This window comes from Buteo buteo, chromosome 4 (assembly GCF_964188355.1).
Source record: "Buteo buteo chromosome 4, bButBut1.hap1.1, whole genome shotgun sequence".
In the NCBI taxonomy this organism is placed as follows: Eukaryota; Metazoa; Chordata; class Aves; order Accipitriformes; family Accipitridae; genus Buteo; species Buteo buteo.
The window spans coordinates 58069356-58135654 of NC_134174.1; the positions used below are offsets into that span (position 1 = coordinate 58069356).

The 66299-nt window shown below is 46.3% G+C and overlaps 1 protein-coding gene across 1 annotated transcript; it reads right to left on the reverse strand.

Moving 5' to 3' along the window:
* Positions 1 to 27947: 27947 nt before the first annotated feature.
* Positions 27948 to 60473, reverse strand: XPNPEP1 (X-prolyl aminopeptidase 1). The gene is made up of 21 exons (XM_075026341.1): positions 60340 to 60473; positions 59061 to 59156; positions 56210 to 56340; positions 50459 to 50522; positions 48573 to 48677; positions 48164 to 48256; positions 47071 to 47214; positions 46591 to 46686; positions 44294 to 44375; positions 43123 to 43333; positions 39447 to 39536; positions 38059 to 38109; positions 36843 to 36901; positions 36073 to 36150; positions 35469 to 35540; positions 33599 to 33659; positions 32716 to 32785; positions 31325 to 31498; positions 30365 to 30441; positions 29537 to 29635; positions 27948 to 28506 (listed from the first exon to the last, which is right to left on the reverse strand). Exons 3-21 carry the CDS (start codon positions 56324 to 56326, stop codon positions 28378 to 28380), a joined length of 1872 nt encoding a protein of 623 aa, XP_074882442.1. The 5' UTR covers positions 56327 to 56340; positions 59061 to 59156; positions 60340 to 60473; the 3' UTR covers positions 27948 to 28377.
* Positions 60474 to 66299: the final 5826 nt, after the last annotated feature.

A 66299-nucleotide genomic window follows, 5' to 3' on the forward strand; every position in this document is an offset into this window, starting at 1 on the left:
GCTCTATCCATAAGGTTTTGTGGACATATTCCTGCTGTGTTATATTACTATCCAAACAATTCAAATGCACCTTCTACCTTCTTTTGTGCCATAAGTTTTTATTTTCTCCTTCAGTGCTATCATATTTTAGTTAGAAGTGATCACTCTACATTATCGCACTGTTCTGACCCCTCAGGTGCCTCAGTTATTAGATTATACTGCCCCATCCGTGAAGACAAGGGTATAGATATTATCTATACATCCATCCTGATGAACCACTAACCACTACAAGATCACCTTGAGGGAGGAGGCATTTAAAAAGCCCAAGAAATTAAATTTAGAAGGGAAAAAAGACAAAGAAAAAAAAATAAAAATGAGGTGTTTGCCTGCATGGGGTACAAGTCCAAGGAATAACAGCCTTCAGCAAAGATTACCTCCTTCCAACAAGGAGAAGTCGCTGCTGCTGTTGTTTTTATAGAAGTGAGTATGAACGAAGGACTGAGCTGTTCAGGTAGGAGAAATAATTGAGCCTGTAATCAGTTATATGTCTCCAGATGGAGGCTCATTAGCTTTTCAGGCAACATACATTAAAATTCTGACAAGTTCATACCAAAGTCCAAACAACTCAAACACCTCCCCAGCATGTCTGTGGCCTATAAGGATCTCTTTTAACCCTCGCTGCTGCAGTGTTTTAGTTAGAGGCATGAGGAAAATGCTCCAGCTCTGAACCCTATCCATACACAGCAGTGATGCAAAAGCATCAGGATGTAAACAGGCTGACATTTGGTATATTTAGGGTTTAATCTATATGTAAATTTCCTGAACATACTTCAATAAAAAAATAATTCACAAAAATTTATGTTTACAACATTGGGCGTGATTCTTTATGTCTTTAACTAATGGTCTCAGATCTGTACTGTTGTGTTTTATAACACCGAGCTGATAGATTGTTTGAACAGGAGCAGAACTGAACATTTCCTTTTGTAAAAACAAAAGACACCTGAGAGATTTTGTTAGATGAGTAGCAAGCAGTGGTAAGGTACATAAGACCTCTAGTGAGTTTAAGTCTCTTGTAAGCTAGGCGTCTGTGAACTGATGCAGGAAAAATGTAAGAATAGCATGGACATCCAGCTTAGCTTTTAAATCATGTGGCCTGCTGAACCCTTCCAGTTTGCCTGCTTCATCTCCAGCCATTTATTAATATTCCAGTGGGCAATCCGCTGCTTGACATATGTTACATGTGAAGGGTGGGTCATTATTCCAAGTGCTGGGACTGACTCCCAAGAAGCTGTTGAGCTATAAATTCAAACCACTGGACATTTCCCACCTGCTGCTAAACATCATTTGGACTTTACGTATTAGAGTTGGAATTTTAATATCACATGACATAGGTGAAATGAGTCATTACCTGTAGAAACCTTCAATCTTTGTCCATGCAAGCAGTGGTAAAATGTGAACAGTCAAAAACAACTCCCAGTATGGATGTAAAAAGCACCACCATTACAGTTCAGACCACAGTCTGATCTCCCTCAGTTTCTGGCCTCTACCAGTGGCCAGCAGCAGATGCTTGTGGAAAGAGTAAGAATCAGAGTAAGATCAGCGATCATTCCCAAGACTGGACTCTCACTCCCTGTAAGCAGTGGCTGAGTAAATCCTCTCTCAGTGGGCACAAAATTGCTTGGGTTTTGCCTTTAGCCTTACTCAAAGTGCAGGTGCTTTGTTTAAAAAAGGTTGAGGTGGGTGTCCGTCTGAGGCCATCCCAGCACACGAGATGTTTCAGCCTAGTTGACGCACACTTTTGCAGATGGTAGAGGGACCAGCTGACTGTGCAGTAAACACTCACCAACCTCCAAGAGTTCCTCCAGCACCCAGCTAACTGCCTAGGGTTTCCACCCTACCCCAGTGGAAGGCTGTGGGTGGAAGATCCTATCTCCCCTACACCTCTGAGTAAGCTTCCCCATCCACGAGTGGTAAGAGCTTCCCCAAGGACTGCGTTGCTTCCACATTCAGGTGCTCCCGTATGTGGGGAAGGGACGTACCTGTGTAGCATGTGCCATCTGCGGCATCCCAGTCCTGGGACCCACTCCACACACACAATCAGCTGCACCCATCACCCTGACTCCCATGGAGAAGAGGTGCCACCACTGCCTGGAGAAGATGGTGCCAGTGTATTTAAGTCATGATTGTGACTAACCTGGGGTACTCAGGAGACCTTCCCAGCCCATGCCCCAACTCAATGTCAGCACACATCACCTGCCTCTCCCTGTCCCCCAGCCCAGTTGTCTTTGAACAGGCACACAGACCAGCAGGGATGTCCCAGTTGGATCCCCAGTTTGGAGAATCAGACGAGGATTTTGGAGACCTCTGTGTAGGTCACCTGCCCCACAGTCCAAACACAGACTTCAGTTACTTGAAGATTTGTAGAAAGTGAGAAACCAAAATATCACGGAGCTCCATAGCATTGCCCCGAGTGAACTCTAACCAAACCAGCGTCAGGTCAAGAGCATTCCCAAAGACACATTCAGCACCGTCAGCAGGAGCTGAGACCTCCAGAAGATCTGGCTAGACTGAGTATAAAAAAAGCAATTTGCATCAGAGACATCATATTAAGGGTCTTAAAAAAGACATAGGTCACCACCTCCTCTAGTTCCTCCTACAATGAGAACAATAACTCTCCAAGACAGCCAGCCTTGATTGAAAGTCTTCAAGCAATGGAGATTCATCATTCCATTAACTCTCACAATTTCTCATTTCTATGGCAGCGAAACAGTAGTTTTCATCCAAGCTGAGAAGCAGGCATGTTGAAAGGAAATGCTCATACATATAGAAGGAATGAATCACGAATGCTCATACTTAATATCTGTTTAAATCTCTCACACTAACATGCAGGTTATAAACAAGAGACCTAACAATTTTCAGATCTTTATCTAGATGCAAAAATATTCTTTTTAACCTTAAATCCTGTATAATGTATGAAATGCTAAAACATATACTTATGCATATAACCAAGCCATTCATATTCAGATGGTTTAATTGCCTAGTTCAGTAGGAGCTGCATTATTTAGCTGCATGTAATTTTCAGACTATTTTATTCATATCATGTTTGTAGAAAGACTGAAGAAAATTTATTATATGCACTTTGATGGCTTTGTCTTAAAAAGTAGGAATATTTACATGCCATATCTGATTAAAAACTTACCAGTTACTAATACTGAATTAGGAAAACTTAAACATAATTTCAAGGCAAAATACATGAAGAGCACATGGAGGTAAGTTAAGAGCAAACCTGTTGCAAGCAAAATCAATAAAAATATTCATTAAAAACCTTGGCTGTTCAGAGTTAATGGTTCTCTTAGAAGGCTCTCAAACACCTTAAGGGGAAGACAATGCACAATGAAGACATTTAATTAACCTTAACTCTGACCCCCATAGCAATAGCATTCACATATCTTGCAATCATTATTTCTTTCCTACCTGCTATGTACCTCTGAGAGCACACTTTCTCATCACCTTCTCATCACACAGATCTTTCTGTGCTTTTCTAAATTTCTCCAAGATAAGCATAAGGGACACTTAATGAAATCACATAAGGAAGCATAGGCAATGGAATGAGATTAAAGATAAACATAGATGGAGATCATCTCTTCTGCTGGGATGGGAAAATCTTCAAGATATGAGGAGATGATCTGTAGGAATGCAAATGTAGCTGTGCCTCTCCCCCGGCTGTACCGCAACAGGAGATCAATGAACAGTGGGGAAGAGTTATAGGGAGAGACAATCTTTTCTTTTACACACAAGAGAAATTACATGATTCTGGGAATGAGGAATGCTGCCAGACCACTCTCTTGCCTTGAGTCCCTCGTTGTAAGAAATAATAACGAGGGCTTTCCCATGGACACCAAAGTAGCAAGCCTTATGGAGCTAAGATGAAAGATGGGAGGAAGACACTGGTTCAGGCTCCTTCTCAGAAAACTTCCCAGGTTTCTACTAACACTCTTTGTAATCTTCCCTCCACCGACACTGTAACCGTGATGAGAACCTCAGGCTGGGAGTTGTTAGAGATTTAGTCACTAAAAGCTTTTCAACTCACCTTCCAAATGCACAGCAAATTCACACGTGAGTGTCAAGAACTTCTGAAAAAATACCATTTGGAAAAAGAAAAAGACTGAGGATTTTTAAAATGTGAATGAGAAATGCCTGATTTACACACAGAATTTCTCAGTGTTCACAGGGGTCTATGAGGACACACAGGTTTAATGGAAAGGGAAGGGAACCCCACACTTCAAAGAAATTCCTGCTATGGGACGTAATGTAAGAAAAGTGTCATTTCCTTGCCCTGAAAAGAATACTCACAAAGGCAGCCAGACTGGTCTTAAAAAGGCAGATCTGCTAAAGGCTGACAAGCATTAAGCCTTCAGCTGCACTGAAGGAAGAGCAAAAAACACAATTGAAAGGTGTATTTGGAACTTATTTGGAGAATACAACTATCTCTTCTGCACCATAACAAAATAGACTTCCTAAGACAGCATAGTTATGGGAAAATGTGCCATAAAAGGAATGCAGACCTTTTAGGAGAGTAAAGTTTTACATAACGTGGATTATTTTTCCTTGACTTGCAAAGGCAGTATACCTTCACTGTACCAGGTGGTAACTGAGAAACTAACCCAAGAAATCCTCTTAAGTCAATGAGGGGGCTGCCATTGACTTTATCAGACTATAAATCCAGTCCCAAAGAAGGTAAATGCAATGTATGTACTTCCTGTCATTGATAAATGATGGAACTGAGGAGAGCTATTTTCCAGCCATAACCAGTTTCTTTGAATCCAGTCAAGGGCAACTCACAGGTGAAAGCAACATCCTCTGAAACACAGCCTCTGCTAGGGCAGCACATGCATCTTTTGAACAGCATGGTACAGCAGCATAACCTGCTTTAGAGGTGAGAGCAGCTCAGGCACTCTCACATTGGCAGAGATCATGTACCATGCTCTAGAGGATCTGGTTGATTCCCTAGCCCATGATTGCCCAAAGATCTATGGATATGTTTTGCCATCCAGAAATCTCAGAGCAAATGTAAGTGTTTGCATAGCCTCTCTCAGTCTGCCCAGGACCTGGAATTGAGGCTCAGCAGAGATTATACGGTTCCTTCAACAACCAGACCCACTCCCTTGGAAGGTGCTGAGATGAAGTCAGCTCAATCCTGTTTCATTTATAAGATTTGATGTGATGATAGGCCAAGGCCTTACAACCTGAGAGCAATGGCCTTCTGCATCCACGTACAATGCAAAATATCATTACTTGCTGGAGCAAACAGCATCTGTTATATCACGTCATCATGCAGACTGTCAAAATAAATTACTTGGAAAGATCAATACTGGTAAAAGATACCAGAGCAGAGGCAGACAGATGGCTTAGATGGGAGAAGCCAAACTCTTCATCAAGGCTCTGATTTGTGTTCATAGTGTCTTGGTTGTTTCCTTAGACCTGACTTTTCAAAGACTCGCAGATCTGCCTGCATAGACAGACCTGCCTGCAGGTGAGCTTAGAAAGCACGGAGAGGTAGTCCAGACCCCGCCTGTGAGAGCTGTAATATCACTGCTGTTGTTTCACTGGTAGAAACCAGGCCCTATATCTAGCTCCAACACCCAGGCTTTGACTGTGCTTGCTAAGAGTGAGACTAGTAGCACATCACAGCAGTAAGTCTGGTCCCTTTCTATGAACCAGACATAAAAAGGGCCAGGAAACACCCCTGGCCTGAATTACCCGCTCTTGAACACCCATCCATGTATCCTGGGTGTTAGACCAAGACCCAGTGACTCCAAGGACTTTTTGGTCCAACTGCAGAAGAATCTATCTGGCAACAGATATGAATGACTTTCGGATAAATACTACTCCCTCCCTGCCCTTTCAAATCCATATGCTGCTGATAGCCCAGCTATTGAGTCGTAAAGGAAAAGAGTGGACACTTTTTGCTCTGCCAGCTCTTGCTTTGAGCCTAACTGCTAGTTCAATGCTGCCATGAACTTTTGCCTTCTTGCATGCAATATTTTGCTATCCAAAGCAGGAAAAGCATAAGAAAAAAAACCCCTCATCCTAGAAGGAAATTAGCATCCGGCAGCCTAATAACCCATTCTCTGCATCACATGCAGGGTGGTGTAATTAAAGCCATAAAATATTCAGAATTGATTTCTGCATTTGGAAGATACACTCGCAACATAACTAATGACGGCTGCTGCTGTGTGCCTGGGAGAGGAATTCTCCCCCACAAGGCTGTTCTCCCTAGGAAGTCTGTTGGTCCCATCCTGCCTTTCCCAGGGAAGATGAAGGTCAGAGAACCCAGGCAGCAAATAATTTCAGTTCCTGCCCAGCCCCAGCTCAAGCAGTCACAGCTCAATGCTTCAAAATTTGAGCTGTGCTGTTCTGCAAAAACTTCCTCGAGCACGTTTACGCTATCACCCAAACGCAAACCCCAGCCTAGCAGCATGTCCTGCAGCCGTACTGTGCTGACGCACAGCAGTAACCAGCCCCGGCTCACCCACTCGGCGGTGACTGTACTCATCAGCAAAGCAAGGAGTACCCAGACATCAGCAAATTAATGACGTATGTCCACAAATTCACAGCGCTTGTGGAATTGGTCCCAGTTCCCAAGAGGCTGATGATTTACCAATGCACCTCGTGGCACAGTGAGGTTTGCAAGTCTCCTCCCGCCCTGCCAATATGAGCACGGCTTTAAACTTCCCATCCACAATTTCCCATAGATAAAAAGACTGCCCCGACCGAGGATTTTGTTTTGATTGTCTTGGTTCTGTTCAATAAGTGTGAAAGCCTCTCTGAGTCTGTCATATTCCGTTTAAAAGCAGAACAGATTCCCTGATTTAGAAAGTTTTAAAGGAAGCATGAGAAGTCAAGATGAAAGACCTTTTAAACAGAGTGAATTGACAATAGTGGTTTAAGCTGTACACGGAATGGAAAGTATCTGATCTGCTTTAAGAAGAGATCTTTAAACTCTGTATTACATTTTTTGCTTCTCTGGTTTCTACCCGTATTCCAGCCACTGCAGTGACAGCTTTGCCAGGTCTCACTCCTCATGCTGCAGGGCACGGTTATGAAACCAGTGTTCTCCTTGCCCAGCCAAAGCAGGTACTTTCTTACGTGTACTGCCTTGCTTAAGAGGGGAGGGGAGGTAGCTGCTGCAGCCAGCAATGCTACAGTCACAAAGGAAATAGGATCTCTCTTGAAACACTTTGGTAGGAGATCTCCAGGCTGATGCCTCCTGCCAAGTCTCCATCCACCTCAATGCAAGAAAGAAGACGAGGAGCCCTATAAACAGGAGCATCTCTGCTGCACTAGACCTGCTGCAGAGCAGCAGTTATCCCAGCCTATTACATGGAACAAAACCCATTACCAAAACTTTGGTCATCAAAGCTAGCAACTGCAAGAGTTTTCTTTAAAACGCAGAAGTTTCTCCCACTATATTTCATTATGAGAACGATAAATTGTTCTGCCATGTGTAGCTAAGAGAGCAAATGCAGTCTGAGGTCCACGCTGCAGCCAGCTCTGAGCTAGAACAAAACTATTCCCACAATTCAGCTAAAATTTGCTTCTTGTCCTTTCAAATAAAAAAAAAAAAGCTGTCTTGTAGAGAACATTGGATGACTTCCTTTGATTTACAGCTACAGTCTTTAGGAGATGTAAGAAATAATAATGACCTGCTTCTGAAATGTCTTGCTTCGGAAAGCCAAAAACAATCTGAATAAAAAATTCATTGATCAATATTCTCCCACCATTTTTTGCCAATTAAGCCTGTAAGTTAGCGTACCTTAAAAATTACGCCAGAGCAAAGACTTCAGGGGCTCGGCCTTGGCTGTTCACCTATGAAACATAAAATCTGCTTAATTTTTATGTGATAATAATTATGTAACTTATTTTTGGAAGTAAATAATTCAGCAAGGATGAGATGCACAACACAGAAGAATGGGCTGTGCCCGTGTTTTGCCTATCGATAAGGGACAATTTTGCTGTCCCTTTGAATGCCTGCAGCACCAGCATTAACCTCCGCAACCGTCTTGAGAGAGAAATATAAAAGAGCCCTCCCAGCAAAGCTAAATTCCACTGCCAGCTGACATTTGTTTCTTTTTATCTATACATTTGTCTAATTAAGAAGATATAGTGCCATTTTAATTTTCATATAAACTCTTACCTTCAATGGGGATGCATTCTGCAAACCAAACAAGGATTTATTAAGATAATAAAGCAAGCACTTCATAAAAATTTAAATGCCTGCTACAAGCATCTTTTTTGTGGAACTAAGAGGCCAAGAGTATCTCTTAAACTGGGGGAGGGATCTGCAGTAAGAAACGGCTTCAGGAAGCCCATGCCCAACCACATGTGGGAAGTCCGTGTGTGCAGGGGTGCCTTCCCGTACCTGAGGCCACTCACCCCCCACGACACTGAGACTTCAGCAGGATTTCAGCTGTGTGCCACCTTTGCACCTTTTCAAGCACAGGGCTGCGCTGGTTCAAATTAATTGATTAATTTACAAGGATCTCAGCTGGGGGGAAAGCATATTGGTTTCCCCCACTTGTGCTGCATCATCTGTTTATAACAACATAGTTAATCAAAGGAAGGGGAGATGAAGATCTTTTTTGCCAGTATGGCAGGAAAGACCGTGAAGCTTTAAGTGACGCCCCCCTGAGACACAAAGTGAAAAGCTTGTGGAATGAGTTGAATTTTTAATACAATGGCACATTTTCCTTTCAGTTCTGCTCTGGAGACTAAAAGAAAGGGTCGCACTCCCGGCTCCTGGCCATCCTGGGTGCAGCTGCTGTACCACCTCCTTACCTGAACCATTTCAGAAGCAATGCAGATCTTAATACCTCAGGGAAATGACTCACAATAATCCCTTAAACCCCATAATTGAAAAAAATGGCCACTACTGACTAATGACTTTGGAGGTTGGGCATAATGAATTGAGTTCTGTTTAAGATGCCTGAGGATTTTAAAGTGATTGGTAGCTCTACCTCACTTGTCTGGGCTGTGCAAGGTGTTCCCAAAGGCAACATGTCCTGGGTCAGCCAAGCAAAACGGTATCCAGGTCCTCTGAGACCAGGACTGTGAGGGACCAAGGATGCCATCCCATGTGCCACATCCTCCATTCCCTCCCAATACATGGAGACACCAAGGTGGATTTAGCAGTCACAGCACTGTGGCAGGCTCCCAGCAGACTGGGCAAGGAGGGACAATGGCCCTTGGGACTGAAGGAAAATTTTGCAAAACAGAAGAGGTTGAGAGAAGGGACAATATCGCACACCTTATTTTTTTTTTTTGGGGGGGGGGGGCTAAAAGTTCCAAACTCAGCATTTAGAAAGGTGTGGGAGCAGGAAAGGATTCTCAGAAATACTCAAAATGTGATGAGAAGTTCCTGCAAAGAACTGGTGAAGTGCTTCTGCTCCCTCTTAGATCCCATAAGCTTTTACCTGACAAACTGATCCTGTTAGCTCTATCAAATCAGATTTTCCACCCTCCCCTTTAGTTCTGGGGGAGAAAGAGACCAAGAGGCTAAAAATATATATTACAGCACAGGCCAGAAATGGACAAGCTTCCTACTCACTCCTACTCCCCTGGCCGTGACCTACAGCAAGATTGCACAAAACTGAGGACAGGCAGAGATTAGCTGGCTGGCCAGATAAGGAAGAGTGGGCTCAGGTTTGTGATAGCAAGATTTGGTAATGCTTACCTTACGCGAAGTGTGCTGTCACATCTGGAAAGATGAACAGCAGGTTCCAGTGGCAAAGTTTGCTGAGGATCGCTACGGTTTGTTGCCAGTGCTGCATGTGAGCTCTGCATCCCCTTCTTTCCTCTCTCCTGATAAAGCTGAAGCACAGAGGCAGCATTTTCCTTAGTGGACCTGGTAGTCAATAGGTTGCCACAAGTCCCAGCCAATAATCGATGGTTTAACACGTGGCATTTCCTGGAGGAGATAAGCCTATGGCTTGCAAACACTACAGTGAACAATTCCTCTAGCCAAAAAAAGCAGTTGATCTGCTTGGAACTTGCACGATCACTCCCCAGATGTGGACACCTAGGTGGTTTTTTAGATAGTGGCAATAGCTTTTGTTACAACTACAAGCTATTACTTGTCCTTACAAAAATCATTTTGCCGTTCTCCTTATACCACTGCAGCTCCAACAATGCTATCATACATAATGAACATACTCAACGGTGTGGCAAGAAAACATAAACAACACCGTAGCTGCTACTCACTTAAAATATTCTAGTCGGAGTTACTCTCTGCTGTAACAAACATTATGTTTTCCCTCTTCTTCTCGAACAACTGTGACACTCGTGACCACATTGCAAGAAAGTTCCCTGCAAGCCCCCAGCGTTATGCAGCCTCATTAGTAGCTTTGATTATTTATTCGGCACATCTCCAGCTTGCCTGAGTGGCCGTAAGACTGTTAGTCCTGTGCACTGATTCATATTGCTAGTGGTTAATACAGTTCAAGTGCCAAAGGCAAGCCAAAGGGCAAAGCCAAATATAGGTAGTAGCATCAGCTGGGAAAAGTAACCAATTCACATCATGTCAGCCACCCCATGACAACCCTGTTGAGCTGGTGTTTAATAGAAGGCACTGAAAATGAAGACTTCATGCCTAAGGACATATTGATAACTTCACAGAAATGACCATAACCAGCACTGTTCTTCTGTGAGTTGTCTTTTTAATGATTGCTAATCTTGTTTAAGACAAGAAAAACTGCAGTTTACTTGAATGTTCTGGGTCTACAGGGAGGTTTCATTTCATTCTTCATTTCTTTTCTCTGAAGCACCAGATGCTAGACAGGATTAGACAGCAGTTTGAACTAAAATGCAAAAAAAATAGCCTTAAGAAACATTTGCATTGCCTTAAAAATGCTCCTGTAACCAGACATCCAGATCCTGGTCCTCATTTGAACCAGCTTTCTTTTCCTTCACTGCAGCAGTGTTAAGGAGGTTGACTGAAAGTTAGCAAAGTGGTCTCATGTATAATGCCCCTGCGGTGACTGACCAATGGCCCATTGACCACCTCCAGTTTTTAGCGAGCGGGGCAGGAACATACCTTCAGCCTTGTCTGGAAACGCCGTTTTGACCTCTTTGTCTTATACTGGAGGGGAAAGTCAGCCCACTCTTCTCTTCATTTTGTGGGAATCAGTTTGTTTAGAAGCGTTTGCTCTGACTTTCCAAATCAAATTGTCACCTAGAAATTCTTCATTGCTATACCAAAAAGCAAGTGATTAGTATTATTGCCAAAGGAAGCAACAAATGAATAAAATATAGCTTTATTTTTAACTTATCCCTTAAAAAGCATAATGACCCCAGGGCTGTCCCACAGGAGTTATCCTTTATCACCACTGGATGAATAGAGATTTTTCTGGTTCGCAAAGCCCAAATCATCCATATTCATGCCAAACACATAGAGTTCCTGTCAAAAAGGCTTTAATCAGACACAAGGCAAAATGTAAGTTACTCTTGCACCAATAGCTCCCGATATGGTGAGCTACAAAGTGTCATAGCAACCAGTCCTGCAATGGGCTGAATTTTCCCTGACTTATGCCAACAACTCAAACCACGTCGTGGGATGCAGGCCAGAGCGAGTAACCAGCCCCAGGGACTGACTCCACCCTTCTCTTCAAGCTGCCAAGTTCCTGGGTTGACTTACATGAGGGAAAAAAAGACATGAAGTGAAAAAACAGGAGGAATTTGGACTGAAATTGTTCTTTCCACTGGAGTTAAGCAGTACACGAAAGTTGAAGTGTTCTGTTCAAGAGCCGACCATTGAGCAGGCAGGTTCTCCACTCCATGGGGGTTGCTGGGATGGGATCTGGCTCCAGACATGACATTCTTCATAGCTGTCAGTCTTGCCAGCATCCTTAAATAATAGCTGGCTGTGCTGTGACCTTCACAACATACCAGCCTGTAACAGGAGAGACACGTCTAGCCTCACCTACACTCCTCCAGCCCACCAAAGTTTATGAGGGATCAGCACTAGAGAACTCTGCACCCTGGAGAATCATGACCTGGACATTTCAGGAGTACTACAAATGCTTCTGCTGCTTGTAACTCACAGAGCACAGTGTGGCCATGATGTGGCCTCAGACATGGAAGCCCAGGTGTTCTCCAGCCACAAAGCATCCCACCACAAAGCACAGTGTTACGGCTCCTACCACGTCTTCAAAGAGCGCTCAGGGACTCCACTGCCCTACAGCAGGCAGCTCCAACAGCCAGGCAAAGCAGGTTTTCCCACACTGTTTTACCCTGCATTCCCTCCCAAGTCTACCCTTCACAGTGCAATCAGCCTTCTGACACCCTTCATCTCCTTGAGACTCACATTCTGATCTCTTCACATGCACACCGTGTGCTTCTTGTACTCTGCCGGGGACGAGGAGAGAAGGGGAAGGGGTCATATCCCCCTTCAGGAAATGCTGATTGGATTATTTCAACCTTCTCCCTTCAAAATGTACCGTTATGGACCAACAAATAGCACACCCAGAGGTGACATTCCCCAAATAAACGATTACTTAAGGATTAGTCACGCAGCTGTACTGAAGGCATATGGCTGGCTTTGCAGGAAGGATTATTGTAGCAAAGATGAATACAGATGACTGAAGCAGCCAGGGCAGGGACCCGTCCTTCCACTTCAGCTGAGTATAAAGATTCTGGCTCGAGGTCTGTCTACCTGTATTTGGCATCTCCTAGATGTTCTCACAGCATTGCATTTGGTAATTATGAAAGGGAGGAAATCCTTTGCAAAAAGAAAGGAGTGATGAACACAAAAAAGTGTTTGATTTCCCAAAAAAATCTTGATCAATGCACTAAAATGTCTACCCCCTCGAGCTGGCAGTTTCCAAAGGACAGCAGAAAGACAAAAACTTTCTGAAGCATTTTCAGTTGCAGAATTCATAGGGGTACCCAGGGAGCTCTTGGCACAGCCTGAGCACGCAGCCATCGCGCCGCACTGCAAGCGCAGACGCTCAGCAAATTCCCCTCCAAAGGGCCGTTCCCTTTGAGCGAGCTGAGGCCAGGGGGTTCATGTTCTCCTTCAAATCCAGGAGCTGTACTTGCTTTGAGGAAAACTGCTCTCTGCAAGGCCCTAATCCAAATTTTAGCCCTGATAAGGGTGAAAAAAAATGCTACAGCTGACTTGACTAAGCTTTCAAATCAACCCCGCTGCCTGTTGCATTAATAATTGCAGCTTTTAGCATACTGGAGCCCAGCAGTTTCTTAGGATGTAGCAGATGCCCTTTGGTTGCTCTACTTTTTTCCTATTGCTTATTTATTACCCTCAGGACTCTGTCAAGAAAAATTCATGGGGCATTTCTTTCTTTTTGGAGGGAAGGATGGGGAGTGTGTGTGTGACACTCCCCTTCTAATGTTGAGCCACCAGCAGATGCAGAGATATATGAGGTCCATCAAGAAAAGAGACCAAACTCCTGCTCTCACCTAAAACCACACATAAGCATCCCCTATTTGTGTCTTAGTGTCCACAAAATCATGAACAAGACTATTACAGAACGAGTTTGGTAGCAACGGCCCTTAATTTTATCAAGGCTCCTCTACCTTCCTAATTTCAAATACCCGTCAGCAGCAAAAAAGTATCAAGCAAACTGCAAAGACTTAATTCTCTTCCCTTTTCCTGCATTTTTTTTTTTCCTTTAGCTATAGCTCTTTTCCACGCTGACTCGCCAGGGTAGAGAGCAGGTGGTTTACGCTGGGTCCCTGCAAATCTCTGGGGCACATGCCATAACTACCAGCAGATTTTCCCCACGGACACGCACCCGCGCAGGGCCAGAGGAGCGCAGGTGAATCCAGCTTGCCCGACTTCTGCGTGCCAAGCCTGCTGTTTTCCACTTGCTCGTGTCATCCTCTTTTATTATTATTATTATTATTATTAAGCCCGAGCGTAGAGGGGGTTCTGGGCAGCCCGGACAAGCCCGGCTGGGGGCTGCCAGCCCCGGCGCCGGCGCAGGGCTCTCTCCCAATCGTTCCCAGTTTCCCCAGCCGAGCCGTGCTGGGGGAACCCATGGCCGGTCCGAGGGGTCCCTCTGGTGATGGGAAGCGGCGGCGGCCGGCAGCCGAGCGGGGGCTGCTCCTGCTCTGCCCGTCCGGAGGGTCCGGGCGGGTTTGTCCCCCCGCAGAGCCGGCCCTGCCCGGCTCCCAGCGCCCTCCCTGCCCGGGGGCGCTCCCCGGCAAGACGGGCTTGAGGCCGGTGTCCTGGTTTCAGCTGGGAAAGAGTCCACCGTCTTCCTAGCAGCTGGTACGGTGCTGTGGTTTGAGTGCAGTATGCGAAGAATCCTGGTAACACTGATGTTTTCGGTTGTTGCTCAGTAGTGTTTAGTCTAAACTCAAGGATTTTTCAGCTTCTCATCCCCAGCCAGCGAGAAAGCTGGAGGGGCACAAGAAGTTGGCACAGGACGCAGCCAGGGCACCTGACCCAAACTGGCCAACGGGGTATTCCATACCATGGGACGTCACATCTAGTTTAGGAACTGGGGGGACTGGGGGCGGAGGGATCGCCGCTCGGGGACTAACTGGGTGTTGGTCAGCGGGTGGTGAGCAATTGCCCTGCGCATCATTCCAATCCTTTTATTACTACTGCTGTCATTTTATTAGTGTTATCATTATCATTATTAGTTTCTTCTCTTCTGTTCTATTAAACCGTTCTTATCTCAACCCACGAGTTTTACTTCTTTTTCTCGATTTTCTCCCCCATCCCACTGGGTTGGGGGGGAGTGAGTGAGCGGCTGCGTGGTGCTTAGCTGCTGGCTGGGGTTAAACCACGACAGCCGGCAGCCGTGTGGGATCTGAGAGCCCACGGTGGTGCACGGCCCGTGGGGTCTGGCAGCATCGCCCCAGGCCCGATGGTAATAAATCCCATGGCAGGGGATGGGGGATTACTGTGCCCATAGCTGTGTGGGATGCGGGGCAGCCCCCCAGCATCCTTCCCTCTCCTCCACCTCAGAGCGGGGTCAGCAAGTCCCATCCCAAAGGCAGAACGAGGCACTGCCTGCACTCAGGGTTTTTCAGGCTGACAGATAATCTGCCTCTTAACAGAGTCAGAACTTTCATGAACAAGAAGTACAATTCCTCCCTGGGCTTAAGGGAATGAATCAACAGTCCTTCCCCTCCACGCGGGAAGCAGGGACACAGTCACTGAGCCCAAACGCCCACGCATGCAGCATTTGGGGGAGAAAAGGTAGAACGAGGAAAGGATGGATGATCTTAGTGCATTGGGCAGAGGATGGACCAAAAGTGATTTTCTGATCACTGCAGTTCAGCAGCTCGTACCCAACAAATTGGCTTCAAATGCATTTCTCACAAATCACCTACAGCACATTCCCAGTGATGTAGTCCAAAATAATGAAATCTTCTTTAGAAATTGAAATCCAGCCAGCATTTACATTCCAAGTGCCCCAAATCACTAGATTGAAGATATGGCTGATTCACCATCTCTAATGATCTGTCAAACCTGGGTGAAGGAGGTCAGATCCAAGGAGGTTTTTCTAGGCCCCCCAGGCTCAGGGGAGACCACAGGGGCTCTGCTAAGTGGAAAATAATGTGATGCTGGTCCCAGGCCTCCTTTCACGCTCATTTAGCCAGGTGTGATGCTGTCAATAGCGGTGGCAATGCATTACTTTAACACAGGTATAATTTAGCAGAGGGTCGTGTCTGCTTTTTTCCCTAAAGAGCCTTTAAAAAAAGCAATCGGTCAGACCTTCCTATTCAGGTCATTCCCAAGCCATGTTCTGCAATACAGTCATAGAGAAAAATGTAGAGTGTTTTCACTTTAAAGTGTGATGATAAAAGAATACCTGGTAGCCAGTGGGAAATTTCAAGGGGTGAGAGCAGTCCTTCCAACTCCTCTGGGGGTCTGACATTACATACTCCTCAGGCAAGTAAGTTATTAACTTGCTTCCTTCATGCCCTTTAGCAGGAAGCAGAACTAAGTGCAAATCCAGGTCCTAACTATTGCAGATTTCACGCCTAGTTTGGCATCTTAGTTTTTTCCAGCTTTCATAAGTAGGTGTTTATCATCCGAGAAGCTCAACTTTAATGGAAGAAGAAAAGTCTGCCTCTTAGTCCTCCTGTTTGCAGAATACAGATGTTTGCAGTTGCACCCTTTCAAAGAGCAGCGCGCTAGCTTTCTGCCAGTGCCTCGATCCAGCAGCAAGGTGTTTTATAAACCAGTGAGGATGGTGGCTCAGCAAACTGTTGAAGTATCTCTTACGCAGACCACACAAATGGAGCTGCTTGTGTTTCAGCACTGACACGCTCTAGAAAGGTCCTGTCTGAATATCCCAAGTGGTGGCAATGCTCCCTCTTTCTCACTGACACCTGGACTGTCTAAAAGCTCAGTCTTGTCACCTCGTGTGGGACTGGATACTTTTGCTCAACGATAACTATTTTCAGTATGTTCACAGCTAATGGGCAGAGCTGGCCTCGCGACCAAGTGTCTCAGTCTGCTGCAGAACACAGACATCTCTGCACACAGGCAGTTTTCTTTGCAAAGGCACTCATACACTCCATATGCCATTTTTAGCCTAACAGCAAGGAGTCACAGGTGCCATCCAGCGAAAGCTTTGCTCTTCTTATTATTTACCAGCAGAAGGTATTACTGCAGTCTCAGAGCTCTGTTGCCCATTCAGTGCACTCGTGCTTACTGCTTCCTCTGCCTGGAAGAAGAGCGCTAAGAAGAAACTTTGTGCTGCAGTTTATTGCTATTTTACTTTCTTCACATTAAAACTGCGTCCAGTCCTGCTTAAAATGACAGTCTTATTCCCCAGCAAGGCAATCCTCATACCCTCAGAGATGCACTTTCCTCCACAATTCTCACAGTTAGTAATGAAACTCTCCACTTTCTTGGCACCATTAACCACCAAGCACTTTGGAGCAGAGAGCTGGTGCCCCACTGAAGCAAACAGACAGACAGACAGACTGCCTTTGATTCTGATTAATCAAATTCTGATTAGCTCAAATTAGGCTACAGGTTCAGCCCCAAACTGTGTAGCTCCATCTGTGATGGACCCAGGCTCCTTGCCTGATTTGCAGAGGGCAAAAGCATTCAAACAGCTTCTTGCAAGATCTGAAGCTCTAAGTGTGACATCCATATTATGGACTGATACCAGTTTTTACCCAACAATGTTTCAATTGCCTGTTCTCCATTTTCCCAACCCAAGCTGGGAAAGAAGAACTGAAGTTTGTTTCACAGGCACTGCCGTGCCGAAGATGAAGTAGCGAGGACCTAGCATTTCAGAAGCTGTCTGGCAGCTTTGCGGCTACCAAGAAACTTTGAGGGACTTCAACATGTTCTCCAAGTTCTGCACATCACAACGTGTTGCACAAAGAAACCATAAGCTCTTTTCTGCATCTGACTCTGGGGCAGGCAAAACATTTGATCCACATCCCTTTGAGATCCACCAAAACTCTCCCATTAACTTGACTGAGGTTTGACTTGGGCCAAGACACAATTTCCTAAAGAGTCATCTAGCTTTTGCCAAGGTCCAGCACATAAGGAGGTGAGGTATTTGTTTCTGCTTTGAGGATTTGAGATGTTCCTGTTGTAAAAATAACAGGGATGTCCACCCCTGTCATTTCTAACTGCTGGGAGTGGGAGGACATGGCTGGAAGGGAGGGGAGGGGTGGCTGGATGCATCTCTCCACCCAAACAGCACAGAGATCTCACCATCCCCTGGCCCTGCCAGCCAGCTAGTGAAGCTCCTTTGTGGCACCCACGTAAACGTCAAGCTTTTCAAAATCACGCCCTACTACAGCTCTTGGAGGATGATTTTCCCACACACATGAAGGAAGAGAATACGCCCAAAACAAAATTAGGATATAAACATATGAAGTGTGAAGCTGAAGGCTTATGGTACCTTCATGATGCCTCAAACTCCATTAACAAGTTGGTTTGCTTTCCAGAAGAGTTCAATCCTGTTTCATACTTAGGGAAAGGGTGGGGGGCTGTTGACAGCACTTAACTTCAGGCTTCCTTGAGAAACCTCTCTCTTTCTCCCCTCATGGGAAGCAAAGGCAGGCAAGGACTTCCACCTCTCTAGCACAGATGGATAAATTGGTGCCCAAAGATGGCATTTACATACAGTTTGCCAGCTTTGGGACTGAAAAGCGTAAAATTTGATCCTGCCTAATTTTGGTAGAGTGGTGGGGGGATAGTCATCCTGTCCAGAAAAACAAATAGAGCCATGAGCACATCAGGACGTCCCAGACGAAGCACACCCACAGCAGGCAAAATTAGTGGGTGGTGCACAACATTAATTCAGCTCCTTACCCTTACCAGGATGTTGCCTTTAATTAAATTAGCATAAGCTATCTCTTTGACATTCTGATTTAATATTATAGACTCAAGGTTTTATCCCAGTAAATGCATAAAATGAGAACGCATCTCAGAGTCATTTTTTTATGTTTCTCTGTACACTCACTGTTTCTATTGTCTTAATGATCTAGTTTGTCTTTGCCAGCTGGGTTGTGTGTGTTACAGACCAAGCCAATGTTTAGTTCTCAAAAGGGGACAGCAAATCACTACAGTGGCTGCTTTATTGCAGCATCTGCGGGGGCTCCCCAGTGACACGGAGGAGCCTTATGGCTGTCATCTTCCCAAAAGTCATCCTGAGCCTGGGGGACAGGTGCTAACTGAGACCAATTTGTGCGCGGCTTGAATCTGCTTCTGGACCATTCTCCAGCAAACAAGGAGGGCTGTGGAAAGGCTCTTCTCCCTGGGCTGTTTCCTCTCTTTTAAAAGCATTTTCACACTCTCAAGTGCTGTGAAAAATGTCATGGATAGCTGAGAGTCTTATTCAATATGCACTGTACAGAGCAAGGATAGGTCACGCTGCCTTCTTCATACAAGGAGCTCCCCTGCACTCTCTTTGGGTAGGATTTGTTTCAGGCTTCTTGCACATGAAGCCTCCAGACAACTCTGACCCACCTGGCCAGGATCTCATTTCCAACCCACTGCCCACCACCAACTGTAGGTGTTCCTCCTTGCTGGGTTTCTGCCACCCAGGTAGCTGAGTGCCAATCCAAAACCCAGCCTGGATCCTTCATTGGTACCAGCACTTTTGCTTCAGCCTGTGTTCTCTCTCCCTGTGCACAGAAGGCTCGCTGTGAGGTGGTGAACCCAGGGGAACCAAACTCCGGTTCTGCAACACGTGGTTTATGTGCTTCCATACAGCCTTCTCATTTGCATGTTCCTGAATTAATCACTTTAAATTAATGCTTGTTGGTTTTCTCATGTCAATATGCACTGAATGCAAAACAGTATCATCCGTACAAGTGACTATTTCTAGCTCTACAGCAGATTAAAACTAAATTTGCTGATGTTTCAAAACTGGCAAAAATCATGCATCCGCAGTACAATTTTTAATACTAGGCAGGCTGTTATTAATGGTGGGATGGCCTGTATTAAAAATTCTATGTTTATGAAATGCACGTTCAAATGCTTGACCGTAGCAGCATAAAGCTCACTTGCTTAGTTCTTTAAAGGTAATGGGAACCTGCTCTACGGCAGGGTCGTTACCACGTTAGTTCGGATTGCTGCTTTTCTCTTGATTCAGCAGCTGGATCTTTCCTGGATTTTTACAATTCTTCCACCCTACATTGGGAACTCACCCTCTTCTCCTGCTGTTGGTCTATGTCCCAGGTATTTCAACCTACAAAGACTATCTGACCTGTGTTCAAATGAGCAATGACCCTCTGTACACAGAGAACTGAATAAATAGAGCCAGAATGCCTTGCTCTAGAGAGCCTCCCCCGTACTGTTGTTAGTACTTTTCTGCTTTTGCAGAAAAGCCTCCCACTTTTTCAGGATCTTCACCATTCACCCAGAACATGCACAACAGCCTGTGGTCACACATATTGCGATATAACTTCATATCTGCAGGCTCAGGAAAAGACGGGTGTCCCGGCTCTTCTTGAGACGGCTCACGCTCCTCAGGAGGAAGACTACAGGTGGGTGAGCCCTGCCCTGGAGCCCGTCTTCCACGCCAGGACAAGAGTAGTGGTAGGACCGCATTGATACGAGTGGGGTTGCTCCTGGACAAGGCTGTTCCCTGGGGACTGCCCACACTTTGACAGCGCCAGCACCCCTTACTAGAGTGTTGGATTCACACAATCTCCATCTTTCAGCCCACATCACGTTTAATGAGCCGGACAGGCATTACGCCCTCCTTTTCAAGAGAGACAGAAGCTGAGTGTGCAGTATGCTCAGGCAATGATTAAAGCAAGATCTGTCTGATTCCACAGCTAGGCTTGGTGGGATTCAAGGTTTATTTTTACTGAGAATTGACAATTAAAAGCAACATTAATTTCTGGTTATCAGCTTTTACTGCCAGTTACCATTCCTGCCCTCCAGCCCTGCTTCAGGGCCCGCAGTGCCCCCTCTTTAATGCCGGCACCTCCCTGGTGCTCAGCTGGGGTCACCTGCAGAATCCAGCGTTGATAAATTATAACCAGTGCTGCAGGAGCAAGAGGCAAAAAAGCAGTCTCTGTTGATATTTCACAATTAAAAATTGAGTCCTGCTAAGCCTCCTTGTAGCTATGCTGAGCCTTTAATGTAAAATGGGTTTGCAGCTTTTGGTGGAAAGACCTTGTGAAGAAGGGTGAGGGAGCTGGTTATCTCTCCATCAGGCTGCTCACACTATTACGACTAACGATGCTTTCAGGTGAGCTTTTTGCAGGAGTGGTTACATTTAAGCCTGACTTCGTAAGGAGCTGGTTATCCCAAAGTAGAGGCAGTCTCACCTATTGCTTGCTGCCCAGGAAGGAGCTTGTGTTGCTGACTCACTGGTTGCTGTGGGGCAAACACACGATGTTTGCATTACGGTGTTATGGAAGCAGCCAACTTTGCTCCAGTGGTTATACTAAAAAGCATCTTTAAACAGTGCTTTTGTGGAGACGCACTATTTTTTAAGCAACAGCCCAGGCACCTGCCTCCTGTCGCCTCTGCTCTGCAGCAGAAGCAGGGCAATGCCATCTGACTAGCAAGCAGCAGTTAACTCCATGAGGCATCTCTACCACATCCCCTGCGCTGCAAGGCGTGCAGGTACCGTTACCCACGGCCTTCAGCAAAGGAAATGCAAAGGCATCAATGCCCAGGGTTATTTGCTTTGCCAAGTGGAAACCCTTGTCCTCATTCCCCTGTGGGAAACCCAAAGACGGTAACTGCACCTGACATCTCTGCCCCGGGTGGCAAGCCCTTTTAAATTGCCTTGCCATAATCTAGAGAAGAGGTTAGAAGAAACGCGTGTTATCATAGCTTGGCTGTGGGTAGCAGAGGTGGGATGACAGTTTGCTCGCTACTCTGTACTGGCTTACGGTGCTGCCTGCTCACAGATGCCACGGCAAGTCTCGGCATCAGTGAGGATGACCACATGGCCACTGGCCAGGAGTGTGGTCCACCAAGCTGCTCACCTGGCTCAGCACACACTTACCGTGGCATTTCTCATCCAGCTGTATTCAAAATCTGATGGATTCAGAGCTGCCCATTGGTCTGGATTTGAAACATTTTTAAAACCTGAACAGTTGAGAGCTTTGTAAATGATGCAAGCACTTCAGAACTGACCACGTAACATTGCTCCCAGAGGGGGGTCGGTGAAGGTCCCAAGTGGGAAGCATTGCCCAAAGTGAAGGAGAGGTTTGCACGCCAGTCCTGAGTCTTGTCACTTGAACACAAGTTTATTTATTCCACCTAGCCATAACCATGTGCCTGACACGTCTGAGAGAGCAGCTTTGTCTGCTTGTCAAGTCAATGGAGAAGGTGTCGCAGATGGAGTCATGCACTTGACTGTAAGAGAGAAGCAGCAATATACTTTATTGATATAAAACAGTGAGTTAACAAAGTTCAATGGTAAATGCAAAAGTGGTTTAACAAGATTCGATGGCAAGGTACACTTGATTATTTACTGCATGACCCATACAGTCAGGGTCAGACAAAACTGTCAGGGAGACCCTCCCACTGAGTCCTGAGGTTCAGAAGGGACCCCCTTGCTTTCTAAACTCCTCAGAGAGGAGTCCAGGTGTGGCTAGATCCACTCCTAGTCCCAGACTTGGTCAACGGTTTATGTCTGAAGGATTATATAGGCACAATCAATCACTTAAATCACGTAGCTAAGATTTCAAAGTTTAGCATGCTATTCATCACCAAGAATCTGTTGCGGCAAGGAATCTCTCAACCTCGAGGAGTAACCTTGAGAAGCAGCCCTACTCAGGGGGAGATCCTGGCATGCAGCCCACTGCTGTGCGGGAGAGCTCAACAAGGCGCTGGCTGTCCACTATTTATAGAGTAAGATCATTGACTTACAGTCATAGCTGCAGACCACCAAGACGTCTGGGTCACGGTTCCAGACAGCCCTTGGCTACCATGTTGCCATCCATCCCCCAAAGTCCAGAGTAAGCTGGATGGGGATGCAGCCATCACGACTCCCACTGGTGGTTATGGCTTAAGCAGGGACGGGGGGACACCACCGCAGAAGGCAATAACCGCAAAAGGATGCTTCAACTCACAAGTATGCTACATCATTTCTGAGGTTACCTATCTCTCTCCACTGACTATGGAAAGCAAACACAAGGTATTAGCTCTGTTTGATAGGATGAACACAGCTCGCTGCCTCTTAGCTGCTACTCCTGTTTCTCAGGAGTAGTGTAATCACTGCAGCAGGAATTTTTCAGCAAAATGTTTGACTTTGGGGTTTTTTTATGGTTTTGTGTTTCTTATCTGAAAAATTCAAGGTCTTCAAAATTCAATCTGCACAGGGGATTAGGGCCAGGTTTCATCAGGTTTATGTCAAAAAATATTTTAATACAGTTTCAAAAATTGTCAGACAGCCTTGTTCCAACAAGTTCTAAATGGAAAACTCCCAACCTCTAGTTAATTTTTTTTTTTTTTCCCCCCTTTAAAAATGACATACCAACCCCGGGGTTAAAATTCTTCCTCTTATTCCAAAAAAACAGCTCTCAAGGAATGTGATGGTTAAAGCCCTTAAAGCCCTTATGATTTTGCTAGTAAGTCCTCTCATGAGTTCCTCCTGGAGCAAGAAGGATGAGTGGGGGCTTGGGCGCAGCGATGGCACCAGGTCAGCTTGCTCGGGCTGGTCAGAGGCAGGAGGTACAACTGCTCCTCAGCAGCGCGTTCGGGAGGGTGAGCAACCGGGGAGAAAGAGCAATTTGAGCAAATGGCACTAAAATGGCCTTAAGTACCTTCTGGCTGTATATCAGAAGGTTCCTAGCCATCAGAGCAGCCGTGCTCTCTGAGCACATCACACAAGGCGCATTTGGAGGGGGACCTTCCCATCCTCGCAGCTTACGATGGAGCCGGACAAGCTCCCGAAGGGTGGTGCGACGCGGTGATGGGACAGCCAGCAAACAGGCAGGGGAACTCGGCACAGCCCTTCCAAACGAGTCGGCTGTCCAGGCTGTATGTGCCAAACCAATTCACCCCGCTGTCAGCGTGGAGCCACCCTCCTCCTTGTGCAGCAACACACAGAAACCACAAGAAACAGGAGGGGCTTTATAGGGTCAGACAGCATTACGGTCCCGTTTCTTTCCCATGCTAATCTTCATCAGACAGATATCACTCCACCGCCTTGCGGAAGGAAACACATCCGTGGGCATCCGCCACATCCCAAATTTAGAATGATTTTTAACAAGCTGGAAGGAGAAAAATAAACAGCACTTGATCTGCAAGCTCCCCATTCTTGACAGTGTCCCCAGAGGTGGTGGAAAGCTGCAGAGATAGCTTCTTGCTTTAATTGGTACATTAAAATTCTTCCAGGCCACTACACAACTGTTAATAGGCAACTTAATTAAGCACTAACCCAGTTCATATTTCTACCCTCCAGAGGCTCTTGTTTCATTTTTTTTTTCTTATTACATTCAAAGCCATGGCGAGTTTTGTCCTAATCATGTAAAACAAGCTGAGGGCAGTGACACCAGGCAACTTACTTAACTCCTGATCTCCAGACACCTCTGCCAGATGCCCAGGCCTGCAGTTTCTTCCCCAAAAAGAAGACAGAGGACTCTGAGAATGACTTGTGAACTGCCACATGTCAGCAAAAATAAATGGCAATAATCCTTAGCACCTGCAGCCAAGTCACCCCCACTGAGTGTAAAAAGGAGACGGTGTTGGGCAAAGACAGGTCCTCTCCCGGCATCAGGTGCCAACACACAGGCGTGTTTTAGGTGGTCTCTTGAATGACTGAGGATCCTCATTCAGCCTTTCATGAGCATCTTCCAAAATGCGGGTGTCTTCCATGCTGTCCGCAGACCCCTCAGAGCACCACGTGACAGAGAAGTAGCAAAGGAAAGAAGATGTCACCTCCTGATCCCCAGGAGAGCTTTAATACTTGGCTGCTCCAACCCGCCGGCTCTCACTGTCGCTGTCTGCTGAAGGAACCACAGGCATAAGCATCCGTGCCCCACAACACACCCCAGCCCCTCATCATTACTGGGCAACTAATTCACTGTGTGTAGCCTGAACGTCAGGCTGGTTTGATGGGTTTGCTGAGGAGGTCCTCAGCAGCGATCTTCTCAGAAGTTTTCTTTTTCTTGCTAAGGCTGGCCTGGGGTAAATCAAAACTTGCTCCAGTAGCTGTCGCGGAAAGCGATGGGTTTAATAGTCATGCCAACAACAGTGGGGTTTTCATTACAGATGAGTTATGAGCCATTTAAGTTAAAAAACAACTGGATTTTACTGCTGTCAGGCACACTTAAGGTAGTACCCTCAGATTGAGGAAGGAGGGGTGACTGTGCAGAAGCCAAGCAGTCACCAGGCTTATGGAGGGAAGGAGCATTTGTTGCTGGTGATGAATGAATACGAATCCTTCTGCTCAAGGAGAAATGGTCTATTTGCCTCAAAAGCCTTGTACACCAACGGGCACATTGCCAATGCACACGTCATGATTCGTGATTGAACAGTAAAGCCGATGTGGATATTCCTCACTGAAAAATAGGGTCTGTCTCCTGCTGTAACATTTTTATTCCAAGGGAAACAAAGAATTTCAGAGCCCCCAAACACAGTAATAGCATAGCTGGAGATTTCTAGCACAACCGTTGACAGCTGGGCAGGGGACAGTGAGGGAAGTGCTCTGGTGACATAAATCAGGGTGGCCACATGGACCTTGAGTATGGTTTGCATTTGCTGAAGTTCTGTCCCATGGGTAGAAACGGGATCAGGTGGTGGTGGTGGTGAGGTACAACTACCCGCTGAGTTCCTGGGTTGATGAAGTGATAGGACCGGACAGGCTTACCCCAGCAAGCACCCCTGTAAGACAGGCTGTATAAGAGGCAGAAATGTGCTTTGCAGCATGATCTAAAACCACGAGACACCCACTGCCTTAAAAACACTGCAAAACTGAATGGCTTGAAAATAGACCATTAAGCATGTCGTTATGGAAAATGTCCCTTCCTTCCCACAACAACAAAAAAAACCTCTATGGAAATTATTTTTTTCAAATCAAATAAAATTACGCTTTTCACTTGAAAAGCGTAATTTTCTGGTTATTTCTGTGAATGGCACTCATGCAAAAATAAAACCCAAACCTGATAGGAACTTGGTTTCCATTCATTCTTTTCCTTGCTTTTCTCTTCCTTAACTTTTTCCTTCCACCAGGGGAGGGGAAGGGAGAGACCACCCAGGCAAAGCAGACACTGATGGAATAAATCAAAACCTGGAAGAAGAAGAAGAAAAAAAGAAGCCAAGATTAATTTCCATTGGAAACCTGAAGCTCAGACAGGAAAGGATATAAAACACAGTTGCGTTTTCAAGGAGTGAATAGGGAGGGAGACAAACGCCTTCGTGTTAGGAATGCGTGTCAGCCAGCCCTGCCCTGAGAAACACCCCGTCTCCCTCTGCTCGGGTGCCAAATCCAAGAAAGGGGTAAAGATCTCCAAGCTGTGACCAAGACGCAGCGGCAGACTCCCTGCAACAAAAGCCCACAAGGTCGAGGTGGCATGGAGGGAAGAGCTTGGGAGCGATGGGCAGGAGGTACCTGCTGAGGGTCCCTGAGCTGGTGCCTAGAGGAGAAGACAAGTCTCTGGATTGCCCCACCTCTGGCCCTGTGCACTGGAGGGGACTTTGGGATGGGAGCGAGCCATGAATTTCTGGGATCTGGGTGGGAATGGCCCCAGGTTGGCATCTGACTGTAAAGAGGGAATCAAGGTGGGGAAAATGTCTAATAAGGCCATTCAAACCTAGCAAATTGCTTTCGGTGTCATGTCCCCCCTCCTCCCCACTGAGCTGCCTGAGCCAACCACGGTAGCTTTGGGTCAAGAGGACAAAAGCTTCCCTGGCTGTTGTGTTTCACCGCTCGGTAGAAATCCTCCTCTTCTGCCTTCCTGTGGGAAACACTTGCCCTCAAGTTTGAGGAGAGACCTACCCAGGCTGGGTCTTTGCCAGGACATCCAGGACACCATTCCTGGGAACATCTGCAGTCAGCAGTTCAGCCCTGCGCGGGTCTACACCGACCAGCAGTCGTCTGCTGGAACTTCCACCATCACCCCGGAGAGGAGCTGCCTTCCAGGCTCCGAGGTCTCCCAGCCGGCCGGGGGAGGCTGCGCCGTTCGGCTGACAACTCCCTGACCGTTCAGCCTCACTGCGCGCACATCGGTTTTGCTGGGAAAGTCCCAATTTGTCGCAGCACAACCTGTTCGGAGATCCCCCGCTTGTCCTTTGATCCTGTGGCACAGTCAGTACCTAGAGGCAACTGGCACCTTTGGAAGAAATGTTTTCCCTGATCTGTTTTAGTTGATAGCACGTACTCATCAAACACTGTGGACTGGTTGGTATGTGAGCCAGGTTTCCCATAGACACAGCTGAGATGAAAGCTAATACTTCCAGGTGGTGGTGGGAAACCACTTGGGTATTTAAATACATACACCTATCTGCAGAGGCTGGGGTGTGAAAATGACCTTTTAAAGCACTTACAGCACTTTGGTTTTATCACCTCCCTCGATAACATAGCTAGGAGGGCAGGCAACTTTGTTGTCCTTCCCAGTCCTTTTCTGTTTGGCTACACCATACTGCTTCCAATTTCCAGAACTCTTGAGGGAAATACTAATTTCAAGCACTTAACAGAGATTAATATTTCCTTCTCAGAATTTCCTGGGGGGGAGAGGGGAAGAAAATTATGTATACAAACACTTCCATTTGCACAGAACATTTCTTTAAAATATCAGGAATGTGAGTTGGTGTTACCCAATTGCTCTTTTTAGATCTAATATTGAACTCGAGTTTGATCAGAACACTTTCAGTGTAAATGTTAAGAATGACTGCTTCTTTAGTAAACATATTCTCACCGCATCACGTAACATTACAGACAATGCTTTGATGCACCCGCACGCAGTGATTTTCAGAGCACTCCCCCTCCGGCGTGACAAGCTCTCCTACCTGTGTTTAACTTGTAGTAGCTCGCTTAACCACTAGATGTCTTTGTGCACTGCCTGGCAGTCCAGAGCACGGTTCCTGGTGAGCAAGGCCAGGCTGATTTTGAACCAAAGTTGCAGAGACCTTCTTTTGTCCATTGTATGCATTTTTATTTTTTTTTAAAACTTAATAATTGCTTTGTGTCCAGGAAGAGCTGTAATTCCATGATACTGCCCAAGCATCCTGTGCTGCCAAGGGTTATACAAGTACTCAGTACATCATAACAATAGAAGTACTGGCCTGGGTGCACTGCACACATAAACCTCTGCTGAGTGTCACCACATCCCTTCCACGATCTGTCACAAAGCACAGACAGAACTGACTGCTCCTGTCAGGCCTCTCCTCAACATCTGCCCAGCGCCTAGCACAGGGCAGCGCTATACATATTTCTTCACTGTCTGAGCTGGATGCACACATAAAGGTGGAATTATCTGGTTCTTGCCCTTCTTCAGTCTGTCAAACCCAACACATCACTGACTGCAAGAGAAGGCAGACGGAGCAAACAGCGGGTTGGAATCTTTTATTCAGTAATCAGTCCTGCTGTGTGGGTAGCATTTTAGCAACTGGAACCCAAGTATGCAAAAATACTGAGTTTTCACAGTGAAAAATCAGAGAGTATAAAATATTCCAGTATTGCCTCTTAGAATGATTATTTCAATAAGACCCCTGTTTCAAAGGCAACATGCTTATTTATTTTGTTTGCTTTCTATTGTCAACCCCTCCCCCACAAAAAAAAATTGTTCAGACAGTAACCCTGCTTACCCCCCCCATTACCCACACGTGTTGTGGGGAGAGAAACACTACATGAAATTCCCTCCTGATTTCCAAAGGTTTATTGAAGAACGTTCTCCCAGCGGTGTCAAGGGCCATGAAGACACAGATTATTGTGACACCGAGTGGTCCTGATGTTCTATACATCACAGACAGCTGTGGTGCTACTGAACTCTGATGAGAGGTTCTGTCTCCTGGATGAGCCACCGAAGAGCTTCATGCCGGCCTTGCCTCTCCAGTTCTGCTCCAATTACTTCCCTGCACTTCTGATGGTAGTCGTTCACCCAGTTACACTAGAGAAAGGGAGGGGGTATGACATTCAGTATAAACGCTGAAGGGTTATGTACAGCCAAAGACATTTGTAGGCCCTTGTGCTCCTTGGGATTGAGCTGTTAGGCTGGGATGGGATCCCATCCCAAAGAGACAGACCTCTAATAGGTGGAAGTAACTTGTAAATTTAATGAGGGCAGGAACTGAAGCAATTTGTCCTGGGTTTTCAGAGGAGCCAAGGTTCAGTTCAGCTGACAAGCATTTAAAGTCTCTGCAAACCACTGCCTCCAGCAAGTCAGAATAGCTACCTTGGCACAGTCTAGTAAATAGCTTTGCAAATTTGTAACCGAACAACGCAGTCCTGAGACACATGTTGCCCTATTGATCTGAGTTACAGCGGATCTTGGTACTCTTCACAGTCCTCTTCAGAAAAAGGAAATGCAAATAGGACTACCATTCAGAAAAGGACGATGGGTTGAGGCAAAATAAAGAATATGCTAGAAAAACAGGATGAAACATGTCACATTGAAGGTAGTGGGAGACCTAAACAGAAAGTTTAGAGTACAAAGCTATTCAGGAAACAACTGCTGCTGAGCAGGTATCACTGATGTCTGCTCAGAGTCCGTATGTACTGCAGAATGTGGTGTGGCTGAATGGGCTTGGTCACAAGCGGATCCAGACAACAACATAGGACAGTCATTAGTATAAGTCTCTGGGGAGACAGCATGATAGTCGGACAGAAGCAAATTAAGGCAGGAGTAGGAAAAGAGGTGATAGCAGCAAATACCATACCAAAGGAACTACCAAAATAACGTCATCGGAAGGGTGCTCGCTGCCTTCAGTACAGAATAATTTAGGTTGGAAGGACCTCTGGAGAGCTCGTCTAGTCCACCCTCGCACTCAAAGCTGAATCAAGTTTAAAATTAAGTCAGATTGCTCAGGACTGGTCTCTGGATCTATGAAACAGAATAGAGGCCAGTGGTTCCTGTAAACAGAACAGAACAAGCTCGTTCTAGTGCAAAGAATGCAATACAAACCTACTGTTTCACTTACCTCTTTTTGTGTCAGCAAATTAACATCAATCATTTTCGTCTGGATTGGAACCAGGGTTAAGGGTTCAAAAGTCAGGCTCCCCCTGTTTTTGAAATTGTACTGCAGCAGAAAAACAAACGGGGTTGTAAATTTTTAGAAACAGCTCTAGCCAGATCACACTTACTTCTCGGTTCATGTCATCACTACAGAACAACCCATGTAACATTCAGATGAGAGGGTAGCAATTTACAATAACATTTTTCTTATAGCTCAATCAAGGAATCTCAATATAAACCTTAGCTATTTCTTTCAATGGTCACTTTTTAAAGGCCATGTCCCAGGTCACAGTACAGGACTCAGCTTCATGACTATATATGGCCATTTTCAGTTTGCATTTCTAAAAGCATAAGGCAGCCAGACCGGCAAATATAATGTCAAAATCTGTCTGCAGTTTTGTTTCTATGGCCACTGAGGACTCTCTATCAGAGAAAAAGATCCCGCCTTGAAAAGATCAACCAACTCTACAGCTGAATAAAGGGTTGATAAAAGATGAATAAAGGGGCTGAATAAATTTGCTTCTGGTCTTTGACATCCAGACAGAAAACATTTTAAAACAACTCTCACATACACATTTCAACCTATGGAAACCCTGCAGAAGCAGAACTGTCTTCTGTGCCCCCCTTAGTAAGGCAGACTTAGAATCAGTCTTCACCAAAGCAGGGTTTTGGAGACCGGGAGTCTTGAGTAGGATTCAGCTGTCTGTAGCATGGTCCCACCCCGAGTTCCAGTACTTTAAGTTTTAAAACAAGTGAGTCATGGAGAAAAGCGCATCTTGAGCAGGTCATTCACCTTGGTTTCGGCAGGGATCACGAGGACAACATTTTCTATTCGGATCCCAAAGGACCCATCTTCATAATACCCAGGCTCTGCAGAAACAGACAGTAATTAACTAAGCCACATAGCTGCACTGTGCAAGTACTTACTCCCTATGGCCAAACTTCCCTTCCATGGCTTTAGTCCACTGAAGTCACTAAGCAATCTTGACATCAGGCATCCACAGAGGCAAACAAATTGCTGACTCTACTTAATCTGCACAGAAGCTCCGAGCAAGGTGACAGCAAAAGTTCTCAAAAAGAGGAGAAACAAGACAGACAGCCCTCAAGCTCAGAGAGTCTCCTTGCAAGTCAAGAGAGAGCACAGACTACATGTGTTCCAAATACCAGAAACTCTGACGATATTAACGTCTTTATGGAAGGCAGGTGGTTAACACCTTCCCCAAAACACTTACTTATTTTAGAGTGCTCTCCTGACTCCCTGAGAGGAGTTTGCAGCCCTGAAGGAATCTAAGTCTCTCAGCAAACCCCAGCAGGCTATTAATTTACTACTGGAAGAGTAAGGCATGTAAAGATTTAACAGCTGCCTCAAATAGCCGATAGCAAAGACAGGATTAGCTCCTGAAAGCTTGGTGTCCACCTTGTACTGTAGCCAGCTCTTCCACTGCAGAAGGGGAGGCAGCATGCCAGAGCTGGGCTGGTCAGCAGCACAGCTCTGCTGAGGTTTGAACTGTAGACAGCAGGAAGCAGACCTGCAGCACCCGACTGAAAAGATGCTTTATGGAAGGTGAAAGAGCTAGAATGAGGGTCTTTACCCAGAGAGCTTAAATGACAATTAAAATAACAAACTGAGGAGGCAGGACCAGAGCTTATAATCCTACCTTTCCTTTACACCGTTGTCAGATTTATTCCCTCTGCATCTTAAAGTGCTTGGTCCCTCCCCCAGTAATCAGAGAGAATAACCAATGCTAAATACCATCAGAGACAATCATGCCAGCCTCCAGAGGCTCATCTGCAAAGGTTTTGTAGCTAATGCCGCAAGGACCCTCATGTACATTTAGGAAAGAGCCAACTCCATGTCCTGTCCCGTGCAGGTAATCCAAACCACAGTCCCACAAGGCAGAGCGGGCAAAGGAATCTAGAAGATGACCTGCAGGCCAAGGGGAAGAGACAGACATGGAGAGACAATTTGATCAAGTCAGGTTCCCTCGGAGATGCTGATAATCACACTGAAGCCTCAAACCTGGAAAACATGCAAAAAAACCCCAACCAACCAAACCAAAGAAAACCACCACCACCACCCGCTCAAAAAAACCCCACCACCAACCAAAGAAAGCAAGTCATTGGATTGTTAGAAGTTACAGGGCAGATTTGGCAAGTCTGACATTCAAGCTCTTTCTCAACTAAAGAGCCCCTCTCTCTCTTTCCTGTTACACAGCTCTTCAGAAGACAGTCTGTAACAGAAACATTGCACTGCTGCTTGCTCCACTAGGACTTTCAGAAAAGAATCTAGTGGTCAAATGTCCCAGAGAATTCAGTACTTTTCTTAAAGTTAGCTGCACTAAGTGAATTCAAAGTAGAAGACCTGCCAATTGTATTCGGTGAACTAATCAGCCAGACTTCTTGCCTGGATGTCCAGTCATTTCAGATCATTTCAACCAGAATGCAGAGAATTTCTGTTGCCTGCATGTGAACACCAAGCCCCTATGTCCAAGTTCAGACACCCTCCAATTTCAGTTGGCGTTTCTTGTACCCCAATACAGCTGCATTTTCCTCACCTACCCAAGAACACAAACTGGAGAAAACTCTGAAAAGAGGCATCTTTGTGTAAGGTGTCTGATGAGGGAGAAAATAGCTCTGCAACAAATTCACCAGGGGTGAATGTATGTCAGCTTCTCCTGCATAAAATCAAAAGAGCTCCTTTGTGTGTCATTTTCCCATGCTGCTCACTGATAAAAGAGATTTCACATTAACTGGAAGAGAATTAGCCAGTCCTTTTGAAGCTGGAAAGTGACCTCTCACTTTGACAGGGCCATGAGTAAAGCATAAAGACAACTTCCAAGCACAGAAAGGCCACAGATGTGTAAGAGTGCCATTGATTGATGAAAGCCACTATCACCCTAGAACCAGAGCACTTTGAACACCCTTCAGACTCCCCCCCTCAGAATTTTCAGCACTGGTTGATGCTGAGAGAGAAGGCATCAGGAATCCAGAATCCAAAATGTTGTGATGGAAACAGACACAGACAGTTACATCAACATCTGCCTAACACATCTGGACCTGTCAACCATAACGTTGCGCTCAGACCACTCAATGGTTCTTCAGAGGTCATTGCTGTGGTCAAAACACTCCAACTCACCAACATACCTTTGGTTCCATTTGGGAAGATGGCTGCACTCACAGCTATATGTCCCTTCAGGACATAGGTGAAGCATTCCTGTCAAAGAAATGTGTGCCATAAGTAAACAGGGAGAGGCAAAACTTTGTCTTCCCCAGGAATGGAAAGAAAGACTGCATCTTGTAGCAAATTGCAGAGAATCTGGGAAGACTTGCTCATGCTCTCCTATGGCTGGCAATGCCAAAGCAAACCATGAGTAGAAAGAGTTTAAATTACTCTGAAGATCTTTCTCCACTAATTATGGAGAATGTGTCACAGACTGCAGGTTTAGCAGCAGAATTCACCTGACCTACATGACTGATACGCTTTGTGGCTGTAGTTTTACTTCCTGAGCATACCCTACAGCATATTTTCATCACTGAGTGAACTATAATGATGAAATTATTTTTAATTAAAGACGCAATTTAAAATAAACAAAAATACGTTGCTGAATTTCCAACATGGACCTTCTCAGATAAGTCTGAGACTGGGTTTTGATACAGTACACTAGACACAAACCACTACTGCAGCCTTGCATTAGACACTGAGCTTTGCACTAAATTAACCCCCTCTAACTCCCATGTTGGACAAGCCAGTAATGTTTATTCTCAGCCTGCTGATTTTATTATTTCTTAGAAGAGAGATGTCGCTTTGCAGATGAGAGGTGTGCATTTTAAGATAGAAAGGTGTCATTCTCTAAATCACTTGGTTTATATTTTGGAAGTCTGACAGCCTCCTTTTCAGTCTTTATCAAAATGCTGTCACATATTGTTAAATAAGTAACCATAGCAATAGGGCACATCATTACTAATTTGTTTAAGTATCTCTAATAATAAGGGTCAGATCGCAAACCACACTGAGGTGCCAACTCACCTTTTCATAGGCTGATGGTGTGCCAAAATGCATTGTCCTGGTCACATCTGTTGTACCATCTCTTCAGAAGCAAACAAAGATGCAGTAAGCGAAGGGATGAGGGAAAAACAAAGGTCAAAGTTAAGAATGCACAGAAAACCCAGTCACACTGCAGCAAACCAACCAAACTCATAACTGGGTAAAGTCATCTACTCTGTGCTACGCAAGACATGACGTAACAGTTCCTAATCTCAAAAATTCCTGAACACACGTCCCACATGTAGCAATAATGATTTACAATTCAAAATGTTATCTTTCACCCATAAGCATCCCAAAGCTCTTCTCAAATTAGAATCTAAACTGCTCATTAAAATGATGCTAATTTGAGGCTTAGCAACTGGTACCTGCCCACTGAGACCAGAACAGAGAAGACCAAATTTAGTCTTATTTGTATGGAAGATGATTCATTAGCAGCTTAAAAATATATACTTATGCACAAATGACAGATACCAGCTCAGGGAAGGGAAGTGTAAGGGAGTATAGTGTCCCCTTCATCCTCAGGATGTCTTGTGCTAAGATTTCTAGAAGTTATCCAGCATTTGGATAGGGGTTAATCTGAGACATCAGAAACTGGCTCCAAGTTCCTTCCGCAAATATAATTTTGAGCCTGCTGTCAAAAACACAGAAGCTCTTGAAATAATGAGTTCCCTTTGAAACACTCACTCCTGCGCCTACACTTCTCCCCAGCACACACAGGCCATGGTCATAAAGAACTCACGGTTTAACTTCTCAGCAGGGACAAGCGGAGTATCCCTGTCACAATGCTGTGGTAAGTGCCATTGATGTCCAGCTTATATTGTATTCAAAGGGCTGCTTTTCACAGTGGCACGAAGGAAATCATTAATTAGGCCATAAGAGGGGAGGAAAAAAAGATCTCCTTGTGAAAACCTTATCAAAGGATGTCTGTATGGTTCTTTTTCAAAGCTCTTCCTGACTGACATAACAAAAAGGCATAGCTCTAAAGACAAAGCTCATCTCAAAGGAGCAGCCAGGCCTGTCCTACATCTTTCTGAACAAGCCACTTCTCATCTATTTACACTGGTTAAAAACATCATTTCTTTCATTTTCCATGGAGTAAGAGTCCCACAGTAAACAGCTGCAGAGACTGAGGCCACTGAATGGCACTGTCAAAACAGCACTGAGTGAGTCAACAGACATGACGCCTTCCCAAAAACACACCTGAGACCCAAGTGGCCACTGGGATGAGAAACCCTGCCTCTGAGTCTCTCTGGAAAGGCAGAGAACACCACAGGGCAGTGCTGTCCTGCTCCTTTGCCCCACCTTGTTCTGACCTCAACATCAGTCAAATCTGCCCATAGGGCAGATCCTGGCAGGGTAGGTGCCTCACTCAGCTGTGCAGGCTGCTGTATAGGCAGCCCCAGGCTAAACCAGGGCAGTCAGGCCTGCCCCTTGTTCCCTGCAGCTCTAACACCAATGTGCCAGCGGAGCAGAGCTGCAACAGAAACATGCACCACCAGCTACAGCACAGCTACCATTACGCTGGTAATGGGACTCAGACAGGAACTGTACTTTTAGATCTCATCCCCTACCCCAGACAAGGCTTGTCAGCAGCCCTAGTCTGCTGTCCTGAGCCTAGCTCAGGGCCTCCTGTCATGGATCAGTCACCCACTGACTGATGCACTTGGCTATATTCTATATTCATAATCCCACAAACTCCCTCCTGAATGATACAATGAGCAAGCTCTCTGTGAAGTAGCACTGCACTCAAAACTACACGTTGCCATGCTTGCCACAGCAACTGTGAGCTGACCCTGCAGGTGGTCACTGGGAGCAGAAAACATCGCAGTTCAGCACCATTCATCCCACTCACTTGTACTGTGCTCCTGAGTCCAGGAGGTAGATCTCGTTCACAGACAGCGTTCTGTTGGTCTCAGGAACCGGCCTGTTCAGTTAAACACAAAGTTTTTTGTTCCATAGTTTTAAGGTCTCCAGCCCACGTCTACAGTCCAGAAACCATATTAAGCGCAAGCTTGGACGCGTCGGCTCTGATTTCTTGTGGCAGTGATGGAAATCCCACACAGGCTGAGCCAGGGATCATACCGAGAAGTGTATTTGTCTAAATAGCACTACAGTACAGTGAATACCTTTGTTGCTTCCAGCAAACCCCTCAACATCTGTTCCTGGACATATTTCAGAATAGTCTGCACTTCATACTCATCCTTCCCAGACTTCTATCCCCAAAATAGCCCTTATCTATGGCCCCTGAGCAGATCAGCATCATAATACATGCATGCTACCATCAGGGAGAGATCTTTATTTAGTAAGTGTGGAAGCTCTGGTGGAATAAAGCAAAATGGCAATCAACAGTGACTACATCTCCTTGGAGTACTCTGTTGTGACTCCACAAAGAAGCTAGACAGCTCATTCCAACTATGTTTGCTGAAGGATGAAAGGAGAAGCTGTGTTTCTCTTACTTGTAGTGAATGATGGCTCCATTTGGACCTGTGCTTGATATGGTAGCAAAACTCAGTTCAACAAAGTCATTCTGTTGGCTGAAAGAAAAGATTGTGATCACTACGGCACAAGCAAGAGGAGCACACCAGGCACCTTGGGCACCTGGAGTGCCCCATCCTCAATTTCACATCACCTCAGCCTTCCCCTTAGCCTTGAAAGCTATCAGGGCAAGCATAATTGGGTAAGAGAATTGTACAGATCGAAGCCCTATCCTCCCAACCATGTGGAAACCTGCTTTCCATCTCCACTCTTTCCTTACATGCAGAAAATTTACCGCTCAGACCACCCAGGGAAGAGATGTCCTGAACAATTTACTCTTTGTTACTTATTTCCTCAAAGGTATTTTTAGAGGTCCTGTCAATGTACATATGGGAGTATCTCTCAATACAGATGGTGCTCATTCTCCATCAGAAGAGGAGGAAATCTAACTCTTACATCAACTTCTCTGTGGTAAGAAAGTAACTGTCTCATATTTCAGTGTCCTAACCTGCAGCACTCCTCATTGCTATCTCAAAAGGAAAAGGGACAGGATCCAGTGGGCTGGGACTTGTATCTCCCAAGAGACCCAATTCTTCCCCAACTCTTTCAAGTGTTCAAAGAAATCCTGCAGTAATGGTTTGTGCTCAGGTAAAATATATCTGTGAGTGAGCTGGATTTCTAAAGAGTAACAGAAAAACAAAGGATAAAAAAGCCACCCAGAAAACATCCTCACAAGGGATTTACTTTTTACCTGCGAAACTCCTCTGCTTTGTCTGCAGCAATTATTTCTGTTACTGTTCCCTTTGGAACCTAGTGGACAGAGACGTAGGTTGAACTAGTACACCAACAAGCAAAGAAAATGCTATATGTTTAAGCACCAGGCCTTGCCTGTGCATTATGAAACCCAATCTTGAAGTGGCCTCTTTCCAGGTTTTCTGCCCTCATTCCTCAGTAATGACAAACACAAACCTAGCAATATTGCGCAGGGCATGTGAGAAGCAGGAAGCAGAGACAGTCACAGCAGGATTGCTGAACCCTGCCTAGGGAGCAGTTAGTGCGGTATTACCTTCACTGAGATAACGTACAGATGTAACATCTCACAAGGCAACATCTCTTCACAGACAGGCTACACTAAGCTTAAACAGTTGTCTCCAACAGCCCATGGTGTTAGCAGAATTTTTATGCTTTTAAATCAGAAATGGAAGCAGTTGCAGGAAAAACAAAGGACATTAAATTTTAATTTGTGCATTTGATTAATTAACCTGTGACACAACTTCCCCAGGACTGGACAACAGACAAAGGGGAGCAAGACCTAGGTTTCATAACCCCTGAGGCAGACTTCTTGAGGTACTCAGACATGTAAAAAGGCACCTTCTGGAAGTCTTCAAGCCATCTCCATAGGTGAAGTCAATGGACTCAGACATGTAGTAGCACAGAAGGAGCAGAGCTTAGTAAGTTGCTGTGTAACACCTGGCACTCTGCACCTTCACTGTGTACTTCTAACCCAGAGAAAACATGAGTAACTTGTCTTTATCCCATTTTCACTGCACATGGGCATGACTGCACCTCTCCATTCATAAATACCAAATCTGCCCATACTGCCAGACAACACTGATTACCATAAGAATAATTCCAAAGTATTGCACCAAACTGGGTATTACTTCATGATTTACACCATCAAACCAGCACGAGACAGTATGAACACTATATTAAGCCTGTTCAGGTCATTTCTCACTTGCTCTGGCTTCGGTCTGTGTAAAATGAATGGGAGTATGTTTTCAAAAAAATTCATTCAGCCTTGGATTAAAGCATGATTGAAATCCCCCCCCCAAAAACAGATAAAACCCCAACTGTTTCCCCACTTTCAGCAAAGGCATTATAAAGACTATCAAAAAGTTTATGCTAATGAAGAATTTTACATAGCAATAAAACCTCCAAGTTAAAAAAAAAAAAAATTAATACACTACCTCTTTCTCCAGCCAGTTAAAGAGCTCACACAGCGCAACAGCATCTTTAATCTATGTTAAAATAGGCACAAGAAAAGGGAATTGAGAAGAAAAAAAGATTTATCAAGCCTTAGTATAAACAGTTTTTGATGCAAAAGAATTTGAACGCAAGTTTCAGAAACACAAAGCAAGAGATGTTCTAAGAGGTCTTTCCAGGTTCTGCATCCTGTAATTAATACAAGCACTGGAAATGTATCTGGACAATTAAATAAACATTAATAAAGGTTTACCGCTGGGAGTTATCTTACTGTGAAGAATTACGAAGCACTCAGCAAACACTGGCTTTACCCCACACATGACTTTCAAGTCTCTCTTGCTTCAACACACAAGACCTTGCATTTCAGATCATGGAAGGTAACCACACGACACATTTGGCGATACGACAGGGCAACATGCCCTTCAGGCACAGAGGCACCACACAGTCTCTGTTACACAGCTTCTGGCTTCTTTCTTGCCTGATGACCCCCATTTTTCTTCTTTTTTTCTACATGCTTGCAGCGTGCAGGGGCAAGAAGCAGGAGACAAGTGTACAAGAGCAAGGCACAATTTTGTCCTCAGGTGGCAGGTGACAAAGTGTCTCTGCTCAGTACAAGTATTTTTACTCCCCCTTAACTAACAGGGAAAGAAAAGCATTGAAATAGAAAGTAGCAGTTCCCAAGAAAGTAGCAGAAAATATGGGACAAGTGCCAGTTAAAGCAGGGCTGGCAATTCTGGACATTTCACCTCTTGTGTAAACTCCTGCTTGAAAATTAACAGGAAATAAACAAAAGAAAACTACAGCCCCACCGCGAACCTGTTTCACAGGCAGGTTCTTTGCTTCAAAATATGAACCTTTCCAGGAAATCAGCCTCATTTTCAGAGTATCATGATGATGACACAAAAACACAGTGCTTTGAGGACACTGGTTGCTTCTGAACATCCTGGCCTGTGTTTTGCACCATGTGTTGAAGAATTTCTCTGTGTTCTTTAGGTTGTGTTTATTCAAGTGATAACAATTTGAAGACTCCACTGAGAAAGACAACAGAACTAGCAAAGGGGAAAGAACATCACTTTGATGGCCCATATTCTAAACAACACTTCTCAAGTCTGCATGGTCTTCCAACAGAGCAAGGTTGGTTCCTCGCACTATGACAAATGTTGTTCTTCACTCCAAGGGAATGCTAAACAAGCAAAAAAACTGCTTCAACAGCAGTAGATGTCTGATAGAAAACCATTTTTATCCTGCCATCCAAATTCTTATTTATTTTTTAATCCAAAACACTAAAACTGAAAGGAAAATGTCATTTTTTTCCCTAAACATAAAGCAAACCTCTTGCCATGTGCAAGGAGGCTCTCAAGGCTTCACTTACATGTGCTCTTCTCATGCCTTCTGTTTCCAATGCGTTCTTCACAGCTTTTGCAATGCAGATGGGGGTATATGGGGTGAGGTATCGGTAAGCCTGCAGCAGAAGGACAGGGATTACTTGTGGATTAGTCAGACTACATAATCCTACAGGTTTAATAACTCAGCCTGGCCACAATTTGTACTTTGGCAGTCTCTCTCAACCTTCAGTGCTGTGAGATACTGGTTGCCAGTAGTCAGCTAAATGCACTGGGGAATAAAGAGGAGAAACAGTCCATGACTGAAGGAAGAACAGCCACAGGGTAATCCAAGGAACTAAAGGGTCAACAGCTTGTCATGAAGCAGGGTGAAGATTTGGAAGTCCTAAACATCATATATATCAATGTCTGAGCCATGGCTTTCCTGTTGCTGATGTACACTAAAGGCCCAGAGACAGTCAATGAGAAACACCAATCCCAGGGACTCAGGTGGAACTTAGGCTGTGCAAACAGACCTAAAAAGTCACCTTGTTACCTGTCACCCTTAAGTATCAGGGAGCAAAGGGTATCCAGCCCAGGTACCAAGCACTGGAGCTGAACCTGGTGGGCCCCTCAAGGCTCTGGTTCCCCTAGCACTGAGCATCACTACTTCTAATGATCAACAGCTCTGACAAACACATCAAGGCCCCAAGAAACATGAAAGGCCTGTGCAAAGCTGAGTTTTACATACTGTCCACTTCTGAAAGGAGCTTACATCAGTGGTTTGAGACAATGCTTTCCTGTGCCTGGACGGGGCGGCCCTGCAATAAGAACTAGTAAGTGATCCCTTGCCACTGTGCACTTCCCAAAACATCAGCCGTCCTTAGATTAGCAGGAATGCTTGGCTGGTTCTGAGCACGTCTTCAGAAATTCACCAACTGAGGTGACTTGCCCAAGTCTTGTCACACTTGGCATCAGAAGAAGGAATAAAAACAAGTCTTTTGCCCCACAGTTCTCTGCTCTACCCATTATATATCAGGAGGTGGGATGAGCACCTACACAAGCACAGCCCAAGCAACATGCCATTTTCCCATTCTCAGTGCACTAGCATACAAATAAACATCACTCAAATTCATGGGAAAGGCCCGGTAGACCCTCAACAAAGACCAATTTCACGCAAATCCTACAGGCTTACAGTTTCCAAATTCTTAAAAATAGTAAGACAGTTACACTACATTATGCAGAAACTAAAGTACTGAAGAAGCCAAAAGAAAGTCAGGAAAGTCCTTTTATCAGAGTCAGTACAAAACTTCTCAACAGTCAGGTTCTTAGATTGGCTTGACTTTTACAGATACTGGTAGGTTCTATTAATCTTCTGTGAAAAGCATATTTACATGCAGCTGTAGGCAAATCTATAAAGAGTCTGCAGATGTGTGTTTAATAACGGACTGGATTTTTGCCAGGGTCAATATCTGGCTTTGATGGAAGCAGACAGTAGATGGACTTCCAGCACTGGGGCTCTTCAAAGCACCCCAGGCCAGTTGCTCAGCTGGTGTAAAGTGGTGTAGAGCTGGAGAAAAACACCCAGCATGAGGAACTAGGAAACTTCTGGCTCTTTCATTGACTCTCTAAGTGGTTTTTAATCAAGACATTTCAGTCCTCCCTCTCCTGCTTTCTATTGCACAGAACATCTTCAGGCAGGGACTTTCCCATTGTGTATAGAGGTTATGTAGCATTGTAATGACTCAGTATCAGCCAAAACTTCCAGTGCTAACAGGGTAAATAATGTCACTACAACCCATTACACTCCTTAATCTAGGCCAGACCTGCTGTATTTCTCCATATGGATGCTATGTGTAAATGATCTACAGCAACCTACCCAAACTGGGGTTAGTCCATTGACTCCAACTACAGCAAGGGGTATTCTACTCTGAACTCAAAAGAGCAACAATTTATCCCAAATGCTCCATAGACTCTATGCTTTCTGCTATCCTGAATGAGAGTGGGCAAAATGTCAGTATTCTGTATTAAGAGGCCATTTGCACCTAGAAACAGATTAACGGTGTCAGAAGATTTAACCCTGAGCAGGGGCAAAAAACTGTCTATCTTCCTCATGTACTTGTCTTGTTGGTTTTTAAGACAACAACAACAACAACAAAAACCCACACAAGGCAAACTGCACATTTCCTCAATTCAGTGCAAAGGCACAGAGAGCCACATCCCATATTAAAGGGATACATTGAAAACAACAAAACTTTCCAGACCTCTTTGGTTTTACCACCTGTCCTGATGAACCAAGTGCAATGAAGCTATTAAGGTATATAAGTGAATGTCATCACTGGAGAAAAATAATGCACGGTTCCTGCTACTCTGGTCATGACAGCTGGAAAGTTTAAGCAGAGATTTGTGCTGGTATCAAACTGTGGCAGCCTGGGGATACACAAACAGACCTTGCTCTTAGGATTGTGTCTTTTGGAAGACACAAAGCTAAGACCACTCTTAAAATTCCTGTATACACAAAAAGCCTTCAGACCCCATAAGTTAGCTCTGTTGTCACAGGTATGGCTGTTATCATACGCACACCTGCAGCACAACCATGCAGTATATGAAACAGGTAGGAGATATCTGCCGGCCTTGGTGACGCAAAAACCTGGTCATTGGTGAATGCAGACTGGCAGCTAAACACTTTTTACAATTTAGTTTTTCCTTCACCAACCCCTTCATCAGAGGCCTGTGATTTGCAGGTGGTAAACCTGGACTGTTTAGTAACCCAGCACAAGAACAGATTCTGTTCAGCGGGTCTAGTCTTCCAAGGCAACATCTGGAAAATACCCACTGGTCCCTGACTCACAGCAGTATTTACTCACTATCTGTTAGGTACTAGGTATCTCTGTAAACTGGATGGCATTCTAGAGAATGTGATCTCTAGCAAACAAAAGATGTACACAAGAAGCATGGAAACCAGCTTATTTGTCCATAGTTGCTGCTGTGTCCTTCCTTGAATATCTCCCTTCATGACTATTGGAATATTAGGTGGACTGCAGGACTCCCAGACAGCCAAGTTCAAGTACAAGGGTAAGATATAGCAAGTACAGCTGTACAGAAATTACTCTGATGCTACAACTGTCCCTCAGCAGATGCACTCACTGCATGGACAACCAGTGCCTGCAGGTTGTCCGTGTCCTCACAAGGTTCCCTGCTGCAACACCTCTGTCGCCCTGTCCCTCCTGTCTTCGGTACAAGATGTCACATATTGCCCGATATCCTCAAGCCACTGAAATAAATAAGGGGAACCATCTTCAGACACTTAGATCAAGCCCAATGCCCCCTCCCAAAAGTCCTGCTCAACTTCCCTGCTTCAGTTTCTGCAAGTTTCCAGCTCTTACCACCGGTCCACATAAGGCTGATGCTCCAGCCATGGGCAGAATGACCCGAGTTCACCCCGCTCCCTCTCTCCCTCCCCTCTCTCACTGTACTTGTCTTATCTTAAGCTGACAATTCTTTGGGTAAATCGGCTTAATGAGTTGGAAGGGCAGCTCCAGCGAGAGCAACCCCAGGATTAACAACCCCTCGATACCTCAGCATGGCTGGATCCCTTCCGCACAAGGTCCAGCCTGCATCATGCTTTGCAGAGGGGAAGCTGAGGCCAGCTGCCCTCATTAATACCGTTCCTGACCACACTGAGCAGAGAGAAGAAAAATATTTTCTCTTGGAAGGGCCACTAACCTTGGGAATGGCCTCAGTCAGAGCATAGCTGGCTTTGTCACTTAGCCACACTTTCTCCTTGGGTGAGAGGCCTGCACCAACAGCCTGCAGCTCTGACAGGATAGATCCGTAGGGCATCACCTGGATTTTAAACTCAGGGTCCAGGGTGGAGTCGAGCTGTAAGTGCTCCCTCACAGCTGGGTCTGTCATCCGGTCACCATCGATGAAGAGCCTGAGAAACAAATCAGACAGAGCAGATAGGTGGGACCACATCTGACAGTGGTTGGAGTAAAGGAGGGAAGGAGAAACCATTCTGGTGACATTTCAGGGAGAAAGGAGTTCGTTAATTATGCACTACACTTTGTCCTACATTGTTTTAAACGCTGGCCTTCACACAGCTCAAATCCTGCTTTGAAATTAAGATGTACCACCCTGCTGAGAGGAAAGGAGCTGATAGCATTTTTGTTTGTATGATACATTCAAAATGGCTGCATCCCATCACTGCGCTTCAAGCAGGAGAGAGTAATAGAGGCAAATAATGGCCATTCTCTGATTTTTAAGGGCAACATCTGGAAATGGAAAAGCTACTGTTGTTCTAAGTTCCACATTGCTCTCGCTTTCACTGAACTGGAGAGTTCACCTCAACCTTCACATACAACCTGTACTCACCCAGCCAGGTTTTACCTCAGATGCATCTAGCTAGCAGCTTGGAGATGCCTCTAAAAGACTGTGCTTGCTGAGGCTCATTGTAGGGGGCAGTCACAAGAAAGAAACCTTCTGTCATAAGCCAGCCCTGAAACTTTTCTACACAGTCCCTGCAGTTTAGAAGTGACTCATCAATGACATTAAAGAAAAGTTTTCCAACATCCAGGCCAGCATTGGCTCTTACCCACATTTCACCCAGGGCTGCAAGGGCCCTCTGCGTTATCTCAGGGTGACAGACAGAGGGGTCAGCCATCATGCCCAAGGTCACCCAGCAAGTTAACTGAGGTGCTGAGGAGCACAGCAGAGCTCTCAGCTGCCTCTCTAGCTCTGATCAGGGGAGGAGAGTAATTAACATTGAAGACAAAAGTGCTCAGAAAGGACATTAAAGCACCCAAGCGTAGGCGTTTTGAAAAGATAAATGCTTTGCTAGAACAGCTCTCCCACAGAAAAATGCATCTTGGGGGACAGAAGAGGGGAATACAAGCACCTGATTGTGTTCATTCCTATGACGGCGTATGCAAAAAACACAGGATTGTACTCAACATCAGAGCCTCGGAGGTTGAAAAGCCCTGGAAAATAAGAACGCCAAGAATCACAGTCCTGGTTCATCTTTTGCAACATTAGAGAAAGCCAAAAATAATCTCAGCAAAACACAGTCAAGCAATGAGTCGTCATGGGTGCAGGCCGTGGGTCCAGCTTCCACCCAGCTGTCCCATGTCCTGCTGCTTTTCCGGCAAGCCTAAGTTTTTGCCAGGAGATGGCACCAGAACTGCAGTTTAAACACTGCTGTTGGGCAAGGAAATTGGGGTTTAACTTCTAAAGGAGGGCTGGCTTGGAAGAAAGCAGGTACAGGCAAAAAAAGACAAGGACACATGTAAAAAAAAGTTGTGTTCGCCCCTTCTGGTCTGTGCAATGCAATAAAAGCTCACTTCTCAACAGCCGGAAGACTTCAAAGTTACAAGTTATCATTTCATTCCAATCCTTTTGATAACTTGAGGGAAGAGGGAGACACAATAGGCAAGACTAAAATACTCCAAAAAGGCCTCTCATTTGGGTGCCTCCAACATCTCAGATTCAGACTGCATAGTCTTAGGTATTTTTCACGAAGATTTTATGCCACACAACACCAGGCAAAGTCAAGAGGGGAAGTAGATGTTCAGCATCTCCAAACTCCTGATTTTAGGTTCAAATAAAAACTGCAGGGTACCCAATTAGCTGAAATGAGTTACTCAAGGCAATAAGGCCAGCCAGCAGGACAGCTGGGAAAAGAACCAACATGTCCTAAATCACAACCCAGCACTGTATTCATCGAACTGTGCAAATTCTGCCACGAAAGTAAAAATAGAGTTTGATTCTCCCCAGGGAAGGAGTAGGTCACTTGAAAGCAGGAAAAAGCCACAAAGAACTCTTTACTGCATGGGTACAAACTTGCTTGCTCAGCCGACTCCCAGTGCAGTAAGGAGGCAACAGCCTCTTCTGTGGCTCTCTTTCTGTGCCCAGAAACTTGTCTGGAGTTTAATACAGTGAATTGAATTAGATAAAATTAAAGACAACTTCTCCCCCTTCCCCCTTTAGAATAGGAAATCAACCAGGCACCTGGCAATAAGCTTCTCTCATGACCTCCTCTGGTCCATCTTAAAACCTTGATTCATAACCAAGCTTGGCTTTGCTGGAGACATTTAATCTGAAACCACCTCAGGGCAACAATTTATCATTAATTTAATTGGAGATGCGCCTGAAAAGGTGAGACACACAATCTCTGCTCATACAGGCCTCCCCAGGGAGGAGTCATATTCACTACTCTCAGAAGTACTTCTTTCATGAAACAAGCTCTTTGCTCAGTGTCCGAGATCCAGGAGAGCCCACAGACCTCAGCAAGCTGGCTTCATCCAGCACCACAGACACTGCACTGGCAGTGCTGCAGCTAGAAAGACACCACCTTCATTTCTACCTTTTCAGATCAGACACAGGGCACAGGCATTAGCAGCACTCACACCTTGCCAGCACTATGTTCCCACTGCACCAGTCTGCGCACTGGTGATTTCTGCACAAAGGATACACAGCACTAGTAACAACAGTCCCAGGGAAACCACTGCTGTGTCTGGCCATTTTCCCTTCCTACACACTGGGCTGGGAGCCAGGGTGTGGAGACCTAGTCATCCTGGGGCCCCAAACACGGAGGGGAATCTCTAGTGGGACCCTGGGTTGAAATGATCTGGAAATACAAGTTGAGCCCTGACTTACTTGTTTTAACCAAAGCATTTGCCAAACATTGGAGAGGTAGAGACTGACTTAAAAAGTCGTGACAATTAGGAAGATTACTGTGAATGCCATGTACCCCACCCTTGCCTTATGTATACAAAACCACATGTTGCATTGCTTTGTTTATAGCCCAGCATCCACAGCAGAAAACAGTCTCTATCTTCCCATAGGGTGAGGCAGCATCAGGACATTTTACAGCCAGAAATCTCACAGTTGTTTTTTTCCCTTCATATATAACCTTCCTTTCCCTTTGCCTGGGCTGTTTTTCAAAGGTGGCAATTTGCTGCATTTCCTGGGCCAAAAATGTACTGGAGAGCTGCACTGGAGTAATAAGGCACTGTGTACAAATACAGGCTCACTGTTTGTGACCTGTTATCACCACTGCACTTACAAGTTAATTGACCTCTAACAAACACGTTGGCTGTCATAAGTGCCTCTCACCCTGGCAGGGTTCTTCCTTTCCAAGGCAGGAAGGACATTTATTTTGTAGGAAGAACTGAGAAAAGAGATGCAAAGACTTACATGCTACTTCATCCAAGGCCGTTACCACAAACCACAGGACTTTCCTCTCAGCCATTTTTGAACGGAGGGCTACAATTTTGTCTCTCCAGCTGACCCCTGCAAAACACAACATGAAAAGCTACAATCACCAGCTTTACTGAGGATGATGACACAAACACAGACCAACGCACTGGATTTTGGAGGTACCTGAAACACACTGTGCTTGTGCTCCTCACTCCTTTCTAGTAACAGATATGAACTATCTCCAATGAGCTGCCTTCCAGACATCTGTGGATTTGTTTTGAAGTTACCTAGCCTCCAGCAAATGGTTATTTGAAGTTCTGAGGACAAAGGGGTCACTAGCTGAGGCCCAATCACCTTCTTGGCCTATTCATAGTGGATCATATTGCGCTGCAGTAGTGTTTCTCTCACTACCTTGCAAGAGGAAAGCAAAGGGGGCAGTAGAAATGGTCCCTGTCTATTAGGAGTTAAGCTTCTCACCTGTGTAACTCAGGTCGAGTGTGATGAGAGGCTTGCAGGGGCGCTGAGGACAGTCTGTCCAGATCATATCGATCAGGTTTTCTTTGACAGGCACAAGATCATGGCCAGCACTTCTCAAGGCTTTGGACATCCTCTTCCACTGGTCTGCCAAAAGGAAAAGAATCAATAGAGATGGCTTTAAAGAACACACACTGGTTCAACAATGGCCCCATTCACAGGGGGCAAACTCAAGAATCTGAGTCTCCTCCTTTCCTTCCAGCCTCTCCTCCTTCCCATTCCTTTAAAAAACAAAGCAACAGCTATTGCAATTACAGTTCCACAAATGCAGCCGCTACAGCCAGCAGCATGTACAGAACCTCGCAGCCCTAGAGCCTCATGCTTGAGCTGAAGAACTACTCCAGCTGGGAGACAGAAGCCACTGGAAGAATCTACCCCAGAGGCTGCCACAAGGGTGTCCTCTACCCCAATGCAGAGCCACGCTAGATCTAAGCTAGGTAAGAGATGAGATGGGCTTCCACACAGCCACAAGACTGATCTTTAGACCATCTGAATCAAGCAAATGTCTCCCCTTGCCTCCAGCAAGCTTTGGATCAGGCCCTATGTTCTGAAGCATGAGTAGATGGATACTCATTCATCTGATAAAAATGGTACCTCTCCAGGAATGTGCCTCCTACAGAGAAAGCTGCAGAGATGCCAAGACCACCAAGCAGGATTTGCAGCATGAGTTTTGTCTGTGTGTTCTGGCTTACATGCTGGCCAAGGCATTCAGCAACTTTGTACTGAAGTGCCTGTGACAAGCCACAGCACAGACAAAAGGAGGTGGATCAGCACTCTGTTTTTTAGGTAGGGTCACTGCAAGCCCAGAGAGCAGTTCTCGTCCCTTGTGTTTTGGAGTCAATGCACTGCTGTGGAGCTCTCGTGATACATGCCTAACACCAAAATCCAACCTGTTTTGCATAACAGTTTAACCCACCACCCCAATCTGGGTTGAAACATGGTTAGCTACATACCATCACACAACAGCTTACCCAGAAAAGTAAGGAAGCAAAATCTAGTTGCCCAACCCAGAGTTATAAAATAAAGTAAAACCAACCAGCTGGAATAATGAAAGGGTCCACTCCCACCTTCGAGCCTTCTGGGAGGACACTCACTAGCCAATCCTCCTGAGTTGGTGTATCTTTCAGGCCTCCATGAATTTAAAAAAAAAAAAAAAAAAAGAAAGAAAAAAAGAGGCTCAAAGAAGCAGTCATACTGAAGCATTCCCACACTACCCAAAAAGTACAAGCTAATGCATGAGATACACCTACTAATGAACGTCTAGACCCGTGGGCAGGAAGAGTCACAGGACACTAAAGCAGGAGCAGCAGTGTATCCAAGATGTCCCTAAGCCCTTGCAAGTTGGGGTATCCCTACAGTCCAAGCTGTAACACATGCAAAGTGACCAAATAGCCTGTGATTGTTCTCTGTTTATCAGTGGAGCAGTATCCCAGGCTCCTGCATACCCATTTTCATGAGCGTCCAGTTGTTATCCATTTGATGTGCAGCTTGCAGGAAGTAGCGTCCATCTGTCCACATGGCTGCATGCTGTTCAGTTACTATGGCAGTACCTAGGCAGGAAGGCAGAAAAATGCGGTGATTTAGAGGTGGGCAGCCACCATACAGAGACACAGACAGCAGGGGGAGTGTTTGAAATGCACCCCAATCCCCCAAAAGGCAGCTCTGCTGATAGTTCAAAAGTTAGTCCAGTTTCAGTGGAGATATTCACTGTTTCCCCTGCACTACGACCTTCCAAATACTATCAGATACAGTATGCACAAGGATGAAGCTTAATGAATTGCCTCAGATGAATCCAACTTAAGCATATCTCAGCAAGTCAGTGGAACTGGGTAAATGGGGCTTTCCAAACCCTCTGTAACAGCAACTGTGGTCTCCACTTGGCTATTGTCACAGTAACACATACTCTACATCCCCGGACTCCATCCCATCTTCTTACGGGCAGGAAGACTGGGCTCTGGCCATCCACGAGAAACAGCTGTTACTAAGCTAGCAGACATGGGTATCACTGCCAGCTGCCAGCTGCACCCCTTTCCCAAACATTACAGCTCTAGCAGAAATGGCTGAACAGGAAACATGAACATAAACTTCTGCTGGTTTCAGTGTCCGTCCCATTCCACCGACTCCAGATGGAGCAATGCAAGCAGACAGTTGAGGGGCACTGACATCTCAGCAAGGCACTCTAGCTGCCTTGCCCTTGGCCATTCAAAAAAAAAAAAAACAAAAAAACCCACAAAACAAAAAAAAACAAACAAAAAAACACAACCCAAAAACCATGGCACAAACAGAAACTGAATCCAAGTCTTTTGAGTCTCTGCATCTTGACCATACTCTCTGTCACCAGAAACTGAAGCCCAGATTAGCACAGCAAAGTTTCCAAATATGAATTCATTGTCTTCTACCAAACTCCCCCAACACAAACCCCATTTTAAGCTGCTTCATCCTGAAAAGATGAAGCAAGAAACACAAGGTGAGTGCCTGTGTGACACCTCACTGATTCATTGAGAGCTAGGCTGGGAACACATACCTTCCAAGTACATAACAAAGGCCCAAAATAGAGAGGAAGGTTATGAAGAGGCCATGCAGAAGGCGTGAAATTAATACAGGATTCATGTTGTCCATTAAAAGCCCGCAGCCCTGGATTTATCACCTTCCACACAAGGTCCCAGAGTAGTTCATAGGAACTGATGAATGGACCCTCCAAACACATAGGTAGCAGTATTTATTAAGCCAATTTATAATTAGGGGAGGAAAAAGACCTCAACAGACTAAAGTGACTTTCCAACAATCACACAGCAGACTAAGTTGCAGAGCTTAGGGTACAGCTACGGTAATAATTAGGTCTCTTGAAACACAGACCTATCTACAGCCAAGAAAACATCCTGTCTCGGCAAGATAAGCAAACTTTTCCACAGCATTCGGTTTCCAAATGCAGTGTTTCTGCCCCTGGCTGTGTTTAAACAGAAAGGCTAGCTAAAGTCCATCTACTATTCACCCAGCCCAAACGGGCAATGTAAAAATCTGTTCGTACTGGCTGCACATCAAAAGAAATGACCGTAGATTACAAGCACCACATTAAAGAGTTAACAGGATTTTACTTTACGAGAGGTTCATTCAGGGGTCAAACATTTTCTGAAAACTTGTTATTGCGCTGATATTACATAATTCTAGCGGGTAGCCAAAACATAGTTCTGCAGATGCTGAAATGGGAAGAAAACAGTCCAAACAAGCTGGATAGGTTTCCTTTTCCATCCTGCCTCTATGCCATGAATGAGACTGTTTCTTTACAGGGGAATTACGTACATTAGCAAGAACCCAAGTTCTGGAAAGGTACCTGCAGAGCCATCAAATCCAGAGATAAACGCCCGTCTGCAATCACAGGGTGCAATGTACTCGCTCTAGAAAACAAAAGAGGCAGCAATTATTTATAGCAGCAGGGGGGGAAATCAGCTGATGACAAATACTTTGATAAGCTTTTTCTCCTAAAGGACACCACAGAGGGAACGAAATGAGTTAAAAAATCCTGGGCTCTACTCCGCTGGAACATTTAATCATCTGTGATTATATTGTATTTACATCCAACTGGGTGGTGGTTTTTTTTTTTAAGCTGCAGCACTTTTCTCCCACAAACGTCTGTAAACACTGAAGTGCTTCAGAGTTTGCAGATGTTTATTTCACACTCAGCCTCCCCTTTGGGCAACAAACAAATGCTGCCTTTGAAGCTGCAATGTGAAAGGAAGAGAAACCAGAAGCACCCCTTGATCTTGGAGACCAGAGTAATCGGCGCATAAAATCTGTAAAATTCACTATCTCCAGTGAAGTCCCCTCACTGGCACTTATAAGAATTGCTTTAAGACTTTCTTTTCCACAACAATGACACTGAAAGAAAATCATCAAGGTGGTAAAACTGTAAAAACTTTAACCCTTAGGACCTTTCATACTCAGATGCTGATCCTCTCACTTCCTCCTTGCCTACTCAAAGCCCAACTACACCAGAAACCACCAGACCATGGTTTGGTGGGTGAGAGGGAAATCAAAGACTACTAGTCCATCCTCATCCCAAACCCATCACAACCTGTGTTTTTGGACACATCTGTTGGCAGCATTACAGAAGAGCCTGAGAACGCACAGATACCTGACATCCACAGGAGCTGCCAAAATTAAAAGAACAACTGTACCTTGAAATGGCCCACACCATTTTTATGGGATCCCATTCTGGAAAGTTCGGAGGTCAGAACTGCTGAGTAGGCCTGATAATTAACTAGTGCAACTCAGCAAATCAGCTTAATCCAGGCTGACAGCGCCAATGTTTGAGCTGCAAAACCCCTGGATTTGTACCTTACAAATGGTCTGAAACCAAAGTCTGTTCCTCTGCCCGTAAGTTTCTCTGCACCCAGCTGTGGCAAAAGAAACATTTTAGGGACTGAGCTGAGAAATCATGGCCCTATTCTCAGGTGGTTTTAGCTCCCACTGTGATAGATACTGCATTTCCCTGTCTCTGGCCAGGGCTATTTTTAGATCACTTGATTGTTAGGAAACACTCCCTTCAAATCTGTTAGTCTTCACTGTTCTGAAGAAGGCAGAGGGTTCAAAGCACAGGATTGAGTGAGAAGCACAAATCACAGCACGTGGGACTAACTCTTTACTTCTACTCCCCATCACCCCATGGTCAAAACCACCCCCAGAACAGCTATGTTTCTCCCCTCCTGGAAGACGCCCTAGGCAGCAGCTACCAACAATTCACCACTAATTTTTTGAAACTGAGCTTTGGGACAGCAAAACCCATGGCCCGAAAGAGGATCTGGCTGAGTAGCTTTTGCTCCTGATTGCCAGAGAAGATTCCTGGGATACGCTCCCAAGAAATCCTCTATTTTATCTAAACACTGATAAAAGTTGGCAGAAATGGGGCAGGTATTGAGACCACAGGTACCCTCATCTCTGAGCAGTCCAGTTCCTGCCCAGCCCCACAAGACTCCACAGAGCTGTGACACATGCTCAGCAGCTGTAGGGAGGAGAGGGGTCAGGATACCCACCTCAGGAAGGGATGACTGCCCTCTGCACACCTCTAGCTGATGGGGTGGATCCACCTCAGCCCACCACAGCACCACCATCATCACTAACTCCCTTTAAAATAACAACAGAGGCAGCAGCAGATAGAGAGGACAAAGTCATTCAGGGAACAGAATCAAGCGCCTGTATCCCCGGCTGCCAGTCTCACAGCCACAGGACAGGACACGAAGGCAGAGCGATGCTAGACTTGAGGAGGATTCCCCATTTCAACATTTCCTAACAACTATTCAGCCTGTTGACTGCTACAACTCCCTCTCTCCTACACTTGCCAGCTCAAAGCTGGGACACCATTTCCCAGGTTCTGATGCCTAAAGGGGATGCTGGAAATTTCCCATTCTAGATCGTATCACTAAGTGCATCTCAAATCAGACCAGCAATTTCTCTTCCCTTTCTCTTGACCAACACAGCAGAGACTACAGGCTAGTTTGCTTGTGCAGACAAGCAATCTCACATTCATAGGAAGGGTTAACACTGAGCTAGCTGCATTAACAGCCCAGAACAGTGAAATGGATTAAAACAATTTAAAAAAAAAAAATCTAGAGGGAAAAAAAAGAAGTCTATCAGTTTTAGATCTGGTAAAAGCTGACCTAAACTAACAAAGAACTTGACTGCGTGGGAAATGCTTCATGCTGTCCCATTCACAGACAAATCCAGGGAATGTTTTAAGAGTTTACAATGAGGCAGATGGGCTTTAAAAGGCAGTATGAGGGAAATGGAGGGGAAGTCAGTTCATTCATCTGTCAGCCTGAATTGTTGCACACCCACCTGTTCTGTTCCATGCAGCAACCCCCGCTGTGCAAAGATGAGCCCATGTTTTGCACAAGCTAAAATTACAAGGGGAACACCTGCGTACGCCACACAAAGTACAGGCCACAGCACAGTCAGAACAAGGTATTTCCCCGGGGCTTGTCTTGCAGCTCCCAATGGCCTTCAGCCTGGCCCTCCTCAGGCCTTTTACATCTGCTTTCCACGACACCTGTCAGTCCTTGACATGCAGACAAAACTGGGGGCTGCATCACAGAAACCCTCAGCTAAACCAGGAAGAACCCCCAAAAATCAGTGGTGCTTATCACCAGAGCCTGCATGGTTGGATCATTAACATGTTAAAGCTTATTCTAACCTAATGTCAACCAAGATCAGCAATGAAAAGTGCAGCTCGCTGCCCTTAGAGCTACGACACTGATGCCATTAAAGAACAAACACTGCTGTGTACTTGGAGGGAGGTCGGTATTCACTGCCAACAACCTAACTGCATTGGTAAGGTCTGGAACAGGTCAGTGCAACCTGTGCACAAGCCATCTCTTGCTTTATAACTCTGCTGATTCCTCAGCTAAGAACAAGTGTGTGTCAGAGGAGCCAGCCCTGAGCAGAAGACAGCATGTCTGCCAATCTAAACATGGGGCCCTGAGCTGGGCAGGTGCTTCCTTGATGTGGAAGACCAGCCAGATCTGACCAAATTTGTTTTCACTGAGTCAAGGCCTGGGGGTGGAAGCCAGCCCCAGTTAAACTGTGACTGGCTCCAAACCCCAGCTCTAATCCAAACATCATTCCCTCCCATTAAGAAGAAAGCTCCTCCAATCTCTGAATATTCCCATATGGGCAAACACCAGATTCAATGTAAAGTGGGTGACTCAACATAAAAATGGATCCTGCATTTACTACTGCAACGCTCCAAAAGCTTAGACAGGCATTTTTATCCGAACCACAAAGGACCTAGGTGCCTCATTCCCAAAAGCATGGCATTTCACCCCTTCATGATCCTTTGACACCTCCAGCCACAAGATCCACCCAGCACCCATGAAAGGAAGCGAGGCTCTTTGTATGGACTTCAGCCCACTTTTGGCTGGGACTGCCCTCCTTTCTTACCAGCCTTTGGACCACCCAGGTCCCCAAGGAAACAGTCTGTTTCTTCTGACTTCTTATCACCAGCATCAAAAGTTTCAAAAATCAAAGCAGCCAACATTCAGGGCTGGCTGCAAGAGCCACAGATCCAAGGTATTAGCAGCCTTGGTTAAGCCAGAGTCAAAGCCAGCTGTGTTTGAGAAGGTCTGCAAGTCTTTCAGCTCCTTACACATCTAGGATGGAAAGCAAAGGATACAACTGGTGGCAAGCCTCCTAGCAGTATTATAACCTAAGCCTTCTAGCCTTGGCAGGAAAACCATTATTAAAAGCATCACAAAGCTCAGACATTCCCAGTGTTACACAGAGAAATTAGTCAGCAAGTTGCAGCATCGAGGTGTACCAGCATCAGTCCAATCCAGAGGTTCCTTTGCAAACTAGAAGGGAATAAAGTTTCCCTCAATCTAAATCCTGTGTCAACACCACAGGAGGGAAGGCCCTCTTTGTTGACAAGTTCTCTGATGTGGATCCCACAACAGCCTCAGGGAACAGCTGAGAGAGGCAAGGACAGCAGTAAGTAGCTTGGGCTGTGGGGAGGAAATGGCTCAAGCCACCAAAAGCTTGGGTATCATTAAACCACAGTCTTCTGAGTCATGGAGGGAGCTGCCTAAGAGCAAAATCTGACTGCAGAGTTGTAAAGTTCTTATTTGCATACAGGAAACAAACCCTTGCTTGGAACCTGGGGAAGCTGCAAATCTCAGCTCATCGCAATTTACCTGGAATCCATAAGCCTGTTCTGGGATCAACAGGTTTCCACCGATGCCTAAAATTGCACCAATTCCCAAACCTCACAGACAAAATCCTGCACTAGCTAGTCAGGAGGCGCCAGAATCAGCAGCTTTTAGTAATCATTTCCATTCAGATAGATTTGCTCTGCAGAGAAACCTGACCAACTTGCCCGGCAGGAAATAGCAACATGGGGTTCTCTGCTTAACTGCACTCTGTCAAGGAAAAGAAAGCAACAGAAAAACTCAGAAGTCCTGAGGGTCACATTCTTCAACTCACATGACAGCATTTAATGTCTAGTGAAATGAAACCAGAGTTATATATGGAGAGAGGCAGCTTGAGGCAGGAATGCAGTAGACAATAGCAGCTGCAGAAAACGCCTTCCCTCTACCTGCCCAAGTTTGGATCTCCCTAAGAGGAAACACGATGCTGCACATATGGTCCCAGGGCACAGGCAAGTCTGGACCCAGCTCACCCCAGTGCCAAGTCAAGGGCAAAGGTTCCGATTCAGTTCCATTTTGCTCTTGTGCACCCTGGGGTAAAAGGGAGCTTTGGGTGTGAGCCAGGAAAGCTTCAGGTCTTCTGTTTCCTGAAAATGGCTGAGGAGGAAAAAACCCTTGACAGTTCTTGGATCTCCTAACAGAGTGAACAGAAGAGTGAAACTAGTATATAAGCAGGCAGGAGAGGTAAAAGACAGTTCAGCAATTTAAAACTAATGTCACGGACTACAAAAATCTTAATGGTGGAAGCAGCACACAACAGTTACTGCCACAGGTTACCACCCTGGGCCCAGACCTCCCTCCTGCCTTTAGTGCACAGAACAAGCTGATGCAGAGCAGCATTGAAAGGGAAGTGTCATTGTGGCCTGTTCCTTCCCTGCCTCTCCAAAGGCCCCTCTATGTGGGATCTGAAGGGCTTTAGCATAAGGCAGCAAATTCCAGCAAGAACTGGATCTAGCAAAGGGAAAGCTCTGCAACTAATCCTTTGCCACCTCCCTTAAGAGTATGTGTTGATCAGGAGGTGCTAATGGGGAAACTAAAGCCCAGATAATGCCTTTTCCTCCCCCAGTAAATCCATTCTTCCCAACAGCCAGGATGGGGACAGCAAGTGCTCTGGCAAGCTCCCTTTTTTGCAGCATGAGCTCCCTGGAGACAATCTGATGAGAAGCTGCTGGTGGAACATCCACGCTGATTTGTTACAAGAACATAAAAACCTCAGTCTCCTGAACAGACTCCAGAAACTTTTTCCAACACGATGTTTCTCAGGTTACCCAGGCTTTTATGCTAGAACCATTAAAGCAAGTGAATGAAGGATGATTTTAGTTATCCCTGGCTTTTATTTTTTACAGGGAAGGAAAGTGCAATCATTCCCATAATCCATCCATTCATACCTGGTGGGCATCTCCAGATGGCACTATGTAGGCTTGGACAGGCTCCTGGACGTACTTGGGACTCTTCATCACCTGCCGCAGTTGCTTCAGCAGCTCTGTTGTAATTTTTGGACTCATCTTCCTATCTGCAACTGAAACAAAGCACAAAACTTCAGAGCTTCTCCAGCCATCCTGGGCCACTCACATACACAGGCTGGAGGCTGTCACCACTGGAAACTCCCCTCGAGGGCAACTGTGCTAACATCATCCTTCCCAGCCCAGAATTTCTCCTGTCTTGTCACTTCACTCGCTTTCCTTGAGAATGAGGGATCAGGTTGAGGCCAGAGAGTAAAGGCTGGTCTATCCTGTAAAGGACCATTCCCACCTGGCAAAGGACTGGCATGCCCAGTGGTGATACACAGAAGCTTAACACACTTGCCAACCCTTCTTGCATGTGTGAGGAACCAGAGCACCTCAGACATACCCTATGACAGCCAGGAAAGGTCTTGGCATGTGATGTTGACAGTCCAAAGTACCCACAGATCAGAAGTAGCCCCACCTGTTATGTGCACAGAGAGAAACTTTCAGTCTTTTTACTCTGGGGGCAGAGATACTGTGGCTTATATGCCACAGGAGCACAGGCTGCTTGGAGAGCAAGCCATGCACCTCAGGAACTCAGAAATGGACCAGTTAAGAACGCAATTTTTAGAAGGTTCACTATAGCCTGTGGTTTCACAGTGGACTGGTGACCAGATTAACTCAGACAAAAGGAATCTGCTCCCAAGGACATACACAGGGATGCATTCACTGGCCATATTTACCTCTGGGCTGCATGTTAGTTCACCTAGGAAGAACACAACTATAACAGGAGGAACAGCCCATTGAGCTCTCACAGGTGACTGCCAGGGGACAACTTGGGAGGCTTAAAGGAACCTTCTCTAAAGACCTTTGGCAAATGTTCTGCAGATCTCAGCTGGTGTCAGGCAGGCAGGGGTGGGGCACAAGCTGGACGGAAGACAGCAGATCAGAGGGGAAAACAAGAGCACAGGCTAATCACCCTCCCTTGCTGTGGTTTTGCAATGGATGTACCTTTGGCATTGCAGTGAATGCCAGCCTCTCAACTTCCTACCCAGAAACCATCAATAGCTGGGGCCTGCTGCGAGCACTGGCGCACAGTCACAGGTCAGGCCGTGCTGCTACCAGTGAAGGCTGCAGTGGAAGGCACCAGCTGACTGCAGGGGATGTTCAAGCTGTGGGGCAGGCCTGGCGTGAAAGCCTATGAAAATCAAGTAACCTGAACCTCTTCAGAGGTTCTCTCCATCTTTTCTTCACTCATATCTCCAAAGGGTGCCCAAAGTGGGATAATCCCCTTCCCAGTTCTCCACACGTTCATTTCACATTTTTAAGAACATGCTGGAATCTTACAACTTTAATACTATCACTTTCCAGAGGAAGGTGGGTAGGCTCTGTGCTACTTGAAGGCCATGCTATGCAGTATTTTATTCTGACGAGTTCATCTCACAGCTCATTTCACAGCCATGTCCACAAACAGATCATAGATGGGAGAAGCAAATAGAATGCAAGTCTCAAACATTTTTTGATGATCCAGGCACTTATTCTATTTACACCTCAGTAACTACCAGGAGCCCCAAGCGACATTACAGTCTTATGCCAAAACACAGGAAGGCACAGGCCATGCCCTGTGATGTTTGCCATCTAAACGGGGAGGCACAAAAGGTGCCTCCATTTCACAAGCCATAAGAAGACATGATTTGACCAAGGTCACACAGCAGCGCCATGACCAAATCAGGAACTGAACCAAGACCTGATGCATCTAGGTGTAAAAATCTCAACCCAAGACCACCATTCACACGTCTCATTACAGGAAGTTTAGAGCACACCACACTTGTGTATGACTGACTGTCTGCCCACAGGTACACTGTGTTTAAAACCCAGACCACAAGAAGCAAATCAAGCTCAAAAGGCACCAAACACTAAATCCTCAAATTAGTATCTTGACTCCAGTGCCTTTGCTGGGATTAGATTACACCTCAGATTTATTTCCAGGACAAATTTCATAGTTTTATACAGGGTTTGCAAGCTACACTGAACTTTATTATACTGTGATTGTTTCTGTTTGTCCTCTGTAACGAGCTGCTGTAACACTGCTGCTGATTTATGTTCAGACAGAGGAAAAAAACAAAGAAGAGAGAGCAACAACATAGCGACTAGCCAGCAGAAAAGAATCTCTTTCTACAAACTCATAAGGACACAGCTTCCTTTCTTGACCTGTGCTTTGTCTCCAGGAGCCTGAAAGTCTCATTTAAATATTCAAGGAATGACAAGGCCTTGCCTTTTAATAAAGCTCCTTGCTGACAAGCCATGGTTTTCTTAGCAAGCAAGAGATTCTCTCAAGAACAACAACAAAAAAAAAAATTAAAAAATACTCTCACTGCTGAAAGATTTGCTTGCAATATTAAAAACACAACTAAGCTAGGTTAGCAACAAAACCCATATCAAGGAGGACATCTATTTTAAATAACCCCTACAGTATAAGAAATCACTTTAAAGAAATCCTCCCCAAACTTTCCAATAAAACTGTCTTCAATTTCCAGAGAAAGAGAAGCTATTTTCTCCCAGATCTTTGATAATCGTTTACTCTGGTACCCCTATAGTTTTTAACAGGTGACCTTTCCTTTCTTGGACATAATTATAAGCCTCTACAGAGTTAAAACAGCTTCTCTATCATTATTTAACCACTCCAGTGATTAAAACCAAACACAGCTGAAATGAAGGTAGTGGATTTAACAGTGCAAGAAACAGTCCCATTCCCTACCCTAACTTTTTGAAAGATATCAGACTGCCATGTTACCTGCCTCTGTAGTTCCCCACGTCTGGGCACCTCTTGCCTCTGTTCACACAAAATACCACTCAGCTCTTTGCTTGGCCTTCATAAGGTCCACTGTGCCTGAGAAAGCAAAGGGCAAAACTGAAATGGCTAACAAACTTTGCCCCCCATAAAACATTCTCACCCCCCAACAAAGAGCTGAAAATGCATTCACACTACATTCCATTGGCAAGATTAGAGATGCAATAAGGGTGAACGATGGGGGAGCAGGGAACACCAAGGACCAGGCATTTGCTTGTCAAGACGTATGATTAAATCTTGCAAGCGTGTGCTGTTTTACACCAATCTGTTTTCGCAATTGTTCTGTCAGAGGCCACTCCCCATTTTACAGATGGGGAAACTAAGGCAGAGCAGAAGTACCATGCAAAGTATCACTGCACCACAATGGCAGAGTTGGATCCCAAAATCTGTCACTGTCTAGACATACATTACCGACACCTCACTCAGACCACAGGAGGCAGTCCTCCAAGAGCCCAGGCCAGATTCTGCCTGGACAGCATCTCCATCAGACACATGGGGCAAAGAGCGACCTCGAAAACGCTGCCAGAGGAACCAAACACCTCCTCCTGCCTCCCACGTGCCCACAGAGCAACGGGCTGCTGCAACCCCAGGTGCCAGCGATGGCGAGTGTCAGGGACACCAGGCCCGCCATGTCAGGGTGTGCGCCAGTGCCACGGCGGGGAAGGGAGGCAAGGCCAGGAGGTCAGGCTACACCTGGGTCTGCCCGTGTGTGTTAGACCACCCTGAGCGTTTATGTCCCGTTTGCTTCAGATACGCTCATCCGTCTGATAATTTGCTCTTTGTTTTCTCTTTTACCAAAATAAGCACGTAAGCTTGCATTGTCAGGAACCAGCCACACCACCTCAAAACCAGGCCTCTCTGGCCTGGGCAGCCCAAGCCCTCGCAGCCTCGCACTGAGGCACAAACCCCACCGCTTGCCCCCCAGTACCCGCCTACAGCCCCAACTCACCGAAACCCCCAGCCCGGCCTCTCCCCCCCCCCCGAGCCAAACGCCTCCCCCAGCCCCGCACAGGGCTGACAGGGCCACCGGGGCCGGGACACGCCGACCGGGCCTGGCTGACTGACAGGGCCCGGATACCGGCCCGGGTAAGGCCCGGCTAGACGGGGCCGGCGGCGGAGGCCAGGCCCGGGCCGTACCGAGGCGCCCGCACGTACACTGAACGTTCTCTGCCGTTAACCCTGAAGCGCCCACCGGGCCCGCCCCCGCCCCGCCGTTCCTCACCTGCCGCCGGCCCGCCCGCCCGCCGTCCGCCGCCACCGCGACGTCAGCGCCCACGTGGGCCGCCGCAGCCACCCGCCGCTGACGTCGCGACGGACGTCACCGGGGGAGCCGCCGGCGGCGGCGGTGGCGGGGGATGAGGACCGGAACCGGAACCGGGGCCGCGGCCGGGACCGGGACCTCCCGCCGTGCTCCTGCCGGGCCGGGGCACCCCGCACCCCACCACAGCCGCCTTCGTCTGAGCCCTGCGGGGTCCGCCCGCCCCGCCCCGGCCCGGCCCCGGCTGGGGAAGCCCGGAGCGGGATCTGCGGGCGGAGGGCTCGGTCTGTCCGGGGGAGGTGGCGGAGAGAGGCCGGTGTGAGACGCAGGGCGGGCCGGGTGTGTCGCCGGAGGCGGGAAGCGCCGGCGTTTGGCGGCTGCCGGCGCCTGCCCCGGGGGAAGGAGCGGAGCCTGGCACCGCCTCGGGGCCCCGTCCCCGACGCCTCGGCCTGCGCTCGCCCTTTTGATCCGCTTCGCTCGTAAACTTCCAAAAACGCTGTCTCGGGGGGGGGGGATTTGAGGCCGCCCAGCGAATGCGCCTGGCTCCTCGCCCGCCCCAGCCCGGGTGCTGCAGAGCTGCCCGAGGCGGGGGGCAAGGAGCCGGGACAGGGCCGGAGGTGCTGGGCCTCACGCCAGGTCCCCCAGCACCGAACTGGTGGGCTGTAGGTACCCCACAGCTTGCTTTCTGGTGCTGAGCGCAGCTCCAGGAAGATGTCGGCATCCCCTTGCTTTGCTTAAAGCCTCAGCAGGAAAGGTACCGTCTACTTTTCAGGATAAATTACCGCCAGCTTGTTGCTCAGAAGGGAGGAGGATGGTGTTTGTAACAACGGTGAGTGCAACTGCTGTAAAAGCTGGCTGTTTGCCATCCATGCTCCCTAATGAAAATACCTTCCACCACTCTCCTCTGCCCCTGGCAGTTTTTTACAGGTGGGCTATAAGTCAACCCTATTGACAAAAACAAGAGGCTGTTACAGAAATGCTAAACTGAGAAGATCACCACCAAGAAAGGCTACAACAAAAGCAAAAAATTTGTAACTGCGTCCAGGCTGGAGGGGTTTGCTTGCAGCTGCCGGTACCTTGGGGACCCTCCAGCCCCCAGGCCGTGACAGTGCTGCAGCCACCCCTCTTCCATGGGGCTCATCGCTGCATCCAGTGTAACCGTGACTCTGCAGAGGATGAAGAGAGGAGGAAAATGTGGTCTTCAGTGGGACCCATCTTAGTTCAGGGCCTCGCACACATCCTGGGGACTCAGTAGGAGAGGAGACACTCGGCTGGCTGCATGGTGCTCAGGACCAGACCCTTAAAGGTGCACAGGCTGGGTCCTACACCTGGCATCCCACTGGTGAGGGATAACTGTGTGGGTACATAGCCAGCTCATGAAACCAGACCCTGGGCCTCAGTCTATATGCGTTTTTCCAGAGGAGAAAAAGTTCAGCTGGCAGCTACTCTGCCTTTCCTCCTTCCTCTCCCTCAGTCCGCACCAATGCTGTAGCCCGCAGAGCTTTACCCACAAACTGCCAAACATTTGGGGCTGTGTCTGGCGAGCCAGCACAAGCCAGGCTTCTACTTCACCTGGGTCTCCCTGACTATTCATGTATTTCCAGGGGAAGCATGAAGCAAAAACAGATGAGAGAAATGAAGCATAATTCAGGGGCAGAAGAGGCTTTTGGAGGCCTCTAGTCCATTCCCCTGCTAAAAGCAAGGCCAGCTTCAAAACTGGAGCAGGTTGCTTAGGGACTGTCCTTCTGGGTTCTGAGTATCTCCAAGAAAGGAGAAACACAGCCTCCCTGGACAGCCTGTGCTAGTGCTGACCACCCTGGAGCGAAAAGGTTTATTCCTGATATCCAAGCAGAATTTCCTTGTTGCAGCTTGCCCCTTGCCCTTTCACTGTGCACATCTGGAAAGGGTCTGGCTCCCTCTTGTCTCTGACTGTTCTCCAGGCTGAGCAATTCCAGCCCTTCTGCAGCCCCAAATCCTGCAGCCAGCCCTGGCCAGCAACTGCTGCCCTCTGCAGCTCTCTCCATGTTGCGGAGCTCTGTCTCATACATCTCTGGAGTAAAATCTAGGGCATAACGCAGCACAGCAAAACTTGTAATCCGACAGAAGAGACTAAAAGTCTGTCCTGCAACCAGCATCCTGGCATTGGGAGGGGTCATTGGATGGGACTGGGCCTGCAGGCTGTCCCTGAGGAGGAACAGGAGAGAGGGGAGGGGGAGACTGTTGACCATGACTGTTACAGCAGGAAGAGTTTTCTTTCCTTGTTAATCTCCTTGGGTGAAGCTAATTGTTGTTTCCTGATTATTCTCACCCCATCTTCCAGCCTTGTGCACAAGGGACTTATACAATCCTGGTAGTCTATGCCCAAAAGGCCCATTGAGATCATCGCAACAGTGTCCCACTCAGGGTAAACTACAGCTGTGTTTTGCGTTTGTGTTACAGACCACATTATGCTTACCCTGCAGAATATTTGCTGAGAAGATTCATTTCTTGGAAACCGGCCAGAATCTAGCGATGCTCATACTAAAGCACATGTCAGGACATTTTGAAAGCACTGCAACATTGGCACGACGATCACGGAGATCATTTGCCGATGGTGAACTCTGCAGCTGAATCCAATCAGGGTTGTGAAATGGTCCTTTCAGCCTCCTCTGACTCATAATAATAATTCGGGGTTAGATTTTGCATTTGGCTGTGGCTCTTAATAGATGGTTGTGGAGAGCTACACCTGCCAGAGCTCCGCACCAGCGCAGGGAAGGGGGATGGATCAGTCCCGAACATTTCAAATGTTCATCACGTGCCTTTCCAGCTCACCAAGTACTGCTGCACTACGGGGATGCCTTTTCCTCTCCTGTGCTTCCCAGTTTGTGCACGTTGTACCCAAAGGAACAGGAGACTCCAACCCCCCTTGGCATGGTCCACATGCTCCATGTTCACTTCCTAGGGGCAGAGCTAAGGGTGTCTGGCCTCTTCCCTTCCTGCTCTGCAGAGCTTTCGGTTTGGCTGAATTTAGGACAGTGGCTAAACACAAGGTAATCTTAACACCTGTGCCAGTGAAATTGTTTGATTATCTTTTGCCAGTGAATTGTTATTAAATCAATTTGGGATAACTGACGGACCATGGGAGTAGGGGCAATCAAATACAGGGAGAAAAGAAAACACATCTCCTATGTGGGAGTGTGACTTGGGGAGTGTCTACAGCATGAAATAACAAGGCTGCTCACAGAGCCCTGCATGCCAAGGAAAGGACAGGGCAGGGGAAAGCTCAGCATCTTCATCAAACTTGCCTCATTAATTCTTCCAGATCTGGAGATGTCATCCTGCCTGTCCGCAGCCAGTCCGAGGAGAGCAGCTACAGCATGAGAGCAGATCTGTCCTGCCTCCTCTAGCTACCCTACAACCCCAGAGTGAGAGGGGAGCAAACCAGGAGGATTGAATTTGATTAAGTTTCTCTACTTTGGCCCCAGCTCAGGGCAGAAATAACAAGCGCCGCTGTGGACAGGCTATCAATGTGATATTGATGTCTCTCTGTAATTTAAAACAAAATAAATTAAGCCACCACTGAAAACACCTTTACTGTCATGTTTGGTGACCAAAATGTGTCCCCATTCTGTCTTCCTGATCAAGATCTTGATTTAATAAAGGTAAAAAAAAAAAAAAGTCTACATTCCCATCTCCTAAAAATGTGCTAAAGGAAGCAGAAAATAGAAGGGAAAATATTGATGTCTGCAAGACCTTGTCAGTTGCTATTGAGCGCCTGGTATTACAGAGCCATGTTGTGAAGGCTTCTGTACCCAGAGGTGACTTCTAACTGGTTCTGACTCATTGAGCACTAAAAGTTAGACTAATTTCCTTCCTTTCCTGGTAGAATTAATAATGACAAACTGGTAGGTATTCTGCATAGGAACTTAATTCCAGAAGAGGAATGGTCGTGTAAGAAAAGATGTATTAAGGCCAGAAAGCATTTTGCAGACATGTCCTGATTATGCTCATGACAAGTCCTCTGCAATAAACAGCCATTTTACAGGCGGAGGCATGACCGTGCCATGTGGGCTGGTGTCCTGCCTGTCTGCAGTAACCTAAGTCTAAACACCACAAGCATCCCAGTACCACCAGTGGCCTGACCCAGCAGGACCAGTGTTAAGCCCACGGACGAGCCCTGGGGGGGTCTGGGGGTACATGGGGGACTGGTGCTGAGACATGGCCCATGTGGAGGCTGGTAGATGTCCAGGCTGAACGAGCCAGCAGATTGCTGCTAAAGGCTTTGCCTGGATGAGCATGGGAGGCAGCACTATTTATTTCATTTGAATAATACATGACTAGTAAGTTAAATAAGAGAAAGCGGAATGAGCTTTCCGGTTAAGCCAAAATGTTTGATGCTTGTTTCCTGGGCATTTTGGATCTCTGGGAAGCTTTGAAGTGGCCCTAATGAACTTGCCGATGTAGATAATGTAAAATACTTTAATAATTAATTCATCAGGCAGTGCTGTCTATGATATATAATCTGAAATGTTTAAAGAGCTGAAACTGTCCTTTCTAAGCAGCTGTTTGATCTTGACTAAAATGGCGCAAGTTCTGTTGCAAAGGTGTTTTGTGAAAGCATTTCAATCTACCTTGCTTTTAATTAAATTGTCCTAATTGGGCTATCTTTTATGTTCTTATAATGCTGTATTTGCATCAGATTACAAAAGAGAGGGGTGAGGGAGAAAGACCTGACAAGTAGCCAAAATTGCCTGAGACCAACCTCGCCAAGTGACAGAGCCATTATGTCTGTTGTAATCTTGATCCGTATCAAGCGATCAAGGCCACAAAATAAGCCATAAAAGAACTCCCTTTATCTTATCAACCCTCCTATACCCATGATACCTTTATTACAGTTGTAACTTTCATTTCATTCACCTTCTCCTGTTGGACACCTGTGAAATTTAGACTCCTGTTTTTTGCAATCTAATCTCCCGAGATGACCCCTGCCCACCTGAAGCAAATCCACAGCCTTTTCGTGGCAGGAACTGTTTGGCGCCTTGGTGAGGCCGTGGTGTCAGAGGCCAACTGAGTGACCAGTCTGTGACCAGGACACATCTCTTTTCCCCCCAAAGCACTGGTCACGGTGCAGGATGCTGTGGGAGACAGCAATAGGAAACGGGGATTTGTAGCAGGGGGCTGAGCATCTGCACAGCTCTCACCAAGGACAGGGGATGCTACAGCTCAGCTCACCCTGAGCCTGGCTTTTGGACTGTGACGTCCTGCCAGTGGCTTGGGACATCTCCTGGACACCGGACAGGTGAAAGGATGCTCTCAGCCCCGCTTTCCCACCGTAGGGGCTGGGGCTGCCAGCACCATTGGGATCTCCCATTGCCATGGTCCCACAGTGCAGCAGCCTCAGCACCGCTTCCAAGCCAGGAAACATCTTAGGAGACCCGCAGGGGGCTAGAGGTGAGGAGGGGTATCGCTTCCCCCCCACCAACACGGGGCCAAAACACGCTTTTACAAGGTTGCACATACGGCCGAACAGCACCTCCCATCCACGTGACAGTGCTGGGATTGCCCAGACAATAACCAACCCACTTGTATTTGTGTTTCACAGGGGCTGTCCTGCAAACCATCTCGTGCAAGTTGTTTTACTCACAAAAGCCCCACAGTGACTCTGGTCGCATTTATGCCTCTGCACTGTCTCGGCAGGGTCACATCCTCCTAGCCTGGAGGCACGCCTGCGTCCATGCAGGAGAGAGCCAGTATTTTTAAGTCCTTTAAGTATTTTCTTCCTATTTCCACCCTAGAAAATCACCTAACAACAATTAATGCCAGTGTTTTGGTAGTATATAACAGTAAAGCTGTCATGTGCCAAGGCAAGGAAGGGCCTGAGAATGGTTCAGCAGAAAATTGCTTGTATTTTAAGCTCTCAGCTCTGAGTTAAATGGAGGTTTCAA

Coding starts and splice junctions, on each gene's coding strand:
- XPNPEP1 (XM_075026341.1), bottom strand. CDS start 56,326: ATGAGTCCAAAAATTACAACAGAGCTGCTGAAGCAACTGCGGCAGGTG. Junction 36,902..38,058: donor TTAACTGGCTGGAGAAAGAG/GTAGTGTATTAA, acceptor TCTGTCCACTAG/GTTCCAAAGGGAACAGTAAC. Junction 31,499..32,715: donor CTTCCCAAATGGAACCAAAG/GTATGTTGGTGA, acceptor CTTGGCCTGCAG/GTCATCTTCTAGATTCCTTT.